General features: G+C 37.8%; 5 protein-coding genes and 3 long non-coding RNA genes across 13 annotated transcripts in view; 1 reads left to right on the forward strand and 7 right to left on the reverse strand.

Annotated features, from left to right (window-relative positions):
* Positions 1-2,056: 2,056 nt before the first annotated feature.
* Positions 2,057-3,989, reverse strand: LOC145729554 (uncharacterized). Its single transcript, XR_014178405.1, has 3 exons — positions 3,220-3,989; positions 3,054-3,169; positions 2,057-3,002 (listed from the first exon to the last, which is right to left on the reverse strand). It is a non-coding gene; the product is annotated as an uncharacterized LOC145729554 (long non-coding RNA).
* An 837-nt stretch (positions 3,990-4,826) lies between these two features.
* LOC145729082 (uncharacterized) lies at positions 4,827-8,092 on the reverse strand. 3 transcript variants are annotated; one of them, XR_014178258.1, is made up of 4 exons: positions 6,665-8,092; positions 6,466-6,609; positions 6,231-6,413; positions 4,827-6,017 (listed from the first exon to the last, which is right to left on the reverse strand). It is a non-coding gene; the product is annotated as an uncharacterized LOC145729082 (long non-coding RNA). The 3 variants fall into 3 exon arrangements; XR_014178259.1 differs by having other exon boundaries at positions 4,827-6,014; positions 6,466-8,092; XR_014178257.1 differs by having other exon boundaries at positions 6,466-8,092.
* Positions 8,093-9,264: 1,172 nt separating this feature from the next.
* LOC145729081 (uncharacterized) lies at positions 9,265-23,130 on the reverse strand. Its single transcript, XM_081979693.1, has 4 exons — positions 22,902-23,130; positions 9,959-10,037; positions 9,740-9,901; positions 9,265-9,678 (listed from the first exon to the last, which is right to left on the reverse strand). The coding sequence occupies exons 1-4, from the start codon at positions 22,958-22,960 to the stop codon at positions 9,451-9,453; spliced, it is 528 nt and encodes a 175-aa protein (XP_081835819.1). The 5' UTR covers positions 22,961-23,130; the 3' UTR covers positions 9,265-9,450.
* On the forward strand, positions 11,107-16,180 carry LOC145729080 (uncharacterized). Its single transcript, XM_081979692.1, has 2 exons — positions 11,107-13,210; positions 15,075-16,180. Exons 1-2 carry the CDS (start codon positions 13,078-13,080, stop codon positions 15,701-15,703), a joined length of 762 nt encoding a protein of 253 aa, XP_081835818.1. The 5' UTR covers positions 11,107-13,077; the 3' UTR covers positions 15,704-16,180.
* Positions 23,131-29,971: 6,841 nt separating the features above from the next.
* On the reverse strand, positions 29,972-31,180 carry LOC145729291 (uncharacterized). The gene has a single exon (XM_081979979.1). It carries the CDS (start codon positions 31,178-31,180, stop codon positions 29,972-29,974), a length of 1,209 nt encoding a protein of 402 aa, XP_081836105.1.
* Positions 31,181-32,439: 1,259 nt separating this feature from the next.
* LOC145729144 (uncharacterized) lies at positions 32,440-32,983 on the reverse strand. Its single transcript, XR_014178282.1, has 2 exons — positions 32,831-32,983; positions 32,440-32,774 (listed from the first exon to the last, which is right to left on the reverse strand). It is a non-coding gene; the product is annotated as an uncharacterized LOC145729144 (long non-coding RNA).
* Positions 32,984-35,972: 2,989 nt separating this feature from the next.
* On the reverse strand, positions 35,973-37,091 carry LOC145729292 (uncharacterized). Its single transcript, XM_081979980.1, has 3 exons — positions 36,672-37,091; positions 36,282-36,591; positions 35,973-36,202 (listed from the first exon to the last, which is right to left on the reverse strand). Exons 1-3 carry the CDS (start codon positions 37,089-37,091, stop codon positions 35,973-35,975), a joined length of 960 nt encoding a protein of 319 aa, XP_081836106.1.
* A 12,244-nt stretch (positions 37,092-49,335) lies between these two features.
* Positions 49,336-71,910, reverse strand: part of LOC145729005 (uncharacterized) — a 30,400-nt gene continuing 7,825 nt past the window's right edge. Inside the window, exons 1-4 of one of the 4 annotated variants that reach the window (XM_081979605.1) lie at positions 54,396-54,600; positions 49,982-50,041; positions 49,748-49,924; positions 49,336-49,686 (exon numbers count right to left, since the gene is read on the reverse strand). In XM_081979605.1, coding sequence (XP_081835731.1) covers positions 49,423-49,686; positions 49,748-49,924; positions 49,982-50,011 — 471 coding nt within the window. In that variant the 5' untranslated portion in view covers positions 50,012-50,041; positions 54,396-54,600 and the 3' untranslated portion in view covers positions 49,336-49,422. Of the gene's footprint in view, positions 49,687-49,747; positions 49,925-49,981; positions 50,061-50,519; positions 51,322-54,395; positions 54,601-71,910 lie in introns of those variants that run through there. The other 3 variants (XM_081979603.1, XM_081979606.1, XM_081979604.1) reach the window with 3 other exon arrangements.

The following is a 71,910-nucleotide window of genomic DNA, read 5'->3' on the forward strand; positions in this document are numbered from 1 at the left end:
GAATCAGATGATAAAAGACAAAAGTGCAGGTGAAAGTGGTACTTTGGAGTCATTATCTAATGAGACTGGAAATAGGTTACGGATCGACCCTATTGTAAACGATTTCAACCGCTTGCCTGTAAATTTGCCAGTAGATTTCAACCGTAACAGAAATTTTACGGAAACTGAGCCTGGGAGATCAGGTGTGGGTAGTTCGGTCGCTAATTCACTCACCCGGAACTCTCTAAGGGCTTCATTAGAGCTGAAATCAAAAGATGTAGAGAGGGTGACTGATTCAGTTAATTATAATGATAGCAATTTGGAACATAGAGTAGAGAACGTAGAAAATAAAGAGTTAGAAGGGAGTAAGAGCTTTGTAAATACTAGGAGTTTAGAGTTAGAACAGAAGAATTTGTCGGAAAGTAAGGTAGTTGTTAATGAGAGGCCTAAGCGAGACAGGAGACCACCCCAGCGTTTTAACTTTTGAGGGGAGGTATTTGTAGTATATTGAGAGTACATATTTGTTAAGAAGAGTAGAATTGTGCGGAGAGTAAACATAACCTAAAACTACTACTACTAGAGTTGCCGGACTCTGGAAGGGTGCTAATCGTGCTAAATAAACTTCTGCTAAACTGAATATTCCTAGTCTATTTGTTCACGTTACAACACTACGCAATTCACGCCCTTTGAACTAATATTTGCAAGAAGCCCAACGTTACCTTTAGAAGCAGCACTTCTAGACAATGAAGCAAGCTCAAATGTCAAGGAACTAAGGGAAAAAGCGTTACTAATAAGAGCACTAGCCGTAACAGAAGAAACAAGTAAAGGATAAGGAGTTGTACGATAATGTCACACCCGTCTTAGTAGTTACGGTGCACACCCAGTAACCAGCACAGTCAGCAAGGTTAGCATAATGAGGTCGCTGACAAATATAAAAGATGCACCGTAGCTCGACTAAATCACCGAACTCTGGGGTCTTCCCCAGAGGGAGGTCACTGACTGATCTCTGGGTTAGTCTGGGTACGCCTATTGTACAACGCAACGTGACCCGAGTATCAGCCCTAGCAAAGGAAATAGTGTGGGCGTGCAGAAGAGTTGCCGCACCTACTTACCTCCCTTTTTTAGGTACATAACGTCTTTACCGGCCCGGTGAATGCCCTCGGACACGAGTCTAGGGTTCATTCATCCCCGATAAAGCGTCGCCCTCCGTGAACCCCCCTTCAACACGGACCATCTTCTGGGGGTAAGATTTGATCTGTTGTTTCATTTATTCAAATAAAGTGGGTTACCTGTGGAAACCTGAGTTTTTCTCCCTCTGGGCTACCCCTTAACGTGACAATAACAAACATAGAGAAGGAGAGTATGAAGTTGGAGACAGAGTAAAAATATTCATACCAGTGAGAAAAGTGGCAAAAGTGAAAAGTTGTTGCTGTGTGAAAAAGTGGTTTGGGACGTACAGGATTACGAAAAAAGTAAGCGAGGTAAATTACGAAGTTAAGAAAGAGGGTGGTAGAAAAACAGATGTGGTGCACATAGGCAGAATACTACCATTCTACGACGAATGGACACTAGGGGAAATAGCAGAAGAGCAAGAAGTGAGCGATGACGAAGGACACAGGGCACCCAAATCCTCGTAGATAATACTAAGGCAGGACGTTTTTTCCAGGTACTGCTCGGCAAACTCCCAACACGTGGAGGTAACAGCAGGGGCCACCTGAGGGCCTATTCTTGAAAGCAGGGAACGGAATTCCCAAGAGAAGCGTTGATAGAATGTGACAGAAGCTGACAATGGTGGATTCCCGTTACATTCTACAGGTCTTTCTTTTGATAATTCCCTTCCTTCGTATCAAGAATACACGACCTGGAAGGAACTACCAAGTACAATCATTTACGAAAGCACTATCCCGTTAACCTATGTGATACTATGGTCAGAACCGAAAGTAAACCCGGCACCAAGAAGAAGCCACCTGGAAAATTGCATCAAGGGTAACCAGAGCTCCATCTGTCAAGCTAGGAGGAAACATTTGAGAGACTTGGGGGATGCAATAGATGATGAAATGAGGTTGTACTGGGCAAATTGGTACTCAGATGAGGAACCACCAAAATCACTCAAGAGCAAAACGCACGTTTTCACTCGGGTTCGTAGTAGATGGAACTATTGTTGCTGTGTCGCAACACAAGAAAAAATTGACTCCATGTCCACGAAAGAAAGTAAACTGGAGGCCCATATAACGGCCCTCCGCGACAGTATGGGGGAGACCCTGAAGTCATTAAGTTTACTCTCGGAGGAACAAAAACGGTGACAAGAAAAAACAAATCGGGCAATAAGGACAACGGAAACCAGGATTCACAGTTTGGAGGAATTCCTGAATAAAGAACAGCCAGAACAACTAGGGAATAAATGGGTGTCATGCGTGATTCAAACCAACATGAAAGCAAATCTGGGAACAGCTACCAAAATTATTCTTCTACTGAGAATAATGCGAAGCCAGGCAGCACTCCAAGAGTGAAGGCAAAAATAAATCCCCATGGCACTAATAAAACCAGAGACACTACTATCAGATTTGAGAAAAATAGGGGAGGAAATAAAGAAAAATGGGTTTGAACTTGCCATATCAATCCAACAGTTGTCATCATACTTCCGTTTACCCATCAGTGAATGCACATTCTCTGAAGGCTGCTGGTGGTGCATGTAAAAATCCCACTAACCATTAATGATGGCCGTAGCCACCACAGGATCCCGAACAGTACAAAAGGAATTAACAGGCATTGCACTCCACGAATGTAAACCATACCAGAATAGGCTGTACTACTTACTGAGGTTCTGGGGAGATCAAACACAAGGCCCTTCCTGTGTATGCAAATGGTTCCATGGGGCTTCGGTTGAAGACATTGCGGAACACTGCCCAATGCACTGCCACCAGTCAAGCCTCATGATTATTTCAGAAGTCGGGTCAGAAGAATTCTTGCTGACACACCCTAAACCTAATACAACGATAATGTGCCCCCAAGATACTTCTAACCTACAAAAGAGTAGATACCAAATCTACCAGGGGCATTGAAAATAAAACTACCTTGCCAATGTCAGCTAAATGTGAACGAAGAAACCATGATCCAAAAACGCTTTTCTTGCAAATCCGACAAGTCATCGGCCTCCATCAAGCACATTTTACCGGCCGCATGGACTAACCTAAAAACATTCGTACTTAATCCTACGAATAACCATGCATATCTACCTACCTTTCACAATTTTTCTGAATGCCTGAACAGCAATTCGACAACAAACCTACCACATTTTAATATGTCTTCCGAAAAAACGCTGAGGCAGGCGTTAGAAGAAAATTTGGAAAAAATCCCAACAACCAACATTGTCGGGGTGCACAGCGAAAATCACTCCTTCATGTTTTTATGGAACATCACCTTGTCCCTAGCTGTAATATATCTACTCCTTAGAAGACCGGCCATAATGGCGCTCGCCCATGCGGTACCAAAAAGTTCATCGACCATAACGGTACCTAATCCAGAAACAAGCAGCTCCTGGTTGCACATTTTTACCTGGTCTACAGGGGCGCTAGTAATCACAGTTCTCATATACAGTGAGGAAGCGCAGGTTGGAACAAATTCATTAAAAATTAAGGGTTTTGTTTTTTTGGAAATACGCTCTTTCACGTCGATTTTTATTTTTGTATGCGGTTTTTTATGGTAAATGCATGTATACAATTAGCGGCCCAAAAATAAGTTCATTTTAATAAAAAGGTAGCCCAAATAAGTGATTTATTTCTTGATGAAATGTGATTTATCCACATTAATAATGATTTTATAATCACGGTGTCTCTGAAAAACTTGCCTGAGGTGCTGTAGATGCTGCTTGCGATTTGTTGAAGCTATTAAGATATCATCAATATAACAATAAACAAAACCTAAACCACGCAAAACTTCATTCATAAAACGTTGGAAAGTTTGAGCAGCATTGCATAGACCAAAAGTCATCCTGTTAAACTCAAAGAGCCCAAAAGGAGTGATAATGGCTGTTTTTGGTCGATCTTCAGGAGCTATAGGGATTTGGTGATAGGCTCTAAAAAGATCAATAGTTGCAAACACCCTACCCCCAACCCTATCCAACTGTGGGCAAAATCTTGAATATGAGGGATTGGATATTTATCTGGTACAGTGATGCTGTTTAGCTTCGGTAATCTCCACAAGGTCTCCAATCCCCTGTTTTCTTTGGCACCATGTGCAATGGACTTGCCCACTCACTACTGGAAGGAGTGCAAATCCCTTGTTCGACCATAAATTCAAACTCTGCTTTGGCAATCTTGAGTTTTTCAGGAGTTAGGCCGCGTGGTCTCTCTGCAATAGGACCAACTTTGGTTGTAATGAAATGTTGGACGTTTGTTGATTTTGAATAACAGAGTCATTCCCAACAGTAAGAATGCTGGAAATCCGAGAACGGGAGGTGCCAGCTGGACATCCAAGTTTGGTGAAACTGTCAATGAGCCTTCTATTTCTAAGGTCTATCAACAGTCCAAAATGTGCGATGAAGTCAGCTCCTCTAATAGCTTGAGAAACATTAGCAATTATGAATACCCACTTGAATGAACGACGAAGGTTGAGGTCCAGTGTCAAAAGCTTTTCTCCTAAAGTGTCAATGATTGTATTGTTAGCAGCATACTATTTGAATTTTGAGGTTGAAGGAAATATCTGTCTTGTCATTGACTTTGGAAGAACAGAAACAGCTGATCCAGTATCACTCAAAAATGGCAGACGATGGTTAATTTGAACTGCATCACCACCACCAACCGTCGTAACATGAGGCGATGCAACAGGGCTTCTCGCATCTTCTTGCTCTTGCGCCAAACTGATGATGATAAAAACGAATATTAGAATTTGAAAGAAGTTTTTATTAGAAAACCTGGCTTTCTAAACGGAGAACTGGCTCTATAAGGGCGCCTAGCTGAAGGTTTACGTGGCACTTCTTGGAAGAGGCGATCAACTTTCGAGGTTAATGCAGCTAATTGATTTTCGAGCTGGAATTCAACCTGAGTTGTGGCAAACACTGCTGAACTTGGCTGGTCGAGATCTATAAGCCTACCGGCAAGAACTGCTTGCTTATCTAGTTCATCTTTCGGACTAGCGATCAAAATCGATCAAGTTCTTCAAATGCTGCAAAAAGTGCGATAGTTTCTGATCCCCGAAAAGTTTACCTTTGAGCAGTCGTCGGATCTTGACTTGGTTAGATTATCCAAATGAAGCTAGAATTCTATTTTTAACCGCTTCGTACTTGTGAGTGTTAGGTGGATATCGCAAAATGTCCGCTATGAAAGGAAGAACAGTGGTATCGAGGTTAGCATTTAAAAGATGGTACTTAATTTCATCCTTGGTAATCTTTGCGATTAAGAACGAACACTCTATCTGAACAAACCAGATATCTGGTTCGTCTCTCCAAAATGGCGGGATTTTAACATTACTGGCGGCGAATACAGGCGCAGCGCCTTCGTTGGTTGGAACGTCTCCGTTCATTTCTGAATCCTGGGAGTAGACTTCCTGGTGTCTTCACAGTATGTCGCTCCTCAGTTGATCCTAATGCCTCCACTATCACGTCGGGGTCACCAAATTGTGGGTATTAAAAATAACAAATAAAGGGAGGCAGAAATGTAACAATACTTTTAATAAATGAACGTATAAACGGTTACAAAGGTGTGAACTAGAGTTTTGCGACTATCTGATGAACGCTCAAGTCTCTAACTGACAGTCAACAATAACAATTACGAAACGGTTGTTGAACACGTCACTGAATCAAAGTCTGTCGTGCCGTGGAACTTCAGGTAAACAAGGTTGGCCCCAGGTGGTTAGGGAAAGGCATAGTGATCGCCACACTCTAACGGCAGTAACCCCATCTAGCGCACAGAACAAAATACGGGACCTGGGTAAACACCAGCCAGCGAGAAGGTCCGACACTTCGACGATAGATCGCGATACCAAGGGGATCGACTGGCAGGGAGCTTTGTTACCCGTGAACTGAGTAGCGAGTAAAGCTGCTAAAACATCCAGACTTAATAGAACAACCCCTTAGGAGCGTAGCATAATGAATTGTTTACTTGTATTTTTTATATAAATAAAGGATTCGTTCGACCACATTAACCCACCTTATAGCATGTAAGCTTGTATAAATTTGTACAGTTGGGATATTTTAGTGTTTGGTGCGAACACTTTTCATAGAAGTTACACTATGTTCTGTTATCAAATCTTACCTCAGTCTCCTCCAGTACAATATCAATGTAAACAAGATCGGCGAATTGAGGTCATGATGTGGATATAAATACAGCTTCAAAAGCACGTACAGATTCCTGATCTCTAGGTTAGTCTGGGTACGCCTCTTGTGTAACGTAAACGTGGAGCAGTAGGTGACCAAGTGCCACACCCGAGTATCATCCCTAGCAAACGAAATAGTGTGGGAAAGCAGCAATAGTTGCCGTACCTACTTACCTCCCTTTGCTAGCACCACAACGTCTTTTCCTGCCCGGTGAATGCCTTCGGGCAAGAGTCTAGGGTTCATTCATCCCCGCTAAAGCGTTCGCCCTCCGTGAAACCTCCAGCATCCCCCATCATGATCTACGCCGTCTTGGCAATCTGGGGGTAAGGACATTGTAACTGTTGTCTTAATTTCTTAAATAAAGTGGGTTACCTGTGGATTCCTGAGTTTTCTTCCCTCTGAGCTACCCCTTAACGTGACAGTATTATTTAACGTCACATCAACAAAGCAGAAACACCCAACTTAACAATAAACGTCACCGTGATTGTTAGACCGTATTCATATTATTTATCAAAAATTAAGAATTTCTAAGTGGATATCTAATAAAGCATTTTGTATAAACCTCGGCCGTGAAATATTTATTTCGTTCTCAAGATTGTTGTTCCGGGTCGTAAGACGGCATCGAATGCGAAACTTTCTTTCGGCCGAAAAAATAGCATTTTACGGCCTAGGTATACAAATAACTATTTTTTCAAGCGGTCTAAAATATTCTTATTATTGACGTATACTGCCGGCGTATAAAGACTACATTATGTTACTAGCTTTTTTCATTTTTGACGGATGATGAATCGAGGTTATAAAACTTAGAAAAATGGCGTTTGATGTTTGAGTATGGTTTAGCGGTCATATTTTTCTATCCTATTTTGTAAATTGCACCGCTTATAAATTTTAACTTTTATTTAAAACTCCTCGATAGTTAGTTGAGATTCTGTCGGAAGAAATGCCAATAGTAAATAAACTGCTCGTCAAAAAGAATGGGACAGCAAAATTTTTGCACTTTTTTGAGCGGCTGCTTCTTCAAATTGGTTTACTTGATTCTAATAATTTTTTTGAGGATTAAAAGGTATTTTCTTCATCTTTCTTTTGACCTAAATGATCTTTTTGAAAGGTGCCACGGATCCGAGTATACAGGGTGTGACTGAGGTGTAGTCAAAAAATGAAAAATTCGGTCTAACGCCATTTCTCGCAAAAAAAATTTTTACGTTTTATAATAGCCTTAATCGAGTCTTGCGGTCAATATCTCTAAACGTTTTCGCCAGTTTGGCGATGAAAGGCCGTTTACAAAATTTATTGCAACATTTTTTAAATGTGGTTACTTTTGATTCTCTTGTTTAAAATTAAACAATTTCTTTAGATCTTTTGTGGAAGAAGAGCGGGATTAGCAAGTTTACACTTAAAACTACCCAATTTAAGTAAAAAACATACACTGTGGGATACAGGGTGACCCAAAAAAAAATCTTCCATTCCTCATAATCCCGCCTCAAACTGTAATTCCACCTCCCCCAAAAGCAACCCTAGCATCCATGCATTCTTCCATATATCGTTCATTTCTTTCTCTTCATACCAATAATCGCCCGTCAGATTCATACAAATTGAACTCTGTATGAATGCAGTTTATAAGTTTTTACTGAAATTGGGTAGTTTTAAGTGTAATTTTTCTAATCTCGTATTTCATCCGAAAAAGATCTAAAGAAATAAATTGTTAAATTTAAAACAAGGGAATTAAAAATAACCACATTTAAAAAAAATCAATAAATATTGTAAACGGCACTTAATCGCCAAACTGGCGAAAACGTCTAGAGATATGAATTGGATTACTAAACAAATAGTGTGCTTCTCTATCCAATATCATTATTTTCCATAAAAATGACTGAACATGGTAAGATTTATGATAAAACATATGATTTTCTTTTCAAATTTTTTTTTGGGGTCACCCTGTATCTCGCAGTGTATGTTTTTTACTTAAATTGGGTAGTTTTAAGTGTAAACTTGCTAATCCCGCTCTTCTTCCCCAAAAGATCTAAAGAAATTGTTTAATTTTAAACAAGAGAATCAAAAGTAACCACATTTTAAAAATTTTGCAATAAATTTTGTAAACGGCTTTTAATCGCCAAACTGGCGAAAACGTTTAGAGATATTGACCGCAAGACTCGATTAAGGCTATTGTAAAACGTAACAAATTTTTTTGCGAGAAATGGCGTTAGACCGAATTTTTCATTTTTTGACTACACCTCAGCCACACCCTGTATACTCGAATCCGTGGCACCTTTCAAAAAGATCATTTAGGTCAAAAGAAAGAGGAAGAAAATACCTTTTAATCCTCAAAAAAATTATTAGAATCAAGTAAATCAATTTGAAGAAGCAGCCGCTCAAAAAAGAGCAGAAATTTTGCTGTCCCATTCTTTTTGACGAGCAGTTTAGTTAGGTTCTACTAACTTTATTATTTGTGTATAGAAAAGAATCTTGATTGATGTAACCTAACCTCTAAATTTAAGGCGAGTCGGAAAAATTTTCATCAAAGTTATTTCTTAAAACCAAATTTTTTTAAGAGCGCCTTAAAATTTTAGAGGTATTATAATCAGTTTTTTACCCTTTACTGAGGAGTTTACTTTATCGCGCGTTGCCAAGGGTAGCGAGCGATAAACATTTTTTCGCTTGCTGTCCAGGGAAACGACTACTATGCATGCCATTGTTGAAACTGTCAGTGTCACTAGTTTGATGTCAGTATTCAATTGTGTATAGTTTTGATCCTGTTTTTGAGTACCAACGCAATAAGTTTAGTTGTATTAGATATAAAGCGATGTTTGTAGAAAAAATATTGTATGTATTACGCGCACAATGTGACTTTTATGCTGTCGAATGATTCATTCTCAGAGCATAAAAGTCATGGTTTGCGCGCTTAATACATAAATAACTATTATGAGTACTTCTAATTACAAATGATAAAAAGGAGTTTTTTTGATTGACAATCCGTTGAACCATAGTGACTATGTTTAATTGATACACTCGATACAAAATTACTGCACATAGTTTTGTGTGTTTAATTATTTAATTCTAATCCTTAATTAAATGAAGTAAGAATATTCAAGTTTTTCAGAGTATTACAAAATTGTCGCTTCAAAAAGGAAACGAATCTTGTTGCTATAATAACGATTATCTCATTGGATCAAGATCTCTAAGTCGTTGCTTTCATTTTTGTTATTTTCCCAGAAATTAAATTTTCCGAAAATAAACAAACCCATAGAAGCCACAGTAATCGTTGTCCAGTCCAATATCTCCGATTCCAATACTATTATTGCATATAAGCTTTTGACTATAACTATTAACATCGTGAAACAGTTTAGTACATTTCTTGGAATGACGTACAAGTAGTTCTTTTGAGTAACCTGAAATAGTAGTATTTGCTTGACTTACATGCAACATTAATTTTTCATAATTAACACTAACCAGAATCAAATCGACCACTATCATTAAAATTATAAGAATCCAAGTAAGGGCTGCGTACAAGGGACGTGCATCTATATCTTCTTTGCGAACGGCACAAATATCGAAGACCGTTAGTGCTAAACCCATTAAACCCATTATCATATATCCAAGGACAAATGGAATCTGTATTAAATACAAAATATCTATTAAATTTAAATTCGGTTAAATTTTTTGTATTACCTTTTTCCAAATTTCAATGGTACCCGCCATCTTAGTCAATCTCACTTGGCTTTCGGTGTTCTGAAAATAATTTGGTATTCTGAAATAAAATATAACTGATCAAAATCTATTATGTATGAAGTCTACCCCTTTAACAGAGAATTGTTGAAATAGTGATTTTCCTACTCGGTCTGCTATCGAGTGCGTAAAAGACACTTTCCGCACGTATTAGGTACAATATTTTTCCTACGATCCTGCAGTTGTGCAGTTTATGTCATGCTATATGTAGATGTAGGGGTTACAATAGGAAACCAGTCACGAGAATTTCTTACAGGTGGGTTGTCAGTTTAGTTTATAGACGTTGTTAAAATATTTTTTCTACGATCCCTACAATACTACTCAGGCAAAACAGTTATTTAAGTGGTAACACGGTAACAAGTGGTTCTTAAAAAGTCACTTAAACTGGACATGTGAAAAAGTAACTAAATATAGCGCATATTTAAATTATAATAATATACCAATAAACCAAAATCGTGCGGTAAAAATACTTTACCTACGACCTCAGTGTAAATAGCTATTTACGCATAGTTTTCCGTTACGTAATGAACCTCTTTACACATAGTTGTTAAAAAACGCACAGCTGTAAAAAAAGCGCACAGCTGTAAAAAAGCGCACAGTTTTAAGATGGGCGACAAACTATCGGGGGTAATTGCACGAGTGCATAAAAATTACCGATAATTTTGCATGAAAACTTGTTATCTCATAACTGCATGAGTTTATTTTCTTATTTTTTTGGCGAAAGAGCACGACACCGAACGTGGAGGGCTCTTTTAGAAAAAAATAAGAAAATGACCGAATGCGGTTTGCAAAGATAACAAGTTTGAACGCAGAATTATCAGGGAATTTTTAAGCACGAATGTAATTTTGGGGAATATTTCCCGAATAAAGAAAATGTTTTGGTTTTGCTGCAACTATAGATTGCTCAATGGAGCTCAATGAGCAAGTTCCAAACCGTTCAATAATCTTTGACATTGTTTGGTTATAAAAAGTCAAAAAACTGTGCAAGGACAACAATTAGTGTACTAGCAATAGGCTCTACAACAATGCAGTCGTTATAGATACGTACAGTGCAATTATCAATTTGTGTTATCGGCGACCTGAAATTCTCGGGGGCAATACCACAAGAGCTCAGATTTAGCCGGATAATTTTTGTGCTTGTCTTAGAACACTTTCTTTTTGGTGTAACTGCACGAGACCTGTTGTAACTAAAATTTTGCCAAACAGGTCGAGTTTTGTACCATAAAGAAAGTATGAGAAGACAAGCGGAAAAATTATCCTGCTCAAAATCTGAGCTCGAATGGTATTTGATACGACAATTCCATGAATATAATTCTGAAATATAAGGTAATACAACAATTTTATTAGAAACGAGTATTTAAACAAATAAAAACACTACACATTAAAAAGAACAATTATTAAAAACGCAGTTATTAAAAACACAATTCTTTCTTGCACTTTCACCTTGAAGGCTACTTTCTAGGATCGATGTAGATTCTTTTGTAACTGTAGCATTTGATTGTTGATGTAACTGAAATAGATTCTTCGATGATGGTTGTATAGGTGCATCAAAGTTTTCAGAATGCTCTCGGAGACTGGATACAAGGTTTAAATGATGATCAGTGTGAAGTTGTAAATAAGGTTTTATGGAACTTGCTGAGGAGTGCCCAGTAATTTTGATTAAATTTTGTTCACTAACACCGGCCTTTGCTAAATTTGACACCGCACTCGAGCGGTGAGAATGATTAGTTATCTTTCTTCTTTTAATGTCCAAACCAATTTTTTCGGCGGAGGTTTTTGTCCACTTGAGTATTTCGTTAACTCCTATAGGAACATTCTTGTACCAACCTTTTGACGTGTTACTTTGCCAGAACGGATTTGGAGTTACGAAGAATCTGTCACTTAAAATATGATTTTCTCTGTGTGATAAAATTTTGTAAAATAATCTTACTGGACAAATAGAAGGATTTTCTTTGTTCTTTACTAACCATTTACTGTCGCAACATTGTTTTGAGCCACCTTGACAAGTTTTTGAAAACACTGAATTGTACTCGATGCGGCCAGTCAAGTCTCCATTATTAAACCTTTCCTCCTTGAAATAAAACACTTTACAATTAGCAGCTTCGCCTCCGCGCCATGCTAGCTCGTATGCGACAACATGGTATATAAAATATTTTTAATAGGCCTATTGGTGTGTCTTCATTCCATATTAACGCCATTTTGTCGATTTCACTCTTAGTTAATGCGACAGAACTTTCTTTACGTTTAGTGTAGTCACTTTGCAGCTTCTTTCGTTTAGAATCACGTGCGTCGCGAGACTTTTTGAAACCAGGATCAATAAAAGGATTAAAAGTAACACGGTACCTTTCTAGATATCTCATTTGCAGAAGTTTTGCTGTTGTATTCCATATGGTTTTTACTACGTACTCCTTATAATCATCGCCGTTTTTTTTTTCATATTAAATCCCCAATCCATGAGTATAAGTGCAATATCGTCTACTGATTGCTGTGTCTCCAGTTCGAACTGCCTTTCTTCACAAAACTGACTAAATTGTTTCCATATTGAAGACTGGGACTTCCTTGTATTGGCAGGAATCAATTTTTCAACTTCTTTTTGAATTTCTGCCTTAGAACTGTGTCCGAAGCGAGCCATAACCAAAACAAAACGAACAAACATCAAAACTGACAGTGCCAGCAAAAATCTCAAGGTGAGACATTGCAACAATAGAAGTGTAGTGAAAATCCGTGGAAACGATGAAATCAACAGCAAAATTTATCCGATTTTTTTATCCGCTAGCAAACTCTCTTCCTTCCTTATTAGTGTATGGTTACATTAGATGCGGATACGAGCGATTTTTTAATCGTGCGACGTCGTACGATAGCTCAGATAAAAACAAACTCCGTAATTTAAAGCTGTGCGGTTACATTGCCTGCGATTTAGTCTGACCGTATCGTACGTGGTCGTACGAGTATTTGACCGGAACAAACTTGTTTGTTTTTCTGTAAGACAGCGTACGATTTTACAGATTTTACCGCTTTTATAGTGGACAAAACAACAAATAACTTAAATTAGTTATTTAAAAATGGACTTAGAAAAATTAATTTTGTGTGTTCAAACCAGAAAGGTGTTGTGGGATCAAAAATGCAAAGAATACCACAACAGAGCAACAGTAAAAAAGGCCTGGGATGATGTAGCTAAAGAAATGGAAGATACATGTAAGTATTCTTTATTTTTTTTAAAGGTATTAGTCTATATTTAATAAAACTATAGCGGTATATTAATACGTGAAAAATGCACATTAATAACCAAATAAATTTTATTGGAAAGCAAGTGAACCTATAGGACTGTTAAAATAATTTTTGAATGTGTCTCGGACAGCATATGCAGCTGCAGTTGAACGATTGTTTCTTCGATCGATTCCAGCATAATTTTGTCTTTGTGAAATATTTGTTGCTACTTCAGAATTCATTTTAAAGTGGTTTTCGGTACATTTGTCTTTATCGATAATTATATTATGAAGAAGACACACACATTTGACAATTATTTCTGCTTTATCTGGATGACATTCTATTTCTTTTTTGAGGATTCTCCATTTGGAGCACAATATGCAACCAAATGCACATTCAACAATCCGTCTTGCCCGAGATAATCGATAATTATAAATTTCTTGTTGGTAAGAGAGGTTTCGGCCAGAATAAGGTCTCATCAAATAGGTTCTCAATGGATAGGCTTCATCACCCAAGAGTACATATGGAACGTTTATAGTCGTATTTGGAATACGCCGTTCCTCTGGTACAGAAAATGTTTTATTTTCTAGTCGTTCTTTTAAACTGCAAGCCGCGAAAATTCCACCGTCACTTTGTTTTCCAAATGACCCAACATCAATGTACAAAAATCTACATTGTGCATCAGCAACTGCTTGTAGGACAATAGAAAAATAATGCTTATAATTCCAATAAAAAGAACCAGAGTTTGGTGGACAACGGAGCCTTATACAGTGCGTTTTTTTTAACGCGCAACATAGGATTTCACGTGTTAAATTTTTAAGCCCATGTTAGACCATGTTATTTTGGAACTACAAGTATAAAACTTGACGGGTGGCTGTTTCGTACCCTGAAGCTTAAGTAAGTTTACCAATTCGGCCTAAAAAGTGTTAAAAAGCTTGCAAAAATTCATCTTTTTTTGAAAAGGTTTTATCGTTTCATACTCCCTGTATGCATTGTTGTTCTTTGTTGTTTTTCATACTGACACGGCAGGTAGCAGGTAAAATTTGGCGTAGAAAGTAAAACAGGGTGATCATTAACTTTATATCAAGAAAGTTAAGAACAAAAGAAGTATTTTTATAAGTGAATTGTTCAAAGTGACCTCCGTTTGAAGCCAAACAGTATTCCAAACAATCATAAAATGCCCTTTTGACGTTCAAAAGATGTCGGGTCGTGATGCAGTCAAAATATGTCACTTTACCTGCTACCTGCCCTGCCAGTATCGAAAACAACAAGGAACAACAATGCGTACAGGGAGTATGGAACGATAAAATCTTTTCGAAAAAAAATGATTTTTTTCCAGTTTTTAGTTCACTTTTTAGACCAAATTGGTAGACTTACTTAAGCTTCAGGGTACTAAAGACACACCAGTCAAGTTATAGACTTGCAGTTCCAAAATAAAATGGTCTAACATGGGCTTAAAAATTTAACACGTAAAATCCTATGTTGCGCGTTAAAAAAAACGCACTGTATGTTTTCCATCAATACATCCTATGCATTGTGGAAAATTCCATTTCTTAAAAAAATCTTCAGCAACTTTTTCACGCATGGCGGTTGTAGGAAATGGCATGCATATGTTGTGTGGTGAATTCCTCCCATATTGCTTGACACACTTCATAAACAATGAGTCTTATTGTTGAATGGGACATTCTGAATGAAAAAGCAAGGGATCTGAATGACATCCCTGTCGATAAATACCTGAAAAAAAATTGCATTGAATTTGACAATAGTGTACTTTAATTTATACTTAGATAAATAGTAGACATAAGTTTTCGTTATTAAAAATAATATTGTTAACAATAAAATATTTTTTTAGGCGATGCAGTAAAACACAAGTGGAGAAATTTGCGTGATACGTTCCGCAGAGAATTAGCTAAGTCAAAGAGTTTCCAATCTGGCGCTGCAGGAGGATGTACAAAAAAAAGCAAATGGACCTATTTTGAATTGATGCTATTTATAAAAGATACTTTCATAGCGAAGCCATCGACTAGTAATATTGCAAGGGAAGAAGAAAATGAGGACATAATTTCTGAAAGCGATAATGAAGAGTCTGTCGGTGAAGGTCAGTCTAATAAAGGAAAAACGATAGATGAGGGTGAACGGGGTGATGTTTTTCGAACTCCGGCTACTGAAAAAATTATAACAGAACATCGAAATAAGCTACAAAAGAAAAGAAAAGGCTCTGCGAACGTATACGAAAGGCTTGTCGACATAGAACAAAAAAAAACTTTTAATTCAAAAGCTAAACTTGCTGATGATAGTGATTATCATTTTTTAATGAGTTTAATGCCGCTTATGAAAGCCCTTCCGCTTGAGAGAAATATGCAAATGAGAGTCAATATACAACAACTTTTTGTCACTGATCTTTATCAAAATACACCCCGGAACACCAGTTCCACTTCACAACCTTCTCCATGTGATACGTATTCCTCGGCATCTATCTAAGAGCAAGTTTACAGTCCGACAACTATTGACAGGTATACGGTACCATTAACATCATCAGATATATCCCAACAACCATCTTCATTTAAGGAGAGATCCGAAGATGTAGCTGGATATTTCCAGACTTTTAAATAACTACACTGGCCGACACAATTTTTGTAACACCAGTCAGACCATTAATTTCACAATGCTTATGCCTTTCTAGTAATAGAAAAAAATCCCATAAAGTCCTAGAACGTCCACTTTTTTCAATAGCTTCATTAAACCTTTTGATGTTGGCCAGTAATAGCCGTGTTTGAGTTGAAGCCCCGCATGAAGGAGCAGAGCAAATATGACGAACCCCCATTTGCACAGTCATACTTTAAGCCAAGATTAAGTTAAGGGTGGTTCACACTGTGACAATACAGGTGAAAAAATGACAGCCTGAATCAAACTTAACTTAGGCGCGGCTTAAAATACGACGGTAGGCGTGTTCGGCAGAGTCGGTACAACGCGTTCATCTAGAATTACAAAGTCGTAACTGCCAAAATGAAACTGTAAAAAAGAATTGCTTTTTTGGGATTAACACAACGGATATTACTTATTTACCAAGAGGAAATATTCGTAAATTCATATGTAGTTACTGTTTTTTTTTTAAATATTTTTAGTATTATATACAAAAGAGCGTTCTTCCAAAAGGAGTTTATATGCATATACGACTTTGTAATTCTAGATGAACAAACGGTAGAAAAGATAAAAAAAAAGATAGGTAGAAAAAGAGTTTTTCCTTTGTATTGGTATCTATTAATCTAAAATCACTGATGGTCGGCCGGAGAGGAGTGCATTTCAACCTGGATCTCAAAATGTTAAGTATGAGCCTCTTGTAGATCCAAAAAATGTTCTTTTGCCTCCTCTTCATATAAAACTCGGACTGATAAAAAACTTTGTGAAGGCTATGAATAAAGATGGTAAAGGATTTAAGTACCTGAGACAAGTGTTTCCTCAGTTAAGTGACGCCAAATTAAAAGAAGGTATTTTTATTGGACCGCAAACTAGAAAATTGATGGGAGATGTTCATTTCACGGAAAATCTCACCTTAGAAGAATTGAGAGCGTGGAACTCATTTGTAAGAGTGGTGAAGGGATTTTTAGGTAACAATAAGGATCAAAATTATGAACAAATAGTTGAGGAACTTTTGGAATCTTACAATTTGCTTGGTTGTCGAATGTCTTTAAAAATTCACTTTCTTCATTCCCGTCTATCATTTTTTCCGGAGAATTTGGGCGCTGTTAGCGACGAGCAAGGTGAAAGGTTCCATCAGGACATCAGGACAATGGAAACAAGGTACCAAGGACGATGGGATGAAGCCATGATGGGTGACTATTGCTGGTTTTTGAAGAGAGAAGACGTCGCCCCACACAAAAGAAAAAAATAGAACTATTTGGTGTGTTTCAAATAACTTTTTTGAATATTTGTATTGTTATTAGATTTCAACTTATTATTAAGTAGATACAGTCGCTATAGAGATTTAAATTACTTGTAAAATATATTTTGTGATAAATAACATATGCATTATAATACCGTTCTACGCTTGTGGTTTGTTTAACGTAACAAGAAAACCTTACGTGCTACAAGTTTTTTTTTTGCTGTTTTCAATTCATATTGGTCCATTTTACCATTCTATGCTATTCAGCTTTTTGTTACAAAAAAAAATAATTTTTTTGTCGACCAGTGCTATTATAATAAATAAACAAAATTACTTACCTTAGAGTTACAGTTAATTTTTGTTTAGGATCAATACAGTTTCGAAAGTTGGAATATTTTTCTAGCCTTCTGGAAATCCCATAGAGAATATATTCAAAGGTTGAAGGTGTCATTCGGAAATACTCATAGAACTTTCGCGGTTGTTCCTTTAACTCTTTAAAAAGCGTTACATACTCCCCTTCTTCATCTCGCTTTAAATATATGTCATTAACCCAATGCTTCCTTTTATTAATCAACGATATATTTCAAACAACTGTTTTCAAGAAAATATAAATGGTCTAATTCTTCGGCCATTTTGTTTTTAAATGCACGATACAAAACGCAAGTAATATAACCACACAATCGTACGACAAATGATCGTACGACGTCGCACGATTAAAAAATCGCTCGTATCCGCATCTAATGTAACCATACACTTAGCCGATAGCAAACCGTGTTTTGATGACGTATACATACAGGGTGTCCCACGACGAAAGACCTCGATTGATATTGGAAAAAGTATAAATAGGAGAGTTTTGAAAATTTGGTAGGATACTGATGTGGGCATGCCCAATCCAACTAAAATATTTTCAAGATGGTTGCACTTCCGCTTATACCGGAAGTCGATCACAACTTTCTTATTTTAAATAGAACACCCTATATATTATTACATATTTGGATTCCTCACAAAATTCTGACCAACTTTTGTATAGAATGCCCCATGCCTATCTCTAGCCGTTTTCGAAATATTTGATGTTTTTCCAAAAAAGTGACAGTTGCAACGCTCAACATATTTTTGTACTTTGTTAAAACCGTATTTCATTTTGCAATGAAACTTTGGGTTATTGTAAATAAAGGATCGTTTTATTAAACTGAGGGTGCGTAACGACTCATTTGTATACAGGGTCGTCAAAAAAAAATCATAAACTTGCCACTAAAAAAAATGAAAAATCTCAAGTTTTTTAAATGGAAACCCCCATTTTTTATGACGGAATCATTTTGAGCATTAAAAATTACTATAAGTTTCAATTTACTTGCCTATACCTAAATCCAACCCATTTCGTTTTATTTGAGAATAAACATTTTTTTATTAGGCTGCATGCTCGGCTGCATGGTTGGAATTAGCTGGTACTCTAGTTGGCCATGCTTTTGACACACGGTGATATTGGAGACCTGCAGGGCATGTTAATAACACTAGTTTTGAGTGTTTTGACAACTGCAAATATGCCGTCGCGGTTACGTTATTCAAACCAAGATTACTTAAATCTGTTTATTATTTACGGAGAATGTGATAAAGTTGTGAGTAGAACATGTGAGGTATTTGCCGCTCGTTATCCAGAAAAACCAAAGCCATCACGAAAAGCTGTCAAGCAAATAATTGAAAATTTTAAGAATACGGGATCTGTGAAGATAAAAGCTATTAAAACAAAACCAATCCTTAATAATACAAATGTAGAAATTGCAATTTCTAACCAACTTTTGTGTACAATGCCCTATTCCTATCTCTAGCCGTTTTCGAAATATTTGATGTTTTTCCAAAAAAGTGACAGTTGCAACGCTCAACATAACATGCTTTGCAGTTCTCCAATATCACCGTGTGTCAAAAGCATGGCTAACTAGAGTACCAGCTAATCCCAACCATGCAGCCTAATAAAAAAATGTTTATTCTCAAATAAAACGAAATGGGTTGGATTTAGGTATAGGCAAGTAAATTGAAACTTATAGTAATTTTTAATGCTCAAAATGATTCCGTCATAAAAAATGTGGGTTTCTATTTAAAAAACTTGAGATTTTTCATTTTTTTTAGTGGCAACTTTATGATTTTTTTTTGACGACCCTGTATACAAATGAGTCATTACGCACCCTCAGTTTAATAAAATGATCCTTTATTTACAATAACCCAAAGTTTCATTGCAAAATGAAATACGGTTTTAACATAGTACAAAAATATGTTGAGCGTTGCAACTGTCACTTTTTTGGAAAAACATCAAATATTTCGAAAACGGCTAGAGATAGGCATAGGGCATTCTATACAAAAGTTGGTCAGAATTTTGTGAGGAATCCAAATATGTAATAATATATAGGGTGTTCTATTTAAAATAAGAAAGTTTTGATCGACTTCCGGTATAAGCGGAAGTGCAACCATCTTGAAAATATTTTAGTTGGATTGGGCATGCCCACATCAGTATCCTACCAAATTTTCAAAACTCTCCTATTTATACTTTTTCCAATATCAATCGAGGTCTTTCGTCGTGGGACACCCTGTATATGGCATTTTTTGTACATGAGTGGAATTGTCGCTGTAATTTTCGATAACACCCCTTCTCATATGCGAGATTTAACATGTAGCGTGGTGTTATCGATTTGTGTTATCGGGGGTAATTGCACAAGTGCATAAAAATTACCGATAATTTTGCGTGAAAACTTGTTATCTCTTAACTGCATGAGTTTATTTTCATATTTTCTTGGCGAAAGAGCCCGACACCGAAGGTGGAGGGCTGTTTTAGAAAAAAATATGAAAATGACCGAATGCAGTTTGCAAAGATAACAAGTTTGAACGCAGAATTATCAGGTCATTTTTAAGGCACGAATGTAATTTTGGGGAATATTTCCCGAATAAATAAAATGTTTTGGTTTTGCTGCAACTATAGATTGCTCAATGGAGCTCAATGAACAAGTTCCAAACCGTTTATTAATTTTTGTTGACATCGCGTTTGACATTTTTTGGTTATAAAAAGTCAAAAAAATGCGCATGGACAACAATTAGTGTACTAGCAATAGGCTCTACAACAATGCTGTCGTTATAGATACGTACAGTGCAATTATCGAAATGCAATTATCACTTTAGAATGCAATTATCGCTGTCATTCTGGTGAAAATGCACTGCTCATATGGGACATTTAACACATGAGGGAAATATTCGGGGGTAATTGCACAAGTGCATAAAAATTACCGATAATTTTGCGTGAAAACTTGTTATCTCTTAACTGCATGAGTTTATTTTCATATTTTTTCGGCGAAAGAGCCCGACACCAAAGGTGGAGGGCTTTTTTAGAAAAAAATATGAAAATGACCGAATGCAGTTTGCAAAGATAACAGGTTTGAACGCAGAATTATCAGGTCATTTTTAAGGCACGAATGTAATTTTGGGGAATATTTCCCGAATAAAGAAAATGTTTTGGTTTTGCTGCAACTATAGATTGCTCAATGGAGCTCAATGAGCAAGTTCCAAACCGTTCATTAATTTTTATTGACATCGGGTTTGACATTGTTTGGTTATAAAAAGTCAAAAAACTGCGCAAGGACAACAATTAGTGTCCTAGCAATAGGCTCTACAACAATGCAGTCGTTATAGATACGTACAGTGCAATTATCGAAATGCAATTATCACTTTAGAATGCAATTATCGCTGGGATTTTGGTGAAAATGCACTGCTCATATGGGACATTTAACACATGAGGGAAATATTCTGCAATATCAAGTAATATCACTGAAAGTTTTTCCTTTCTTCTTAATAACTGTAATGTCACTATAAATAATTATTTTAAGAACAACACTAATAATTATTTAAGTACTATGATTAGTACAAATATTATGTCAATATGTTGAGAATATACGGTTCGTTTCGTTCGTAAAGGCGCATAAAATGGTATACGATACTAATCTGAATACGGACACCTGGTTGTGCTTAAAGACTAGTTGTCGTTTCTATAACTGCAACTATTATTGGCTTTCCATGTAAACTGATGTGTCTAAATTTATAAATCACTGTGAAGTGTTCCAAAAATCAAAATGTTCAAGAAAATTGTCATATGTACCATTAGTTCTTAGACAAACCACTGATGATTAAATACACAACGATGTGCAACATTTTAACAATTAAATGTGTAGGCAGTAAAACAAGACGTTATGACGGATTGCACCGACGTATTTAGGGACAGACTAGACTCTATCTAGGCTAGGTTCCGTTATAGCTGTTGCAGGTAATTTGTACAATATCACAGTCAAATTAAAATTTAGCGTAGGGTGCCCAGAATACGTCGGTCGGGACGATCGGCCTTAACATAACCTTAACATAATGAGAGCTATAGGACGTCTTCGGCGCCCGCCTAATATTACTCCGGTTATTATGGACATAGGAATCATTTTGTTTCTAAGAAATTATGGATAAATACACAACACAAATAAAATTATTGTCTTACCGGTGCAGAGTAATTTGGTATGAAAAGTATTAAACGTCAGTTTTAAGCCACAAAACTCAACTAGGTTTTTGCATGAGTTAAAATGACACAATGTTAGGTTAGGAATGGGTTACCCGATTTTAGTTCAACTGGCGCTGCGATCTTAACTTGAAACGCCATAAGCTTATAACTGCGATGGCGCCTTTGACGTTGACGTTTGTGATTTGTCAAGAAAACACAGCTTTTTTGACCAATTACAAACTACAGTGTTTTTCAGTAATGTTTTTCAAAACATTATCAGTAATTTTTAAAATGTCACTGTAACCATTTAGAAACAGTACATAATCTAAATAATTGCTCAAGTCATCACTGAAAAAATGACAAAATTTCAAATAACTTGGCTTGGCTCGCCTGGCTAAGGTGTGAAAGTCATTAGAAAACAGTAATAATGCTATTACTGTATTGATAAAATATACAGTGCGTTTTTTTTAACGCGCAACATAGGATTTCACGTGTTAAATTTTTAAGCCCATGTTAGACCATGTTATTTTGGAACTACAAGTATAAAACTTGACGGGTGGCTATTTCGTATCCTGAAGCTTACGTAAATTTACCAATTCGGCCTAAAAAGTGTTCAAAAACTTGCAAAAAATCATCTTTTTTCGAAAAGGTTTTATCGTTTCATACTCCCTGTATGCATTGTTGTTCTTTGTTGTTTTTGATACTGGCACGGCAGGTAGCAGGTAAAATTTGGCGTAGAAAGTAAAACAGGGTGATCATTAACTTTATATCAAGAAAGTTAAGAACAAAAGAAGTATTTTTATAAGTAAATTGTTCAAATTGACCTCCGTTTGAAGCCAAACAGTATATTCCAAACAAACATAAAATGCCCTTTTGACGTTCAAAAGATGTCGGGTCGTGATGCAGTCAAAATAAGTCACTTTACCTGCTACCTGCCCTGCCAGTATCAAAAACAACAAGGTACAACAATGCATACAGGGAGTGTGAAAGGATAAAATCTTTTCGAAAAAAAATGATTTTTTTGCAGTTTTAAATCACTTTTTAGACCAAATTGGTAGACTTACTTAAGCTTCAGGGTACGAAACAGCCACCCGTCAAGTTTTATACTTGTAGTTCCAAAATAACATGGTCTAACATGGGCTTAAAAATTTAACACGTAAAATCCTATGTTGCGCGTTAAAAAAAACGCACTGTATAGTATTGATAAATTAGTATTGATAAAATCTTATCAAGACTTGGCCATTTCTAAATATGTATTTTTAGTAAATATCACTCACCTTTTGCAAATATTCAATCTACCCATAATATCAAGTTTTAAGTGCACCACTCGTAACATAACTTTTTAATATACACATCAAGTTATATACAGTTATATACACGAAAAACAGCCACATTTTGTCATATGCAACAGATTGTTTCTTTATTGGTAAAACTGGCACTTTTTGAGCAACACCTGACAAATAGATGCACATCTTTCGTAAAGTTTTGTAATGCTATAATAACTGAATACTATCTTAATTACAGAAATTCCATAACAGCCAGAAACAGATAAGTTTTTTTCTATTTGAAAATGCATTAATATATACTGATATGGGTGATATGATATCGATTAGAATTTCATAAACCTTTCAAACTTTTGAGAGTTTTATATCAACTGCTCGTCAAAAAGAATGGGACAGCAAAATTTTTGCTCTTTTTTGAGCGGCTGCTTCTTCAAATTGATTTACTTGATTCTAATAATTTTTTTGAGGATTAAAAGGTATTTTCTTCCTCTTTCTTTTGACCTAAATGATCTTTTTGATAGGTGCCACGGATCCGAGTACACAGGGTGTGACTGAGGTGTAGTCAAGAAATGAAAAATTTGGTCTAACGCCATTTCTCGCAAAAAAAATTTTTACGTTTTATAATAGCCTTAATCGAGTCTTGCGGTCAATATCTCTAAACGTTTTCGCCAGTTTGGCGGTTAAAGGCCGTTTACAAAATTTATTGCAACATTTTTAAAATGTGGTTACTTTTGATTCTCTTGTTTAAAATTAAACAATTTCTTTAGATCCTTTGTGGAAGAAGAGCGGGATTAGCAAGTTTACACTTAAAACTACCCAATTTAAGTAAAAAACATACACTGCGAGATACAGGGTGACCCAAAAAAAAAAAAATTGAAAAGAAAATCATATGTTTTATCATAAATCTTAGCATGTTCAGTCATTTTAATGGAAAATAATGATATTGGATAGAGAAGCACACTATTTGTTTAGTAATCCAATTCATATCTCTAGACGTTTTCGCCAGTTTGGCGATTAAGGGGCGTTTACGATATTTATTGAATTTTTTTTAAAATGTGGTTATTTTTAATTCCCTTGTTTTAAATTTAACAATTTATTTCTTTAGATCTTTTTCGGATGAAATACGAGATTAGAAAAATTACACTTAAAACTACCCAATTTAAGTAAAAACTTATAAACTGCATTCATACAGAGTGAACCAAAAAAAAATTAAAATAAAATCTTATGTGCATGCATTTGTAGACGTGTGTTGAGTACCATAGCAACACGCTATTGTCAATAGTGACAATTTATTTCGACGCCTCGAATTTTTGGCATCGAATGACATTATTGATGTCATGATGGGGAATTGATGAATGGAGTAAGTGTATGTTTACAGACGAAGGTCGGTTCAATTTGTATGAATCTGACGGGCGATTATTGGTATGGAGAGAAAGAAATGAACGATATATGGAAGCATGCATGGATGCTAGGGTTGCTTTTGGGGGAGGTCATTTTGATTGAGGATAGTATGAATGCGCAGAGGTACAGGGATATGTGTATACGTGATATCGTTGTTCCCTTTTCTCGAAACTTTGGGAATGGTTTTATCTTAATTGATGACAATGCTCGTCCACATCGAGCCAGAATCGAACAAGAAATTTTGAGAGAGAACAACATCGAACGAATGAAATTGCCTGCAAGGTCACCGGATATGAACGTTATAGAGCACGTATGAAATTGAGAATAAATGGCTCAGAGCATGAATTTCAAAATTTGAATGAGTTGGCAGAAATGGTGAGGGTTGAATGGGAGGCAGTTCCCCAAAATTTTATTGCAAAGTTGGTGGATAGCATGCCAAGAAGGGTTGCGGAGTTGCAACAAACTGCTGGGGGACCGACAAGGTATTAAGAACAAATGGGTTTGTAGCCCGCAAAGTCATAGGATATGAATGCTGTGGACTTGGTTTTTTTTTAAATTAAAAACCATTATTTTCGATTAAATTTACCGAATAAAGATACATGTTTTATTTGTATGGTAAAACATTTGATTTATGTTTTGTATGATTTTTTAACCCACTCTGTTTATAAAGGTTCGCGGTTTATAAATGTTCACCTAAAATGGGTGAATTGAAATGTAATTTTGCTAATCTTGTTTTTTAAATTCAATAATTTTGAATTTAAAACAAGAGAATTAAAAACAACCATTTTAATATCGTAAACGCCCCTTAATCGCCAAACTGGCGAAAACGTCTAGAGATATGAATTGGATTACTAAACAAATAGTGTGCTTCTCTATCCAATATCATTATTTTCCATTAAAATGACTGAACATGCTAAGATTTACGATAAAACATATGATTTTCTTTTCAATTTTTTTTGGGTCACCCTGTATCTCGTAGTGTATGTTTTTTACTTAAATTGGGTAGTTTTAAGTGTAAACTTGCTAATCCCGCTCTTCTTCCACAAAAGATCTAAAGAAATTGTTTAATTTTAAACAAGAGAATCAAAAGTAACCACATTTTAAAAATTTTGCAATAAATTTTGTAAACGGCCTTTAATCGCCAAACTGGCGAAAAGGTTTAGAGATATTGACCGCAAGACTCGATTAAGGCTATTGTAAAACGTAAAAAATTTTTGCAAGAAATGGTGTTAGAATAAATTTTTCATTTTTTGCCTACACCTCAGTCACACCCTGTATACTAGGATCCGTGGCACATTTCAAAAAGATCATTTAGGTCGAAAGAAAGAGGAAGAAAATACCTTTTAATCCTCAAAAAAATTATTAGAATCAAGTAAATCAATTTGAAGAAGTAGCCGCTCAAAAAAGAGCAAAAATTTTGCTGTCCCATTCTTTTTGACGAGCAGTTTATAAATTATAAACAATCTTTATTTTCAATAGAAAAAAGGCTATCGACAACTTGGTCTTTCTGCCTATGTTTACAGTGGGATTTTTTATGGTTTTAGTATACATGTTAACTTATTTCTAATTATTTACAATTTATTTACAAAAAAAAAAAAAATCTTAGTTAAAGTGCTCTAGTAGGGTGGCAGTGGGAAAGAGGAAACGGGATTGTCTAGTTTGTCTTGTTATGCACAGTGGGTTTATTATTGTCCAGTTATTTGGATTATTCTTCCATTTGTTCTGTAGTTGTATAAGTCTGTCTGTTATTTTGGTCATGTTTGTACGTTCGTAGAGAAGTTGGTTGGATGGGATGTGTAGTGGGTTTTCTGGGTGTCTTATTTTGGTTATTAGTCTTAGAGATCGATTAGAATTTCATAAACCTTTCTAACTTTTGAGAGTTTTATTTTGTTTAAAATCGCATTTTTGTACTACTCGTAGTTTGCCATAAACTATTTGGCGGTGTTATACTCACAATGCACTTTATAACTAGTGTATTAATTAAATAAATGTGTAAATATTTATATTTCTCCGGATGAAAATTTCAATAAAATTTTGAAATAGCTTTTAAAAAATTTATTTTTTCAAATTCCATAACTCAGTTTAAACTCCCGCTTTTGACTCCCCAGTTTCTTGAAAACTGCGCGGGGTTTTGCATCTTCTCTTAGTTTCGAGTTTTTTCTTTAGTGCAAAAGTTCAAGGTTTGTACGGTTAATAGTTTTAAAAAAAATGTTTGTTTATTTAGTTAATTCTTGTCAGGTTTGGTATACAGGGTGTTTCATAAATGCGTCATATTTTAGAGTTTGTTTAATCTTCAAAAAATAACCCTAGTTTGCTATATAAACCATGGTACAAAGATGTTTTGCTATGAAGGTACAGGGTGTTAAAATTTGGATAAACAAAACTGAATTAATTTATTTTTTCAAAACGGCTGCAGATATTTTCATGAAACTTTGAAAGTGTCAACTGTACACGATAAAGCTCGTTTTTCAAGATATACGTTTTTAAGATATTTTTTAATTTTGCCAGTGCTGTCCAATCAAACAAGCTCTTGAATATTTTTGAAAAAAAATATGTACGCCACTATTTTTCCATAAAATGCAAATCAGTTCTGAATTCCTCATTCAATTTTGAAGAGAAAAGCTATCTAGTAACATTTCGTTACACCTTTTTGTTTTCCAGAAAACAAATAAAAAATATGATAATGTACTCATAAAATCTATACTAAATCATCGACTTTGTTTATTATTCAATTTTTTCTGACTCCCCTTTTCCAACATTTCTCTGCTATTTATTCTAACGCATTGCGATTCCTTAGTCAATTCAATTTCTTGATTGCTTGTCTAAGCACTTGGATCATTGTCGGAACAATTGATGACGACTTATTGCTGACTGGCTATTGCAACACCTTAGCTAGCTTCCGTTCTAAAAAGTTCAATTGCTTACTTTTCAATTTGAGTGGTCATCGACTTCTTTCGGTCAATGGTTGACTTTCTGCTGACTAAGTAATTAACGAAAATTTACTTGTGACATTATTGTGCTACTGTGTTTTTAATATTTTGAGCTAAAACGTTTCTTAAAGTGCTTTTAACATGGAGATTTCTGAAGACGCAGATGTTACTTGTCACGATCTGAGCTGCGAGCTGTTGCAGAGATCGCGGAAGAACTGTAAAAAGTAAGTCCAGATATGACCAAAAGCATATTGACATTCAACCGGGTGGTAAGTACTCACTTTTCACCCCGGTGGAAAGTAACAGCAGGTAACTCTCACCTTTCCACCTGGTTTACACATAAGAAATAACGTTATTACATACATGGTTGAAAATAAATATATTGATTTGCAGAAATGCCTGTAAATTTACAAACACGGTCCAATAATGATAAGCACATTTTTTTAACTATAAAATCGATGAATGTGAACTTTAGATCGCCTGACACTCTACATCCAAGAGTTCTGTCGTTTTAAAGCAAAATCGATGGTTTAAAAAAAATATTTTTGGTTTTATTTACTGACATAAGTATAGTTTTACAGATTTGATTTGAATTTTAATTATGGTTTCAATGTGAAAGCAAGTGTTGATTGTGTGACCTGACTACCTATTTTTTTAAGGTAATATTTTTGCGTTAGTATAGACGTGTGACGTTAACAACATTCTGTATCATAGATCTGATGATGGCTTAAGAGCCGAAACCGGTAACCGGATTAAACATTTTGTGGCAACGACTTATTTTTTCTCTTCCCTTTCCTGAGTAAAAAAAATATGGGCAACTTTGAGGATTGGAACAACTTTATATAACTTCATTGTTGTGATATATTCACCGAAAAAAAAGTTTTTAGAAAAATTACTACCCAAAATTTATCCCAAACCATACTTGTTATAAATCATTTTAAAGGGAAAAAAATAATCTTTCTGATGAGGTAAAAATAAAATATGACTCGTATTAAAAGTAAAATTTTAGTTCAGAACTCAAAAAATTGTGAATCTATAAAAGTAATATTACCATAATCGTAATTTACGTAAAAATGTTCCTAAATAATGTAAAAGCTATTTTCACCAAACTCTCATAATAACGAAGTTACAGGGGCTTGTTCAAAATGTCAAAAATTCAAAAATTGACAATTACAAGAAAATAACCGGCTTTTTGATTTTTAAATTTCTTAACGGTTCTGGCAGTTTCCATATAAAAAGAAGCAAATTAGGTCACCCTGTACAATATACTATTATGGTCGGTGTCAATAGCAACGACCGAAAAAAAAAATACAGGAAAAAAAGGAAATTACCACTCATTGTGACATCTGTTATTTGTACGGTTCCTGGTTATGAATTCTTGATGTGACCATTGGGCACCATTTGCCCTATTTTATTTTCGCGTTTCTGACAGAACTCAGTTTATTAGATTTAGATTTAGACTTATTTATTTAACCACAATATACATGAAATGTATGCGCAGCAAGTCATCTTAAATAATTTCTACAATCTACAATATAACAAAACACTTACGGATAAAACTTAAACATGCATATACAAATATAAAATAACATGCAAAACTAACAATGACTTTTGAAAAACATAATTAAAATATTCCTCTTCCGAATAGAAAGAAGCGTCAATAAAAAACCTGCTTGATCGGCCTCTCAAAAGCACAACCCTCCAATGTCCTGATGCAATCAGGAAGCTTATATCGTAAGTTAGGACAATTTTTAGCAGAGACTTGAAGTCGCTTGCGAGGTAAACTCAATAAATTAGCGTTTCTGGTGTTAAACTAATGTACTTGAGAGTGCATCGTGTAAAGCGATTTATTCTTATGAATTTCATTTATGCAGCCCAACATATACCAGGTGTCCAAGAGCACCCTGGACATAGGAGATTAACATGGGAAAACGGTTTTGATTTTTTTACGCCTGTACGGTTCATTTAATGGAAAAACGCTTTAGATAAAAGTTGTAGAGCACATTTTCGGCTATCAACCTGTAATTTTTTCAATACCGTAGATTTGACCATTAAGACGAAAAACGGATCTAAAATTCGGAAATTTTAAATCTCGCGCCAAGCGGTCGTTAAGGAAAGTTTATATCCGGTCGTGCTACTAACCTTTCAAAATCATAACAAATCGCTGTCAGTCATTCTGTTATCAAAACATTCAAAAGAAGCTTATTTAGTAGTAATTTTGAGTTACTACCCGCATAATGCGAAGAAAATAAAAATAAATCGTGATAAAAACACTTTATCAGTAGCCACAGCCCAAAAATCTGGTAAGTTGCGTTCATAACCTCATTCAATGTCTCTACGAAACTTATTTACTTTGTAGCAAAATTCTTAAAGAAAACAGTGGTTTTGCTTGCAAATATTTAATGAGGACGACCGAATCGCCTATCTCAAGCCTCTTCATAACACTACCAAACGATTTAAAGTGATAAAAACAGTGGACAATGAAGCCAGATCTTTGAAGATAAGTTTCCTACTGTACAGGGACAACAACAAAGGGGCCAAATACTTCCTTCAAAAGTGGTGTGATTTAGCCTCAATGTGCTTAACTTCATGGACTATCATCAGCGAGGGTATCGTGTTTCTGAATAAAACTACCCGTCTTATTAAACACGATGGATACTGACTGTCGATGTTTCTAAATAAGGAGTCAGGGCAATTCACTTTAACAAGTTTATTAACAACGAAAACGGCTTTTTACATTAAAGACCACCAAGAAAAGTATATAAAATCTTTCTGTACCGCATGCACCTTTTTTCTCTCCAGACTGATTTGTTGGGCCTTAAAACAGGATTCTGACGCATGTTCTCCAAAACAAAATATACACCCAGTTGTATTAGTGTTTAAAAGGTCCAAACCTGTTGGTTTGCCTCCACTCCTATCCTTGGTACGCTTCTGGACATTTCTTTCCCCTTTGGACTGTCCTGAACTTCCTGCTAGGCCAAAAGCCTCAGTTGCCCTGTTGATTCGCTCTTCATTCTCGACTTCTCGCCTTAGGAAAGCCATTAGTCCTTTTAGTCGCTGTTCTAGGGGTGTCAGTGTTGGATCATCTTCTCTACATGTGTCAAAACTTGCTGAACGCTGCCAAGCACGTAACAATTCTGGAGATAAACATGATTCAATTAAAGGGAATAACATGGCTGAACATTTATCTGAAGTGACTCCCAATGTTTCTAGAGCTCTTAACTGGGTTTCTAACCTGTCATAGAGTACACAAATATCCATCTTACCTGGTGAAGATGTGTTGGACACTATTAGTTTTAGCAACTCTCTTATATATACCTCAATTTGAAGATCTTCTCGTCCAAACCTATTTTTCATGCTCTCAATGATTTTATAGTAATTGTCCCCCATAGCTGGATAACTCTCCACCAGTTGTCTTGCCCTACTTCCAGGCAATGTGGCTTGAAACAGGTACTCTATCTTGTCACTATTATCAATCGAAGGATCATCATGAATCTTGGAAAACTGACCCCAAAATGCTAACCAATCTCTAATACTCCCATCATAATGTTTGAATTCAATTCTTGGCAATTCAAATCTACGTTTACTTACGTTTAACGGCTGACTAGTAATTGCAGTTGGATTACTTAATTGGGAGATATTCTCCAAAAAACCATTCACTTTTACTTTAAGTGCGGTAAACTTCCTGAGATATTCATCCCGGCCCTGTACTTCAGCTTCCAACTCCCTCTCATCAGCTTCCTCCAACAAAAGCTCAAAAAACTCACCCTCTACTACTGATAGGGTTTCAAACTTGGCTTGCAGCATGTCCCAAGAAATACGAATGCCATTATCATCTGGGCACACTTCACATAGACGAGCCTCAAGTTCATTGGCGGTACGCGTAAAGTTACTGCGTAAAACGGTACGACTTTTCTTCTTACTTTCAACATTAGGTGCCATCTCAAACCCGATACAATATCTCCAGCAGTTCAAATAACAACACAAAGGGAACCCGGTAAAAGTTTGATAGGCCTACACTGTCTCTGGTCACTGGCTGAGCTGTTTTCTTTCCAAGAACATCAGTAAAGCCCCTTATGAACATTAACCATCAACAGTCCTGTCACGGTCGCCACAAATATCGCGTTTCTGAATAAAACTACCCGTCTTATTAAACACGATGGATACTGACTGTCGATGTTTCTAAATAAGGAGTCAGGGCAATTCACTTTAACAAGTTTATTAACAACGAAAACGGCTTTTTACATTAAAGACCACCAAGAAAAGTATATAAAATCTTTCTGTACCGCATGCACCTTTTTTCTCTCGAACTCGAACATACATAATTAGGTTAGGTACACAACTCATCTCTTCTTCTCTGGACAAAATCGAATACCCAACAGAGGGTCTTCACCAGTGTTGCAACTAAAACTTAAAATGATTCAGTGTTGATATCTGACTTAAATCTCAAAAGTTGATGTGCCTGTGCCTATGAAATGTGAATAATCATAAACTGGCTATAAAACCTCTGAGAAACCCCTTCTAGGAACAGAATATGGACTTACACAGTCAAATTATCAGTCAGGTGACAAAAGTTTTTGTATATGGGTAGGTCTTGTCGAAAAACCAACTTTTCAATTGAGCTATCTACATGAGCTGTTCTATTCTAGGTTTATTAACATTATAATTGTGTTCTTTTTTTCCACACACTCAATTGTTCCAAATAAAATTTTGTACACTGATTGTATTAATTATTTATTCACACTTCAAGGTACGGTATACACTTTTTTCAAGTGAAAAGCTTAGGTACAATAGGTGGCACAGAAAACTGGTCTTGCCACATAAACAGTGATTGTTCCACTGTTGAGTGGGTGAACCTGTCACCATACAAGCTATGCTAAAAACAACTTTGTCTTACTAACCTAATGTTTGTTTGGATAATAGTGGAGTTCCAAATTAGCAAAGGTAGGTGAAATGTAGTGATTGAAAGTCTCTAAAGAGAAACAATTTGCTTCTAATTCAATACACCATTTGACAGGACATACCTTTACTAATCAAATGTGAACTCGAGTTACACATTACTTGCAAATAAACTATTTTTGGTTAGTAGACATTTTACAAGTATCCTTGTAGGTGAATGATGTTCAAGTTAACTAATGGAGCTAATTAAATATCAATACTTACCTTACCCTGTAAAGATGGGAAAAAACATTGACAATCAGTTATAAAAAATGCCTTTTTATTAACATCATACAATGTAAAACCACTTAAACACTATGGTGTGTTGATAACACTACAAAACAGAAGGATACAATAAAACTATCAGTCACATAGGTCACTAAATTGCATCACTTTTGAGGGAAGTATTTACCCTCTTTTGTGGTCCCTGTATAGTAAAGCAACTTATCTTCAAACATATGCAGGCCTTTCTATTCTAGTCCATTGTTTTTATCACTTTAAATCGTTTGGTAGTGTTATGAAGAGGTTTGAGATAGGTGATTCGGTCGTCCTCATTAAATATTTGCAAGCAAAACCAGTGTTTTCTTAAAGAATTTTGCTACAAAGTAAATAAGTTTAGTAGAGACATTGAATGAGGTTATGAACGCAACTTACCAGATATTTGGACTGTTGCTCCTGATAAAGTGTTTTTATCACGATTTATTTGTATTTTCTACGCATTATGTGGGTAGTAACTCAAAATTATTACTAAATAAATTTGTTTTGAATGTTTTGATTACAGAATGACTGACAGCGATTTGTTATGATTTTGACAGGTTGGTAGCACGACCGGATATAAACTTTCCTTAACAACTTAATGAATGTTAACTAATTAACTTCCTTAATGAATTTTAGATCCGTTTTTCGTCTTACTGGTCAAATCTACGGTATTGAAAAAATTACAAGTTGATAGCCGAAAATGTGCTCTACAACTTTTATCTAAAGCGTTTTTCCATTAAATGAACCGTACAGGCGCAAAAAAATCAAAACCATTTTCCCATGTTAATCTCCTATGTCCAGGGTGCTCTTGGACACCTGGTATGTCGATGGAAATGTTAAGACTTTCAATGTCCTAAAATGCTGTCTGCAAGAATCTCTAGGTCCAAGCCTCAACATGGTTCGGATCGCTTTTCTTTTGGAGCCGGAAGATTCGAATAAAATGATCGGAGCCACCCCAAAGTGTTATACCATACTGAATTTTCGAGTGGAACCATGCAAAATATGCAGTTCTTAGGACTTCTAGTTCTAATGTCTCTCTCAGATGTCGCAACATAAATATGACGGTGGCAAGTTTATTGGAAAGGCAGTCAATATGCGCAATCCAACTCAGACGATCATCAATAGTCACTCCCAACAATGAGACGGTATTAGGAGTGTAAACTAGTAGTCCATAGTCACCCAGTGGAGTTGTAGTAGATAGGGGTAGCTGAGTAACACACAATCTTCTCCACAAAAAATTTATTGGTCTTTAAACCTTCAAAAAACGCCCAACATGATTCGAGAGCAGTAGCTACTTAACATCAGGGTTGTACTAAACAGCATATTAGCTGGCTGTCATTTTAAACAGGGGGACAGCAAACCTGGGGTAGTGTTATGAAAAAAATATATAGAGTGAAGTAGAAATCCATGTTACTTGCAGTGGAGGTGAAATCGTAAAAGTGGTGAAAAAACACGCAACCTTCTCCACAATATATTTATTAAACCCTCAAACTAAGGTAAAGATCAGAAAAAATAAAAAAATTTTTTCGCTTGCTGTCCAGAACAACAGCCACAATGCATGCCATTATTGGAAATGTCAGTGTGTATAGTTTTGATCCTGTTTTTGAGTACCTACGCAGTAAGTTTAGTTTTATTAGATATTTAGCGATGTTTGTAGAAAAAATATTGTATGTATTACGCGCACAATGTGACTCGAATGATTGCTGCGCTCCAGTTTGTGTCGCGCAGCAAACGTCATTCTCACAGCATAAAAGTCATACTTTTTGCGCTTAATACATAAATAACTATTAAATGGGTTTTTTGAAATGTTTTATCCTGAAAAACTATTTTTTCAAAACACTACCCTAGGTTTGCTGTCCCCTTGTTTAAAATGATAGCCAGCTAATATGCTGTTTAGTAAGCTGATGATGAGTAGCTGCTGCACTTGAAACATGTTGGGCGTTTTTTGAAGGTTCTAAGACCAATATATATTTTGTGGAGAAGAATGTGTGTTACTCAGCTACCCCTGTGACAGTATTACCCTTAGACACGTTGTCCGAAGTAGGAAGAATCAACTCATTAATGTGATTTAAGTCTAATTTATTATTAGAAAACCAAGACTCGACTCTCGTTTGCACCTCCCCAGAACGAAACAATAGCTCCGTGAGTATAGCCCCGCTAGACATAACGGTTCAGCAAACAGTTAACAATTGGTTGGCATTACATACTCTGAAAAATCAATCAAAATCGCAATCAAATGGTTTTGAAACGTCTTAAGGAGATAACCACACTTGATCGCCTCTTTCGCGCCCCTTAAACAGATATACAGAAGCGCAACGCTTGCACAGTTGACCTCGCAGGCAGAAACCCGAACTGCTCTGTGCAAAAGAACGGCACCTCAAGCAAATAATCAAGAATTAAGTCCTTTAAGTTAATTTCAATTATTTGCCAAATATAAGAATAATTGAAATCGGACGGTAATTACGATATTTAAGTCCGATTTCGATCCTTTTTTAAATATAGGAATTACTTTAGCACGCCTAAACTGCGTGGGAAAAACAGAGAGTGTTGTATAGATGTGATAAGAGAGGTATCAAGAAACATTCAGTATTTTTGACTGACGCGTTATTAAAATTATAAATATCTAAACACGAAAAACTTTTCAACTTTGTAATGGCATGGGATAACATTTCATATGTTATGTAAGGAAAGTAGAAAGAGTGTTGACTAACAGACGCCCGCATATCATTCACCGGGTTCTGCACAAAAAGGTTATCCAACAAAACGTCAGTCACAGTGGCAAAGTGTAACTTCAAACTCTAACAATCCACCGCATTCAAGTTGTAATCCAATACATTTCTATTAAGTTCATAGTTAATCATCTTCCATGAGGCTTTATTTTTATTGTTAGATTGGCCGATAAAGTTATTGAAGGTCGTTTGCCTTGCCACTTAAATTTCCTTATCTTATTGTAACAGAAATTACACTATGTTCCGTTACCAGAAGATCGGCGATTTGAGGCCATGATGTGGGTATAAATACAGCTTGAAATGCACGTACAGATAGATCACTGATGGTTAGTCTGGGTACGCCTCTTGTGTAACGTAAACGTGGAGTATTAGGTAACCAAGTTACACACCCGAGTATCAGCCCTAGCAAAGGAAATAGTGTGGGCGAGCAGCAAGATTTGCCGTACCTACTTACCTCCCATTGCTAGTACCACAACGTCATACCCATCCCCGTTTTGCAGACGCAGTTAACGACAAACAAAAGAAAAGGGAATGAATAAATTGTACAATTTGAGATCCGAAAAGACCGACAGTCTGTTTAAACCAGAAGCTCAAGTGTAGGGGACACACGGAGCCAAGAACCAGAAGAAAGTGATAAAAAAGAAGAAAGACAGAGCGAGAACGAAGAATCGGAGAACGAAGACAACGTAACAATACGTGAACCGACACACCCCGAAGGGATGTTGTTGTTGTTTGGTGAAGCGGGGGGCTATTTAGGCCAGGTATACGCATAGTCCTCAGATGGACCCGTCGCGTCCCGCTAGCCGGAGCTACAGTAGTCCCGTTGATTCAAAGAATCTAACGATGCTGGTCGGATGCAGCTCCCTTAGTTCCCTGTGACACAGCGTTGGCTGTCCCAGGTAGGTGTGACGAAGGCGAGAAAAGGCGGGGCAGTCACTAAGTACATGCCCCGGTGTTTCTTCGTCCTCCAAGCAGCCTCTGCAGGCCGGGTCTTCGTGAATTCCCAGTCTGTGCATATGCCGCGCCAGGTGACAGTGACCTGTCATTAGACCAGTCACCGTTCGTAGTAGGTAGTAGTAGTAGGTCTAGCAGAAGTTTAGTTCGTTGGGGGCACGGACCAGATATTAGGTCCTTTGCCTGTCTCATGCCGGGAGCAGTTGCCCAACGTTGCTGAAAGAGTTTTCCAGCCATGCCTTTTATTGAGCGGACCGCCGTGCTATAGGAGATCCCCACACTAGGTTCAGGTCCCGAGAGCGGTTCCCTAGTTCCAAGGCCGGCAGGTCTGTCAGAGTCCATGTTGACGGAGACACCCATGTGTCCCGGCACCCACGCGAGGTATACCCCGCCGCCCCGAGAGAGGGCCTCCAAGGTACTTTTACACTCCATTACCAGCTTGGACCGCACCTCATCGGCCTCAATGTACCTGTACTGTCGGAGCAGATAACTGATCTGTCATCCCTCTTCGGGTCGGATAGGAGAACCCGCCCTCACACAAGGATGGCATATACTTCAGCCTGAAAGACTGTAGTGTAACTACCGAGAGCGATACTCTGTGACAAGCGTCTGGAGCCGGCAAAAACGCCGGCCCTCGCGCGTCCTGCTAGCAACGATCCATCTGTGTACCAGACGTCGCTATTCCGGAGGAATTCCGGTCCGTAATCGGCCCCCCACTCTTCTCTATCAGGAACTATGACTTTGAAGAGATTTGAGGGCACGAGCTTGGAGATCTGATGATCGCCTGGCATCAGTAGGAGCGGACACTGGTCTGTGGCCCAGTCCCATATCCTGCCGTGCCCAAATGAGCAGGCTTGTAGTTGGCCGCCCACGTGCAGCCTGTAAGCTGCGCGCGTGGCCTCCATTCTCACGCACAGTTCGAGGAGCATGAGGTTTAACATCACCTCCAGGGCCCTAGAGGGAGTGGTCCTCATTGCCCCTGTCACCGCCAGACAAGCCGCTCTTTGAACTTTGTCCAGTTGAGCGGTTGCTGAACTTTGCTCTACACAGGGCTACCACCGTAAGGTGGGCCCCGTAGGTAATTATGGGCCTGACTGCGGTGCAGTAGAGCCAGTAGAGCACCCTGGGATTTAGACCCCAGGTGCCACCAACAGCCCTCTTACAGGCCCATAGTATATTCATGGCCCTCTTGCCCCTGGAAGCAAGATGATCACCCCGAAGGGATAATCAGGGAATTAAAAGCGCACACCTGCACAATGGCAAACACTACAATTTCTACAGTAGAGACTCGGGAAAAGACGCCTGCTTTACCACAGTTCAACAGCCCCCGACGTTCAACCCTTGCACAGATTCAGCACAATCATTCATAGCAACCTACGATCAATTGGCAGTGGCTAACAATTGGAATGACGCCCTAAAAATTCTATACTTTCACTTCTTCTTGCAGGAGACTGCAAATATTTGGTACGCAGAATACAAGGAGGGCCACCCTGACAGTAACTGGCCCTTATATGTCAGGCTTTCAAAACCGAGTTCTGCGACGATAACAGCAGCCTGCGACTACTTTCAAAGGTTCGAGAAAGAACACAGGGACCCTTAGAACCTACCAAGAATTACTTTTACGACCCAAGTGTCTTCTATGAATGATACAAGCGGGAAGTCGATTTTGGAGAATTCCAGAAAATCTTTCAAAACGGATTAACAACGGAAACAAGGGCTAGATATTACTGGCACACGCATTTTTTACTGACGCACCCCCCGCCTCAAAGGCGTTATTTTGCCACAAAGTCACGTTAAAATAGACCAACATTCTACTGCTGCGAAAAAATTGGCCACTTTGCCATAGTCTCCAGAATAGTCCAGAAGCAGGCCGCAGCCCCCAAACTTTAAGGGGTGGCGAAACAGAGTCCCGTCACCCTCTCTACTTGAGGTCCAACGTGCAACAAAGTTTTCACAATTAACGTGATACTAAATGGGTACTTCATACCGTCAATAATAGACACAGAGGCAGAGCTCAACATAGTAAGCAACCGCTTAATAAGAAATACGAGTAAAATTATGAAACAACCTACTCTGCTTCTCACAGCAGCAAATTCCGAGCCTAGGGGAAACAAAGACATCACTTGAATTAGTAGGGAGTTACGTAGGAAGATGGGATATATGAGGTCTATACTGGAAAACTCACCACAGCTACTCATCGTGGGTATGGAATTCTTGGAAAATACAAAAGCTACAATTAACATGGCAAAGAAAACACTAACATTGTCACGTTAAGGGGTACAGGGAAGAAAACTCAGGAATCTACAGATAATCCACTTTATTTAAGAAATTTAAGAAATTACAACAGTTACAATGTCCTTACTCCCAGATTGCCAAGACGGCGTAGATCATGATGGGGGATGCTGGACAGAGGAGGTAGGATTCATGGAGGGCAAACGCTTTAGCGGTTATGAAAGAACCCTAGACTCTTGTCCGAGGGCATTCACCGTGCCGGTAAAGACGTTACCTACTACAAAAGGGAGGTAAGTAGGTACGGCAACTCTTGCTACTCGCCCACACTATTTTCTTAGCTAGGGCTGATACTCGGGTGTGGCACTTGGTCACCTAATGCTCCACGTTTACGTTACACAAGAGGCGCATCCAGACTAACCCAGAGAGTACGTGCTTTTGAAGCTGTATTTATACCCAAATCATGACCTCAATTCGCAGTCTTGTTTACATTGACATTGTACTGGGGGAGACCGAGGTAGGATTTGGTAAAGGAACATAGTGTAATTTCTAGAAAAATGAGAGAGGCTAACCTTACGCTAAAACCCAGTAAATGCGAGTATCTGCAGGAACAAGTAAGAATACTAGGCTACACAGTAAGTGGAGAAGGCATGTACCCCGAAGAAGAGAAATTGACATAGATTGAAAAATTCCCAACGCCGAAGAAAACTAAAGAGCTTCAAAGTTTTCTGGGTTTATGCAAATTCTATAGAAAATTAAGCTTGACCCCTGCACGAAGCCACAAAGAAAAACAAGTTTCGTTGGTAAATAGAACAAGAGGAAGCATTGCACAGAAGGCATGGGGGCAGTCCTACTGCAGGAAGGTGAGGAAAAGCAAAACAACCCCATAGTGTACATAAGCAGGTCACTGTCGAAAGCTGAGAGAAACTACTCTATAAGCGAATTGGAGCTACTAGCATTATTTAAGAAAGACCTGTGATAATAGTTACCGATCATCATGCACTATGCTGGATCCATAACATAAAAGACCATTCAAGCCGGTTAGCACGTTGGGCACTCAAGTTGGCCGAGTTCGACTACTCGGTGGTATATAAAAAAGACAGCAAACACCAAGACGCCGACTGTCTATCTCGCAACCCCGCACTGCACATAGATAACGTGGAAATTGAGGAAATAGATGACGTGCTCACCTTCACCATCTCGACGGTGAAAATAGGCGAACTCCAAGACAAGGACAAAGACTTAAAGGAACTAAAAGAAGCAATACTAGACCCAAACACTAGCAACTGCAGAGCCATAACGCGACGTAAGGCAAAGAATTTTAGGCTGAAAGACAATATTCTCTACAACGCCACCACAGATAAAGACGGTTTAGTATACGCACTAGTAATACCACGGACACTAAAAGAGGAAGTACTATGGGAAGCCCACAACGCTTCCACAAGTGGACACATGGGCATGAGTAAAACCCTGAGTAGACTCAGCCCAAAATACTACTGGGACAATATAGTGAAAGACGTATACATCCGGGTGTGCAGGAATTGTCAGGCGAGAAAGGGGCCTTCAAACAGGAAACCCTTGGGGCTACTCCAGTCCATTCAGGTAGGACAAGTGTTCTACCAGCTGGGGATAGACCTGTTAGTGCCTTTTCGGAAAAACAGCCAGGGACACCATCGTGGTGGGAACAGACTATGCGACGAGATATGCAGTAATGGCAGCTTTACCCAAAGGCAGGGCCAATGGCGAAATTCTTGCTGGAAAAAGTACTATTAATACACGGCATACACCGCACTATTCTGAGCGACAGAGGAAAGGTGTTCTAGTCAGAAATAGTGCCAGAGTTACAGCAAATAATGAATATTCAAAGCACCTTTGGAAGAACAGCACCACGGCTTATCACATGGTCATGCAATGGCCCTACGGAAAGGCTAAACAAAACACTAGCCGACATGCTGTCCCTATATTGTAACACGGAACAAACTGACTGGTATTCATACCTACCCTTTGTCACGTTCGCCTACAACACGGCAAAGCAAGAGACTACGCAATTCACGCCCTTTGAACTAATATTTGCAAGAAGCCCAACCCTACCTTTAGACGCAGCACTTCTAGACAATGAAGCAAGCTCAAATGTCAAGGAACTAAGGGAAAAAGCGTTACTAATAAGAGAACTAGCCGTAGATAACATACAGAAGAAACAAGTAAAGGATAAGGAGTTGTACGATAACAAACATAGAGAAGGATAGTATAAAGTTGGAGACAAAAAAGTGGTTTGGGCCGTACAGGATTACGAAAAAAGTACGCGAGGTAAATTACGAAGTAAAGAAAGAGGGTGGTAGAAAAACAGATGTTGTGCACATAGCCAGAATACTACCATTCTACGACGAGTGGACACTAGGGGAAATAGCAGAAGAGCAACAAGTGAGCGATGACGACGAAGGACACAGGGCACCGAAATCCTCGTAGATAATATTAAGGCAGGACGTTTTTTCCAGGTACTGCTCGGCAAACTCCTAACACGTGGAGGTAAAAGCAGGGGCCACCTGGAAGGAACTACCAAGTACAATCATTTACGAAAGCACTATCCCGTTAACCTATGTGATACCCTGGTCAGAACCGAAAGTAAACCCGGCACCAAGAAGAAGCCACCAGGAAAAGTGCATCAAGGGTAACCAGAGCTCCATCTGTCAAGCTAGGAGGAAACATTTGAGAGACTTGGGGGATGCAATAGATGAAGAAATGAGGTTGCACAGGGCAAATTGGTACTCAGATGAGGTACCACCAAAATCACTAAGAGCAAAACGCACGTTTTCACTGGGGGTTCGTAGCAGATGGCTTGAACTATTGTTGCTGTGTCGCAACACAAGAAAAAATGGACTCCATGTCCATGAAAGAAAGTAAACTGGAGGCCCATATAACGGCCCTCCGCGACAGTATGGGGGAGGCCCTGAAGTCATTAAGTTTACTCTCGAAGGAACAAAAATGGTGCCAAGAAAAAACAAATCGGGCAATAAGGACAACGGAAACCAGGATTCACAGTTTGGAGGAATTCCTGAATAAAGAACAGCTAGGGAATAAATGGGTGTCAGGCGTGATTCAAACCAACATGAAAGCAAATCTGGGAACAGCTACCAAAATTATTCTTCTACTGAATAGAATAATGCAAAGCCAGGCAGCACTCCAAGAGTGAAGGCAAAAATAAATTCCCAAGGCACTAATAAAACCAGAGACACTACTATCAGATTTGAGAAAAATAGGGGAGGAAATAAAGAAAAATGGGTTTGAACTTGCCATATCAATCCAACAGTTGTCATCATACTTCCGTTTACCCATCAGTGAATGCACATTCTCTGAAGGCTGCTGGTGGTGCATGTAAAAATAACACTAATGCTGCGGGGCAGTCAATGGCTACGTCTCCATTGGCATGGGAAAGTCAAACGTGCACAATTAGACATTAACCATTAATGATGGCAGTAGCCACCACAGGATCCCGAACAGTACTAAAGGAATTAACAGGCATTGCACTCCACGAATGTAAACCATACCAGAATAGGCTGTACTACTTACCGAGGTTCTGGGGAGATCAAACACAAGGCCCTTCCTGTGCATGCAAATGGTTCCATGGGGCTTCGGTTGAAGACATTTCGGAACACTGCCCAATGCACTGCCACCAGTCAAGCCTCATGATTATTTCAGAAGTCGGGTCAGAAGAATTCTTGCTGACACACCCTAAACCTAATACAACGATAATGTGCCCCCAAGATACTTCTAACCTACAAAATAGTAGATACTAAATCTACCAGGGGCATTGAAAATAAAACTACCTTGCCAATGTCAGCTAAATGTGAACGAAGAAACCATGATCCAAAAACGCTTTTCTTGCAAATCCGACAAGTCGTGCCTCCATCAAGCACATTTTACCGGCCGCATGGACTAACCTAAAAACATTCGTACTTAATCCTACGAATAACCATGCATATCTACCTACCTTTCACAATTTTTCTGAATGCCTGAACAGCAATTCGACAACAAACCTACCACATTTTAATATGTCTTCCGAAAAAACGCTGAGGCAGGCGTTAGAATAAAATTGGGAAAAAATCCCAACAACCAACATTGTCGGGGTGCACAGCGAAAATCACTCCTTCATGTTTTTATGGAACATCACCTTGTCCCTAGCTGTAATATATCTACTTCTTAGAAGACCGGCCATAATGGCGCTCGCCCATGCGGTACCAAAAAGTTCATCGACCATAACAGTACCTAATCCAGAAACAACCAGCTCCTGGTTGCTCATTTTTACCTGGTCTTCAGGGGCGCTAGTAATCACAGTTCTCATATACAGTGAGGAAGCGCAGGTTGGAACAAATTCATTTAAAATTAAGGGTTTTGTTTTTTGGAAATACGCTCTTTCACGTCGATTGTTATTTTTGTATGCGGTTTTTTATGGTAAATGCATGTATACAATTAGCGGCCCAAAAATAAGTTTATTTTAATAAAAAGGTAGCCCAAATAAGTGATTTATTTCTTGATGAAATGTGATTTATCCACATTAATAATGATTTTATAATCACGGTGTCTCTGAAAAACTTGCCTGAGGTGCTGTAGATGCTGCTTGCGATTTGTTGAAGCTATTAAGATATCATCAATATAACAATAAACAAAACCTAAACCACGCAAAACTTCATTCATAAAACGTTGGAAAGTTTGAGCAGCATTGCATAGACCAAAAGTCATCCTGTTAAACTCAAAGAGCCCAAAAGGTGTGATAATGGCTGTTTTTGGTCGATCTTCAGGAGCTATAGGGATTTGGTGATAGGCTCTAAAAAGATCAATAGTTGCAAACACCCTACCCCCAACCCTATCCATGTAATCTGTGGGCAAAATCTTGAATATGAGGGATTGGATATTTATCTGGCACAGTGATGCTGTTTAGCTTCGGTAATCTCCACAAGGTCTCCAAACCCCTGTTTTCTTTGGCACCATGTGCAATGGACTTGCCCACTCACTACTGGAAGGAGTGCAAATCCCTTGTTCGACCATAAATTCAAACTCTGCTTTGGCAATCTTGAGTTTTTCAGGAGTTAGGCGGCGTGGTCTTTCTGCAATAGGACCACCTTCGGTTGTAATGAAATGTTGGACGTTGTGTTTTGGATTTGAGCCCAAGGTTGAAGGTCTGGTGATATCTATATACTCATTTAAAAGATTTTGAATAACAGAGTCATTCCCAACAGTAAGAATGCTGGAAATCCGAGAATGGGAGGTGCCAGCTGGACATCCAAGTTTGGTGGAACTGTCAATAGCCTTCTATTTCTAAGGGCTATCAACAGTCCAAAATGTTCGATGAAGTCAGCTCCTGTAATAGCTTGAGAAACATTAGCAATTATGAATACCCACTTGAATGAACGACGAAGGTTGAGGTCCAGTGTCAAAAGCTTTTCTCCAAAAGTGTCAATGATTGTATTGTTAGCAGCATACAATTTGAATTTTGAGGTTGAAGGAAATTTCTGTCTTGTCATTGACTTTGGAAGAACAGAAGCAGCCGATCCAGTATCAATCAAAAATGGCAGACGATGGTTAATTTGAACTGCATCACCACCACCAACCGTCGTAACATGAGGCGATGCAATTAGTTTCCCTGTTGCTTGTTGGACACGCGAAGTTTCCAGGAACAGGACTTCTCGAATCTTCTTGCTCTTGCGCCAAACTGATGATGATAAAAACGAATATTAGAATTTGAAAGAAGTTTTTATTAGGAAACCTGGCGTTCTAAACGGAGAACTGGCTCTATAAGGGCGCCTAGCTGAAAGTTTACGTGGCACTTCTTGGAAGAGGCGATCTTGGAGATCGACGTTACCAGCCAAGTTCTTCAAATGCTGCAAAAAGTGCGATAGTTTCTGATCCCCCAAAAGTTGACCTTTGAGCAGTCGTCGGATCTTGACTTGGTTAGATTATCCAAATGAAGCTAGAATTCTATTTTTAACCGCTTCGTACTTGTGAGTGTTTTGTGGTGGATTTCGCAAAATGTCCGCTATGAAAGGGAGAACAGTGGTATCGAGGTTAACAATTAAAAGATGGTACTTAATTTCATCCTTGGTAATCTTTGCGATTAAGAACGAAGACTCTATCTGAACAAACCAGATATCTGGTTCGTCTCTCCAAAATGGCGGGATTTTAACATTACTGGCGGTGAATACAGGCGCAGCGCCTTCGTTGGTTGGGACGTCTCCGTTCATTTCTGAATCCTGGGAGTAGACTTCCTGGTGTCTTCACAGTATGTCGCTCCTCAGATGCGATGATCCTAATGCCTCCACTATCACGTCGGGGTCACCAAATTGTGGGTATTAATATCCACAAATAAAGGGAGGCAGAAATGTAACAATACTTTTAATAAATGAACGTATAAACTGTTACAAAGGTGTGAATTAGAGTTTTGCGACTATCTGATGAACGCTCAAGTCTCTAACTGACAGTCAACAATAACAATTACGAAACGGTTGTGAACACGTCACTGATTCGAAGTCGGTCGTGCCGTGGAACTTCAGATAAACAAGGTTGGCCCCAGGTGGTCAGGGAAAGGCATCGTGACCGCCACACACTAACGGCAGTAACCCCATCTAGCGCACAGAACAAAATACGGGACCTGTATAAACACCAGCCAGCGAGAAGGTCAGACACTTCGACGATAGATGGCGATACCGAGGGGATCGACTGGCAGGGAGGTTTGTTACCCGTGAACTGAGTAGCGAGTAAAGCTGCTAAAACATCCAGACTTAATAGAACAACCCCTTAGGAGCGTAGCATAATGAATTGTTTACTTGTATTTTTTATATAAATAAAGGATTCGTTAGACCACATTAACCCACCTTGTAGCATGTAAGCTTGTATACATTTGTACAGTTGGGATGTTTTAGCGAACACTTTTCAGAGGAGGGGCATGTAACATAGAAATTACACTATGTTCCGTTAGCAAATCTTACCTCGGTCTCCCCCAGTACAATATCAATGTAAACAAGATCGGCGAATTGAGGTCATGATGTGGAAATAATTCAGCTTCAAAAGCACGTACAGATTCCCGATCTCTAGGTTAGTCTGGGTATGCCTCTTGTGGAACGTAAACGTGGAACATTAGGTGACCAAGTGCCACACCCGAGTATCAGTTCTAGCAAACGAAATAGTGTGGGAGAGCAGCAATAGTTGCCGTACCTACTTACCTCCCTTTGGTAGTACCACAACGTCTTTACCTGCCCGTTGAATGCCTTCGGGCAAGAGTCTAGGGTTCGTTCATCCCCGCTAAAGCGTTCGCCCTCCGTGAATCCTACCGCCTTCTCTGTTCAGCATCCCCCATCATGATCTACGCCGTCTTGGCAATCTGGGGGTAAGGACATTGTAACTGTTGTCTTAATTTCTTAAATAAAGTGGGTTACCTGTGGATTCCTGAGTTTTCTTCCCTCTGAGCTGCCCCTTAACGTGACAGTATTATTTAACGTCACATCAACTAAGCACAAACAACCAACTTAACAATAAACGTCACCGTGATTGTTAGACCGTATTCATATTATTTATCAAAAATTAAGAATTTCTAAGTGGATATCTAACAAAACATTTTGTATAAACCTCGGTCGTGAAATATTTATTTCGTTCTCAAGATTGTTGTTCCGGGCCGTAAGACGGCCTCAAATGCGAAACTTTCTTTCGGCCGAAAAAATAGCATTTTACGGCCTAGGTATACAAATAACTATTTTTTTCAAGCAGTCTAAAATATGCTTATTATTGACGTGTACTGCCGCAGTAGAAAGACTACATTATGTTACTAGTACAATAATGAATTTTCATTGTTTCATTTTTTTTTTTTTTTTTTGACGCATGAATGATGAATCGAGGTTATAAAACTTAAAATAATGGCCTTTAAAGTTTGAGTATGGTTTAGCAGCCATATTTTTCTATCCTATTTTGTAAATTGCACCGCTTATAAATTTTAACTTTTATTTAAAACTCTTCGATAGTTAGTTGAGATTCTGTCTGAAAAAATGCCAATAATAAATAGTTAGGTTCTACTAACTTTATTATTGGTGTATAGAAAAGAATCTTGATTTATGTAACCTAACCTCTAAATTTAAGGTGAGTCGGAAAAATTATAATCAAAGTTATTTCTTAAAACCAATTTTTTTAATAGCGCCTTAAAATTTTAGAGGTGTAATAATCAGTTTTTTACCCTTTACTGAGGAGTTTACTTTATCGCGCGTTGCCAAGGGTAGCGAGCGATAATAGTATATTCTATATTAAGAGCCGAAAGTAGATGTTTGCCGCTTGCACATGAAATTTGCAGCTTGAGGCAAAGCCGAAGTTTCTGCTTTGAAATGGAAACTTACATAGGTACTTTCAAAGTCAGTCGTCGAAAAACATTTTTTTCTAATTTTGGCATATAAAGTGACACTTTTCAAAACTGATTAAAGTGACAAAACGTTTTACTTTATGTAACTAGTTATGAAAAGTTCATTTCATCACTCCCTGTTTTTGCATGCATTTCCGTAGAAACATATGGGCGACATCCATCATAACATGTCGTTGTCACTGTTTATACAAGGTGCTATGAAAGTGAATATTTGTGTTAAATCACTTTAAAAGATGGTTTTTACCGCTTTTTGTTCAAAATTAGAAAAAATTATGTATGCAACACGTTTCGAAAATGTCTTATTCTGTACAAAATCGATCTTTTCGTAACTGGTTACATAAATAGCTATTTCGCTTGCTGTCCAGGGAAACGACTACTATGCATGCCATTGTTGAAACTGTCAGTGTCACTAGTTTGATGTCAGTATTCAATTGTGTATAGTTTTGATCCTGTTTTTGACTACCTACGCAGTAAGTTTAGTTGTATTAGATATTTAGCGATGTTTGTAGAAAAAATATTATATGTATTACGCGCACAATGTGACTTTGTAACGCCTCCTTTACGTACCGGTTCTGGTACGGTTTTTGCCACACCTAGGGGTAGGTGCTTTGAAACTCGGGCGCCACCTTAGTTTTATTTGAAGAAGCGTAACTAAGGAACTCGCTTTGTATACCTGGGGAGCTTTTACACAGTCGAAGACAGAGTTCACGTTTATCTGTTAATTGAATGAAGGGAGTGGGACAAAAATAAGGAAACACAGGGTTGTCAGTTAAACTAAACAAGTCGTGTTAACCAGGAAAAATAGCAGTTAACAATCATTCATATCCTTACTTAAAAACTCTAGCACAAATGAACAAACGGTTAACAACACAGCCTCGTGTTCAAATCAATAAACGGTACAGTCGGACCTGGAGATCCTAACTAAATTAATACGGTAACTTTGAAACGGAAAACAAACGGACAACACAACCTAGTGTTCAGAACGGGGAACGGTGCGGGAAACTAAGACGGTATCGAAACGGTTTTCCCAGCCAGGGTAAACAGACGGTTACGGTATGAATGACGGATTCGGACGGTATGAAAACTGTGCTCTGGGGGCATAGAAGGGTCAAAGAATCGGCCGGAGCTGACAGTCCGAAGAAATCAGTTCGGAAAGACCTGGGTGAATTCAGGTTTGGTTACAGGATTTCGGAGCCGTGGCCTTCGAAGTTAACCGGCAGTGTTATAACATCCAGTACCGGCGGTCCGAAGGAAACGGTTCAGAAATACCTAGGTGATAGTGAGATTGTAGCCTCCGGAGTTGACCAGCAGTGTTATAACATCCGGTACTAGGGATGCACGATACGATCCGATGTTCCAAGGTATCGATACTTTGGTTTCCGATACTCGATATTTTGAAAGCGATATACTTCATGTATCGACACAAGTTGTCGCGTATCGATACCATACGATCCGGCAATATTTATTAATTTCAGACTTCGCCACTTTTACAGATCAATGCGGACGTGACAATTTGGTTTCTCGCTTTTTTCATAGTATTTTCAGTTTTCACTATATTCAGGTGCCTGTCTCGGTTCGACGACTGAATAGAATTTAGAATTGACAGCCAAAAGCTGTAAAACTGTAAAAGAAGAAAATATTTGATTTTGAGGTTAAGTTGCAATGACGTTTTATAGAAAGTGTTTTTTACGTCATGTCGCATAGCATGTCAAACGTCAGTCATTTTCCTTTTAAAATATCGAATATCGATAACAGACAACTGGAACTTAGGGAAGTACAGCTTTTCAGATTTTAACTTTAAAGGCTTCAAGTACGACGGTGCAAACCGCGGTAAATGGAAAAGACGAGATATCACGAATCGAAAAGTATCGATATTTTGGAAATCGATCTTTTCTTATACTGATTTTTAATATATCGATACTCTTCTCTTCGATTCGAATCGATACTGCATATCGATACTTTTTAATGAATCGTGCATCCCTATCCGGTACTGGCAGTCCAGAGGAAACAACTCAAATCACCGAGTGGTTTTCGGAGTCGTGGCCCTCGAAGTTAACCAGCAGTGTTATAACATCCTGTACTGGCGGTCCGAAGGAAACGATTCCGAAATACCTTCCCCTTCAAAGCTTGCCCCCAGGAACAATAAAATTTACCGTTCAGCTGGTTGAAGCGTCGGTCGGTAGTCACTAGTCGATGGTCCGGGATGGACCGACTAACTCACTGACGAAGTGACTCCCTGTGCAGCGCGCGGCGCATTACCTGGTTACCAGCTCGCGAGTCGCGACGGCGCGATGTTGCTTCGTTTACGCTACCGCGGCTGCGCGCTGAACCTTTATCAATCGCGGCGGTGCGTTCACCATTCTGTCGCGAAGACGCATTGTAACTTAAGCGTGTGAGGCTGCGCATTGTTTTCTTAAATCTAATACTACATATTAACAAAAAATTAGTAACTTCGTTACAACTTTGACTTTCGAATGATTCATTCTCAGAGCATAAAAGTCATGGTTTGCGCGCTTAATACATAAATAACTATTATGAGTACTTCTAATTACAAATGACAAAAAAGGAGTTTTTTTGATTGACAACCCGTTGAAGCATAGTGACTATGTTTAATTGATACACTCGATACAAAATTACTGCACATAGTTTTGTGTGTTTAATTATTTAATTGTAATCCTTAATTAAATAAAGTACGAGCATTCAAGTTTTTCAGAATATTTCATTGGATCAAGATCTCTGTCGTTGCTTTCATTTTTGTTATTTTCCCAGAAATTTAATTTTCCGAAAATGAACAAACCCATAGAAGCCACAATAATCGTTGTCCAGTCAAATATCTCCGAATCCAATACTATTATTGCATATACGCTTTTGACTATAACTATTAACATCGTGACACAGTTTAGTACATTTCTTGGAATGACGTACAAGTAGTTCTTTTGAGTCACCTGAAACAGTAGTATTTGCTTGACTTACATGCAACATTAATTTTTCATAATTAACACTAACCAGAACCAAATGGACCACTATCATTAAAATGATAAGAATCCAAGTAAGGGCTGCGTATAAGGAACGTGCATCTTTATCTTCTTTGAGAACGGCGCAAATATCGAAGACCGTTAGTGCTAAACCCATTAAACCCATTATCATATATCCAAGGGCAAATAGATTCAACACAGATTCTATCTGTATTAAATACAAAATATCTATTAAATTTAAATTCGGTTAATTTTTGTGTATTACCTTTTTCCAAATTTCAATGGAACCCGCCATTTTAGTCAATCTCACTTGGTTTTCGGTGTTCTGAAAATAATTTGGTTTTCTGAAATAAATAAAATATAACTGATCAAAATCTATTAGGTATGAAGTACTGTTAAGACCATCACTCTCGGGACTGGGTCGTTCCTAGGATTTCCTTTCTTGAACCGTTGGACGACACAATTCTAGTGATTTGTCTAATTGCAATATTATGTCATCGAAACTCTCTCGAGAGTGATTATATTGATTAATATCCATTCTTTCAAATAAAAACTACAAAAAAAAGGTCGCAGGGATGCCAAGTTATTTTATAAATGGAGAAATAACTAAACCTAAAACAAAACTAACCTAACTACTTTACTACAGTAACTCTTCTGTTCAGACACTAACAGGGTAATTGTTTGGCGCTCAATATTTACATGCATGACACTACATGACTACCACTACTACTAAATGAATAGATCGGATACCAGAAACGATTGCAGATATATGAACTACTGTCTACATTAGCCTAATTACTTACTGTCTCTGACACGGTTACGGAATTAGTCCAAGAAACAAAACGTCTACAGATCACGTGGTGTGTTGCATTATGACTCCTACTTACAACATCGTCGGGGTATCAGTATCGCTTTTGAACAGCAGCAATCAGCTCAGTCTCTAGCTCTTCGAAGATGAAATCTCTTAGACAGCTTTGCAGCGTTCCCAACTAGTTTGCTTAAGAAGCAACAAATGCTTCCAATTGGTATCTGACTGGAACTGCCCAATGCAGATTACATCTTCCTTAGCTTTAGTTCACGAACATCAAACGACGGGGCGAAAACTATCGTATTTCCGGCCAGCCTTTTACGCAAGGTGTATTAACTGTTTGAAGCTTTCTACAAGCTATTCTTCCATCAGTTTGCAGCTTTAGCTTCGCAAGAAAATTAGATATATGTCTGAAAATTCTAATTATTTTAAAAAAGTGACATCTCTACCTCTACCTGAATATCCCTGGCATCCCTTATAAATTTTAATTTGCGCAAAAAAATAAATAAATAAATCAATCTTAAAAAGAATAGATATTTTTAAGACAGTACTACCCCTTTAACAGAGAATTGTTGAAATAGTGATTTTCCTACTCGGTCTGCTATCGAGTGCGTAAAAGACACTTTCCGCACGTATTAGGTACAATATTTTTCCTACGATCCTGTAGAAAACTACAATGCAAACATTAGCATTTAATAGTGTTTATGTCATGCTATATGTAGACGAAGCGGTTACAATTAATAGGAAACCAGTCACGTTAATTTCTTACAGGTGGGTTGTCAGTTTAGTTTGTAGACGGTGTCAAAATATTTTTTCTACAATCACCTACTCAGGCAAAACAGTTATTTAAGTGGTAATACGGTAACAAGTGGTTCTTAAAAAGTCACTTAAACTGAACATGTGAAAAAGTAACTAAATATAGCGCATATTTAAACTATAATAATATACCAATAAACCAAAATCGTTCGGTAAAAATACTTTACCTACGACCTCAGTGTAAATAGCTATTTACGCATAGGTTTCCGTTACGTAATGAACCTCTTTACACATAGTTGTAAAAAAAAGCGCGCAGCTGTAAAAAAGCGCACAGTTTTAAGATGGGCCACAAACTATCGCTCTAATGCTGGGAAAAATTGATTTTGTACAAATTGAATATATTAGATGGATATCATCGCGTAATGCATTGTTCATACAGTTTTAAGTAACTACCGCTTCGTCTAGAATATTATCTGCAATAGCAAACACATCAAGTAATATTACTGGAAGTTTTCTCTTTCTTCTTAATAACTGTAATGCCACCATAAATAATTATTTTAAGAACAACACTAATAATTATTTAAGTAACATGATTTGTAATTTTTTTTAATTATGTTATTATTTTTTTCTTTAGTGGCATAATACGTATGATTAGTACAAATATTATGTCAATACGTTGAAAATATACTTTTTTAATGAAAAGTTACTCTGAATTATATGAATTGCGAAAGCAGGACTTTCCATTTGGTCGTAGGTAAAGTATAGTACGTCAAATGTGCTCTAAGGCATTTTACGCACTCATGGAATTACACACTTCATGGAATTAACTTTTTCCATATCGTGCGTAAAATGCTTCTTACAGCACTAGTTACGCAATATACTATTACCGTAGCGTGCGGGAAAGTATCACTTTCTGCACTTGTTAGGAAAATAACTATTTCAAGGCGGTGTTATTAACAGTTTTTCTTTAAAAGGCGCATAAAATGGTAAACGATACTAATTTGAATACGGACACCTGGTTGTGCTTAATCACTAGTTGTCGTTTCTATAACTGCAACTATTATTGGCTTTCCATGTAAACTGATGTGTCTAAATTTATAAATCACTGTGAAGTGTTCCAAAAATCAAAATATTCAAGAAAATTGTCATATGTACCATTAGTTCTTAGACAAAACACTGATGATTAAATACACAACGATGTGCAACATTTTAACAATTAAATGTGCAGGCAGTATAACAAGACGTTATAACGGATTGCACCGACGTATTTAAGGACAGACTAGACTCTATCTAGGCTAGGTTCTGTTATAGCTGTTGTAGGTAATTTGTAAAATATCACAGTCAAATTAAAATTTAGCGTAGAGTGCCCCCAATACGTCGGTCGGGACGATCGGCCTTAACATAACCTTAACATAATGAGAACTATCGTCTTCGGCGCCAGCCTAATATTGCTCCGGTTAAAGGTACGCGTCCACTAATCGGTATCGGCACCGACGGTACGCATCGCACGAATCGTATTTCCAATCAACTACATAGAATCCAATACGACTGCGTTCACCTATCGTCATCTGACCCACCGCACTTCGGCATTTCCGATCGGGATTCCAAAGACGAAATCAAAATCCGTCCGTACCGACACTGCTGATGCTGATTATTGCTGATAGTGCGAATACCGATAAGTAGACGCATGGAAACTGACCAAACTGTACTTTCTTTTAATTCGTTTTTTAACGTTCGGCCACGTTTGGCTTTATGGATGTAGTAAAGAAGAACTTACGATCTCTATGGATATATGAAAGCTTATCATTATTGTTCAAGAATATGAGGAACTGTATAATGTTGGGCATTCAGAATATTCCAATATTCTTCGCAGGGATAATATTTGGGATGAAATTGGAATGAAAATTAATCAATCTTTATTCATGGACTAGATCGCTTGTGTTCAACACCACAAAATAAAAATGGCAGATAGAAAATGCTGATGCAAATTACCGATTTCGATAATCCGTGGTAGTAAACGCGGCACACAAAAAAATCCGATCCCTACGATGCGTACCGTCCGTTCCGATACCGATTAGTGAAGGCGTACCTTATTATGGACATAGTAATCATTTTGTTTCTAAGATATTATGGATAAATACACAACACAAAAAAATTGTCTTACCGGTGAAGAGTAGGTATTTCTAAAACTGAACGTGAAAAGTCAACGTCAGTTTTAAACAACAAAACTCAACTAAGTTTTTGCATGAGTTAAAATGACAGAGAGTGAGAGTAGTAAAAGATGATCACATGGAACATATTTTAGTTACTTGATAAGAGGTCACCTGACCAACTCGAATATAAAATAATTGTAGTCGCTCTTTTGAAATTTTTATTTGATATTTGAAACCCACCAAACCAAAACCTATTGAGTAAATAGAACAAGTATCTGTATAGTAACGACAAGAAATTTATGGCCGCAATATGCCAAAACCACTTTTGTCATATGTTTTGACTCCTTTTGTTTTTTCTTGCTTTCATTGCTATTGGCGTTCCAAGATAAGAGATACTCCCTCTGGTGATCAGTTTTGAAAACAATTTCGGGCATTCCAGCTGTCATTTCTCCGTTTGTTTACGTTGATTTTGGTTCGGAATTTAGCACTGGTTTCATAAATATGAAGTGACAGTGTCATATTATTCACAATGTTAGGTTAGGAATGGGTTACCCGATTTTAGTTCAACTGGCGCTGCGATCTTAACTTGAAACGCCAATAGCTTATAACTGCGGTGGCGCCTTTGACGTTGACGTTTGTGATCTTGACGTGTGTCAAGAAAACACAGCTTTTTAGACCAATTACAAACTACAGTGTTTTTCAACATTATCAGTAATTTTTAAAATGTCACTGTAACCATTTAGAAACAGTACATAATCTAAATAATTGCTCAAGTCATCACTGAAAAAATGACAAAATTTCAAATAACTTGACCTGGTTCGCCTGACTAAAGTGTGAAAGTCATTATAAAACAGTAATAATTCTATTACTGTATTGATAAATTAGTATTGATATAATCTTATCAAGACTTGACCATTTCTAAATATGTTTTTTATTAAATAACAAATTTTTGTATCACTCACCTTTTGCAAATATTCAATCTACCCATAATATCAAGTTTTAAGTGCACCACTCGTAACATAACTTTTTAATATACACATCAAGTTATATACAGTTATATACACAAAAAACAGCAACATTTTGTCATATGCAACAGATTGTTTCTTCATTGGTAAAACTGGCACTTTTTGAGCAACACCTGACAAATATATGCACATCTTTAGTAAAGTTTTGTAATGCTGTAATAACTGATCTTAATTACAGAAATTCCATAACAGTCAGAAACCGATAAGTTTTTTTCTATTTGAAAATGCATTAATATATACTGATATGGGCGATATTGATATCGATTAGAATTTCATAAACCTTTCAAACTTTTGAGAGTTTTATTTTCTTTAAAATCGGATTTTTGTTCTACTCGTAGTTTGCCATAAACTATTTGGCGGTGTTATTCTCACAATGCACTTTATAACTAGTGTATTAATTAAATAAATGTGTAAATAATTTCTCCTGAAGAAAATTTCAAAAAAATTCTGAAATAGCTTTTAAAAAACTACAATAAAAAAGAGCGAAATTCTTTTTTTCAAATTCCATAACTCAGTTTAACCCCCCTTTTGAATCCCCAGTTTCTTGAAAACTGCGCGGGGTTTTGCATCTTCTCTTAGTTTTGAGTTTTTCCTTTAGTGCAAAAGTTCAAGGTTTGTACGGTTAATAGTTTTAAAAAAAATAGTTGTTTATTTAGTTAATTCTTGTCAGGTTTGGTATACAGGGTGTTTCATAAATGCGTCATATTTTAGAGTTTGTTTAACACGTTAAGCGCCACAGTGGTTTCTTGTAAAACGTCGCTCTGGGCCAAGATGTTTTTTTGGTGGAATTTTATTTCTACTGACCATATTAATACATATTTGCAATGTTTTCTTTTTAACCTTTTGATTTGGTATAATTATTGCAAAAAAATATCTGCGGTCCTTAGGGACCGCAATGGCCCAGTAATATAAATTTCTTGTGCCGGGCCATAGCGGTCCGTATTTGCGGTCCAGACAAGTCGAAACAGGAAATTGTATCGGCGCTATATACAGGGTGGACCATAAGTAATGGGACATAGAGCTACAGCATATTCCTGACATCAAAATAATACGATTTAGCGAAATTGTTCTATACCGAAAATTAATATTAAGAAAGATACAGGGTGTGAAAGTTGAAATTTTATTTTTGTTTTTTTATCATATCTTCACGGTCGTTTGATATAAATTACTGAAAGTTGGTATAAAGGGGTTTTGGCAGGCGTTAAATATGATGCTTTCATTTGTTTTGTAGTAGCTGATAGGGGGCGCTAGCTGCAACCATATCCGTTCCTTCAAGAGACTCTAACTTTTTTTTACGGAACTGAAACGCCCATATGCTCTCAAAACATGATTCTAAGATGTTTTCTATGTAAAAAAGGTATACTTGTTGTAAGTCTTAAAAGTTGACTGTTTTCGAGTTATTTAATGTTTTATTATTGCATGCATTGTCGTATGTTAATACGATATGTGCTGTATACCCTTAAGTTACACACATAACAGTTTCTGTATGTAAATTTGACCGTTTAAAAAATGTTTGTAAACTTTAAAATAAAGCTAGTTGTTATGAACGCCCTTTTTGTTTTTGTATCAAATCCTACTTAGAATTTAAAAAAAAATAGTAATTAAAATCTGCTGTACATGTAAATGCAATAATAAAAGATTAAATAACTCGAAAACGGTCGACTTTTAAGACTTACAACAAGTATACCTTTTTTACGTAGAAAACATCTTAGAATCATATTTTGAAGTCATATGGCCATTTCAGTTCCGTAAAAAAAAGTTTGAGCCTCTTGAAGGGACGGAGATGGTTACCGCTAGCGCCCCCTATCAGCTACTACAAAACAAATGAAAGCATCGTATTTTACGCCTGCCAAAACCCCTTTATACCAACTTGCAGTAATTTATATCAAAAGACCGTGAAGATATGAGAAAAAAGCTAAAATAAAATTTCAACTTTCACACCCTGTATCTTTCTTAATATTAACTTTCGGTATAGGACAATTCAGCTAAATCGTATTATTTTGATGTCAGAAATATGCTGTAGCTCTATGTCCCATTACTTATGGTCCACCCTGTATACAGGAACGGCTGGCTGTGGAATGCAGTGCGCATGTGTGTCTCTAATTGATCACTTTTTGTGTAAGGGTGCATGCAAAATCATGTCGTCGCGTTCAAAACGAATTGTAGCTATGGCGCAAAATATCGACGGTAAGTAATTATGTGTTTCTTTTTTACGTTTTCTTCATTCTGTTTTCTTTTTATGTATGGTATGCTGTAGCATCGCTGTTTTATTTCATATTTCTGATACTATTTTATATCTACTTCAGTGTCCGATTCTGAGCCATATTCGTCCGATTCTTTGTTGGATCCGACATATGTTGGCAGCGCCACTGACGACGAATATTCCTCCTCCGAAAAGGCACAAAATAATCCATTTATTGAGAATGCTAACCAAGAATCGATTGTAAATAAGGGTGAACCAGAAACTACCAATAATCTCCTTACCAACGATTCATCTGATAAAGATAACGACAGCGATAATGAAGAAGAGATTTCCACTGCTTACAACGTCAACTGGCAAGACCCACAAGGACACCATTTGAAATTTGATTTTGATATACCGTTTGGGGTTAATCCGGAGATTGCAGCAGCGTTAGTCGGGTTAGAACCTATAGACTTTTATTTACTGTTTCTTGATTCCAACTTACTAAAATTGATGGTGGATCAAACGAATCTATACGCCACTCAGTTTTTATCATCTGGAGAGGATATACCCAAATCATCTCGAATTTTAAAAAAATGTTTGTTTATTTAGTTAATTCTTGTCAGGTTTGGTATACAGAGTGTTTCATAAATGCGTCATATTTTAGAGTTTGTTTAATCTTCAAAAAATAACCCTAGTTTGCTATATAAACCATGGTCCAAAGATGTTTTGCTATGAAGGTACAGGGGTGTTAAAGTTTGGATAAACAAAACTGAATTAAAAATGGTGAGGTTTTGTTTTTTGTTTATCAATCCCAATCCTCTGACCGGTTTCGCCGTATTACGGCTCATCAGAGAATTGAGATCATCAATTGTTTGTATTTTGGAACGCCATCTGTACTTTCTAACTCATAGAGTTGAGTACAGATGTCACCAGATGTTGCACACAACTATCAAATCTGAATTAATTTATTTTTTTAATTTATCATTTAGTTTCGCGGACAATTTCTGACTCCCCTTTTCCAACATTTCTCTGCTATTTATTCTAACGCATTGCGAATCCTTAGTCAATTCAATTTCTTGATTGCTTGTCTAAGCACTTGGATCATTGTCCGAACAATTGATGGCGACTTATTGCTGACTGGCTATTGCAACACCTTAGCTAGCTTTCGTTCTAAAAAGTTCAATTGCTTACTTTTCAATTTGAGTGGTCATCGACTTCTTTCGGTCAATGGTTGACTTTCTGCTGACTAAGTAATTAACGAAAATTTACTTGTGACATTATTGTGCTATTGTGTTTTTAATATTTTGAGCTAAAACGTTTCTTAAAGTGCTTTTAACATGGAGATTTCTGAAGACGCAGATGTTACTTGCCACGATCTGAGCAGCGAGCTGTTGCAGAGATCGCGGAAGAACTGTAAAAAGTAAGTCCAGATATGACCAAAAGCATATTGACATTCAACCGGGTGGTAAGTACTCACTTTTCACCCCGGTGGAAAGTAACAGCACGTAACTCTCACCTTTCCACCTGGTTTACACATAAGAAATAACGTTATTACATACATGGTTGAAAATAAATATATTGATTTGCAGAAATGCCTGTAAATTTACAAACACGGTCCAATAATAATAAGCAAATTTTTTAACTATAAAATCGATGAATGTGAACTTTAGATCGCCTGACACTCTACATCCAAGAGTTCCGTCGTTTTAAAGCAAAATCGATGGTTTAAAAATAGCTATTTATGTAACCAGTTACGAAAAGATTGATTTTTGTGTAACGAATGAATGTTTGTAGGGCGAGCGCAGCGAGGTCCTACAATTTGAATGAGTTACACAATAAGACATTTTCGAAACGTGTTGCATACATAATTTTTTCTAATTTTGACCAAAAAGCGGTAAAAACCATCTTTTAAAGTGATTTAACACAAATATTCACTTTCATAGCACCTTGTATAAACAGTGACAACGACATGTTATGATGGATGTCGCCCATATGTTTCTACGGAAATGCATAAAAACAGGGAGTGATGAAATGAACTTTTCATAACTAGTTACATAAAGTGATACTTTATGTAACTAGTTACATAAAGTAAAACGTTTTGTCACTCTAATCAGTTTTGAAACGTGTCACTTTATATGCCAAAATTAGAAAAAATATATTTTTGGTTTTATTTACTGACATAAGTATAGTTTTACAGATTTGATTTGAATTTTAATTATGGTTTGAATGTGAAAGCAAGTGTTGATTGTGTGACCTGACTACCTATTTTTTAAGGTAATATTTTTGCGTTAGTATAGACGTGTGACGTTAACAACATTCTGTATCATAGGTCTGATGATGGCTTAAGAGCCGAAACCGGTAACCGGATTAAACATTTTGTGACAACGACTTATTTTTTCTCTTCCCTTTCCTGAGTAAAAAAAATATGGGCAACTTTGAGGATTGGAACAACTTTATATAACTTCATTGTTGTGATATATTCACCGAAAAAAAAGTTTTTATAAAAATTACTGCCCAAAATTTATCCCAAACCATACTTGTTATAAATCATTTTAAAGGGAAAAAAATAATCTTTCTGATGAGGTAAAAATAAAATATGACTCGAATTTAAAAAAGTAAAATTTTAGTTCAGAACTCAAAAAATAGTGAATCTATAAAATTAATATTACCATAATCGTAATCTACGTAAAAAAGTGCCTCAATAATGTAAAAGCTATTTTCACCAAACTCTCATAATAACGAAGTTACAGGGGCTTGTTCAAAATGTCAAAAATTCAAAATTTGACAATTACAAGAGAACAAAAGACCATAACCGCCTTTTTGATTTTTAAGTTTCTTAACGGTTCTGGCAGTTTCCATATAAAAAGAAGCAAATTAGGCCACCCTGTACAATATACTATTATGGCCAGTGTCAATAGCAACGACCGAAAAAAAAATACAGGAAAAAAAGGAAATTACCACTCATTGTGACATCTGTTATTGGTACGGTTCCTGGTAGTAGGAGTACGGAACATGGTTCGGATCGCTTTTCTTTTGGAGCCGGAAGATTCGAATAAAATGATCGAGCCACCCCAAAGTGTTATACTTATATAATTTTTGAGTGGAACCATGCAAAATATGCAGTTCTTAGGACTTCTAGTTCTAATGTCTCTCTCAGATGTCGCAACATAAATATGACGGTGGCAAGTTTATTGGAAAGGCAGTCAATATGCGCAATCCAACTCAGACGATCATCAATAGTCACTCCCAACAATGTGACGGTATTAGGAGAGTAAACTAGTAGTCCATAGTCACCCAGTGGAGTTGTAGTAGATAGGGGTAGCTGAGTAACACACAATCTTCTCCACACAAAATTTATTGATCTTTAAACCTTCAAAAAACGCCCAACATGTTTCGAGAGCAACAGCTACTTATCATCAGGGGTGTACTAAACAGCATATTAGCTGGCTGTCATTTTAAACAGGGGGACAGCAAACCTGGGGTAGTGTTATGAAAAAATATACCAGGTGTCCAAGAGCACCCTGGACATAGGAGATTAACATGGGAAAACGGTTTTGATTTTTTTGCGCCTGTACGGTTCATTTAATGGAAAAACGCTTTAGATAAAAGTTGTAGAGCACATTTTCGGCTATCTACTTGTAATTTTTTCATTACCGTAGATTTGACCATTAAGACGAAAAACGGATCTAAAATTCGGAAATTTTAAATCTCCCGCCAAGCGGTCGTTAAGGAAAGTTTATATCCGGTCGTGCTACCAACCTTTCAAAATCATAACAAATCATTGTCAGTCATTCTGTAATCAAAATATTCAAAACAAGTTTATTTAGTAATAAGTTTGAGTTACTACCCACATACTGCGAAGAAAATACAAATAAATCGTGATAAAAACACTTTATTAGTAGCCACAGCCCAAAAATCTGGTAAGTTGTATTCATAACCTCATTTAATGTCTCTACTAAACTTATTTACTTTGTAGCAAAATTCTTAAAGAAAACACTGGTTTTGCTTGCAAATATTTAATGAGGATGACCGAATCAGCTATCTCAAGCCTCTTCATAACACTACCAAACGATTTAAAGTGATGAAAACAGTGGACAATGAAGATCTTTGAAGATAAGTTTCCTACTGTACAGGGACAACCACAAAGGGGCCAAATACTTCCTTCAAAAGTGGTGTGATTTAGTTTCAATGTGCTTAACTTCATGGACTGTCATCAGCGAGGGTCTTCACCAGTGTTGCAACTAAAACTTAAAATGATTCAGTGTTGATATCTGACTTAAATCTCAAAATTTGATGTGAAATGTGAATAATCTTAAACTGGCTATAAAACCTCTGAGAAACCCCTTCTAGGAACAGAATATGGACTTACACAGTCAAATTATCAGTCAGGTGACAAAATTTTTTGTATATGGGTAGGTATTGTTGAAAAACCAACTTTTCAATTGAGCTATCTACATGAGCTGTTCTATTCTAGGTTTAGGTATTAACATTATAATTGTGTTCTTTTTTCCACACACTCAATTGTTCCAAATAAAACTTTGTACATTGAACGTTTGTATGAATTATATATTCACAGTTCAAGGTACAGATACATTTTCTTCAAGTGAAAAGCTTAGGTACAATAGGTGGCAAAGAAAACTGGTCTAACCACATAAACAGTGATTGTTCCACAGATTGAGTGTGAGTGGGTGAACCTGTCACCATACAAGCTATGCTAAAAACAACTTTGTCTTACTAACCTAATGTTTGTTTGGATAATAGTGGAGTTCCAAATTAGCAAAGGTAGGTAAAATGTAGTGATTGAAAGTCTCTAAAGAGAAACAATTTGCTTCTAATTCAATACACCATGTCACAGGACATACCTTTACTAATCAAATGTGAACTCGAGTTACACATTACTTGCAAATAAACTATGTTTGGTTAGTAGACATTTTACAAGTATCCTTGTAGGTGCATGATGTTCAAGTTAACTAATGGAGCTAATTAAATATCAGTACTTACCTTACCCTGTAGAGATGGGAAAAAACATTGACAATCAGTTATAAAAAAATGCCTTTTTATTAACATCATACAATGTAAAACCACTTAAACACTATGGTGTGTTGATAACACTACAAAACAGAAGGATACAATAAAACTATCAGTCACATAGGTCACTAAATTGCACCACTTTTGAGGGAAGTATTTACCCTCTTTCGTGGTCCCTGTATAGTAAAGCAACTTATCTTCAAACATCTGCAGGCCTTCCTAGTCCATTGTTTTTATCACTTTAAATCGGTTGGTAGTGTTATGAAGAGGCTTGAGATAGGTGATTCGGTCATCCTCATTAAATATTTGCAAGCAAAACCAGTGTTTTCTTAAAGAATTTTGCTACAAAGTAAATAAGTTTAGTAGAGACATTGAATGAGGTTATGAACGCAACTTACCAGATTTTTGGACTGTGGCTCCTGATAAAGTGTTTTTATCATGATTTATTTGTATTTTCTTCGCAGTATGTGGGTAGTAACTCAAAATTATTACTAAATAAACTTGTTTTGAATGTTTTGATTACAGAATGAAATGACTGACAACGATTTGTTATGATTTTGAAAGGTTGGTAGCACGACCGGATATAAACTTTCCTTAACGACCGCTTGGCGGGAGATTTAAAATTTCCGAATTTTAGATCCGTTTTTCGTCTCAATGGTCAAATCTACGGTATTGAAAAAATTACAAGTAGATAGCCAAAAATGTGCTCTACAACTTTTATTTAAAGCGTTTTTCCATTAAATGAACCGTACAGGCGCAAAAAAATCAAAACCATTTTCCCATGTTAATCTCCTATGTCCAGGGTGCTCTTGGACACCTGGTATAGAGTGAAGTAGTAATCCATGTTACTTGCAGTGGAGGTGAAATCGTAAAAGTGGTGAAAAAACACGCAACCTTCTCCACAATATATTTATTAAACCCTCAAACTGAGGTGAAGATCAAAAAAAAAAAAAAAAAGTTTTTTTTCGCTTGCTGTCCGGAACAACGGCCACAATCATCGCCCTCTGTACAAGAAAGCCAAGAAGGGGCATGCCAAAAATTCCAATATGGCCGAAATAGTCGTTAACAGTTTGCATTTGTTTGTATTGTGGAAATTGAGTTTTTCGATGATTAAATAAATTTTTAAGGTTTAAAGTCAAGACTTGGGATTACTTGCCAATTTTTGTTTGCTATTATACAGGGTGTCCGGAAAATACGTGTACAACGTTTGACGACAGACTCCTGACGTCAAAATATGTCGATCTAAGCCGACTTAGTTATATCCAAAATTGTCTCGTTTAGCCGGTAGAGGGCGTCAAAAATTTGTAAAAATATTGGTTTTTTACTAAATTACGTGAAAACCTGCTAATGGATTTTAATGAATTTTAGTATGTAGACTAATACTATAAAATGACGTTTTCTAGTAGTATAGTCACCGGCTGTAAATAAGTGGAAGTGTTATAAAAGTGATATAATACGTCAACATTTCTCCTCATTTTTTATATGAACGGCGTTATGACAACCCAGATATTTTTGTCGAGTGACCGGAAGTATTTTGATGCTATTTTACCTCTTTAATATTTCCCGGTGGATGAGCTGTTTCGCCAGAAAAAAAAAATTTACAATTACCTGCATACATCAAAGTAGGTATAATAAAGTTGAAATTATCTATTGTAAGAAACTAAGTAAACCAAACACATTACTTAAGCAAATGTGTAAAATGACCGCCATCTTGCTGAATACACTTATCAATACTCTTTAAGAAATGAAATTGTACCCAATATTTTTACAAATTTTTGACGCCCTCTACCGGCTAAACGAGACAATTTTGGATATAACTAAGTCGGCTTAGATCGACATATTTTGACGTCAGGAGTCTGTCGTCAAACGTTGTACACGTATTTTCCGGACACCCTGTATATTGTTGTTTATACAGTGTGACCCATTTAGAATGGAAACACCCCTATAAAATTTTAGGTTATTAACCGATTTCAATGATTTTTTTTTTGAAATAATTAGCAATGAAATGTCTATTACGGGAGAAAATTTTAAATATTTATTTCAATTTTCAGGTCATATTACGATACTTTTTCTTGATAGAAAATGGAGAATTTTTATTAGCGATTTTTTTATTGAAAAAATTACTACGCCACTGGATCTATAGTGCTTTCAAATAGCTGTGACCAAAATTATTTATTTTATTTTATTTTTTTTAAAATTTTTTTTTATTATTTTTTTATTTTATTTTTTTTTTAATTGAATTAATCAATTAATAATTAATGATTAATAATAAACAAGTAAATAATAACACCATTTCTATGGCAACAGTTGATGCAGGGTGTTCTTTTGTGACCGTTAGCTTAGAGGATTTTTGAATTTTAATTTGTCATAACTTTGTTATTAATGAATGGATTTTTATGAAATTTTGGTCACAGCTATTTGAAAGCACTATAGATCCAGTTGCGTAGTAATTTTTTCAATAAAAAAATCGCTAATAAAAATTCTCCATTTCCTATCAAGAAAAAGTATCGTAATATGACCTGAAAACTGAAATAAATATTTAAAATTTTCTCCCGTAATAGACATTTCATTCCTAATTATTTCAAAAAAAAAATCATTAAAATCGGTTAATATCCTAAAATTTTATAGGGGTGTTTCCATTCTAAATGGGTCACACTGTATGTTTATTGTTCTAGTGAAAGTGTAGTTTGTGTTCATTTTATTGTGTTATCACTATTGTTATTGTTCCTTCATTGTTCTATAATTTGTTGTTGATTTTTTAACTTAAATTCTATTGCCTCTACAATATGCCGTCCAATTGTTGTTTGCCAAATTGTAAAAGCAATTTGGTGAAAGGCCCAAAAGTGTCAGTCTTTTACTTTCCCTGCTCGAAGTGGTTCAAACGTCATTCTCAGAGCATAAAAGTCATACTTTTTGCGCTTAATACATAAATAACTATTAAATGGGTTTTTTGAAATGTTTTATCCTGAAAAATTATTTTTTCAAAACACTACCCTAGGTTTGCTGTCCCCTTGTTTAAAATGACAGCCAGCTAATATGCTGTTTAGTAAGCTGATGATGAGTAGCTGCTGCACTTGAAACATGTTGGGCGTTTTTTGAAGGTTCAAAGACAAATACATATTTTGTGGAGAAGATTGTGTGTTACTCAGCTACCCCTGTGACAGTATTACCCTTAGACACGTTGTCCGAAGTAGGAAGAATCAACTCTTGAGTATTAATGTGATTTAAGTCTGATTTATTATTAGAAAACCAAGACTCGACTCTCGTTTGCACCTCCCCAGAACGAAACAATAGCTCCGTGAGTGTAGCCCCGACACTGAGTGCGGTTCACCAGATAAGACTCGAAAAACCTCAGACAAGCAGAGCCAAAACCAATCTTTGCCAGTTTCTCCCACAGCAGAGTGTGGTCAACGCAATCAAATGGTTTTGAAACGTCTTAAAGGGATAACCACACTTGATCGCCTCTTTCGCGCCCCTTAAACAGATATACAGAAGCGCAACGCGTGCACAGTTGACCTCCCAGGCAGAAACCCGAACTGCTCTGTGCAAAAGAACGGCACCTCAAGCAAATAATCAAGAATTAAGTCCTTTAAGTTAATTTCAATTATTTGCCAAATATAAGAATAATTGAAATCGGACGGTAATTACGATATTTAAGTCAGATTTCGAACCTTTTTTAAATATAGGAAACATTCAGTATTTTTGACTGTCGCGTTATTAAAATTAAAAATATCTAAACACGAAAAATTTTTCAACTTTGTAATGGCATGGGATAACATTTCATATGTTATGTAAGGGAAGTAGAAAGAGTGTTGACTAACAGACGCCCGCATATCATTCACCGGGTTCTGCACAAAAAGGTTATCCAACAAAACGTCAGTCACAGTGGCAAAGTGTAACTTCAAACTCTAACAATCCACCGCATTCAAGTTGTTATCCAATACATTTCTATTAAGTTCATAGTTAATCATCTTCCATGAGGCTATATTTTTATTGTTAGATTGGCCGATAAATTTATTGAAGGTCGTTTGCCTTGCCACTTAAATTTCCTTATCTTATTGTAACAGAAATTACACTATGTTCCGTTACCAGAAGATCGGCGATTTGAGGCCATGATGTGGGTATAAATACAGCTTCAAATGCATGTACAGATAGATCACTGATGGTTAGTCTGGGTACGCCTCTTGTGTAACGTAAACGTGGAGTATTAGGTAACCAAGTTACACACCCGAGTATCAGCCCTAGCAAAGGAAATAGTGTGGGCGAGCAGCAAGATTTGCCGTACCTACTTACCTCCCATTGCTAGTACCACAACGTCATACCCATCCCCGTTTTGCAGACGCAGTTAACGACAAACAAAAAAAAAGGGAATGAATAGATTGTACAATTTGAGATCCGCAAAGACCGACAGTCTGTTTAAACCAGAAGCTCAAGTGTAGGGGACACACGGAGCCAAGAACCAGAAGAAAGTGATAAAAAAGAAGAAAGACAGAGCGAGAACGAAGAATCGGAGAACGAAGACAACGCAACAATACGTGAACCGACACACCCCGAAGGGATGTTGTTGTTTGGTGATGCGGGGGGCTATTTAGCCCAGGTATACGCATAGGCCTCAGATGGACCCGTCGCGTCCCGCTAGCCGGAGGTAGAGCGGGCGTTGATTCAAAGAATTTAACGATGCTGGTCGGATGCAGCTCCCTTAGTTCCCTATGACACAGCGTTGGCTGTCCCAGGTAGGTGTGACGAAGGCGAGAAAAGGCGGGGCAGTCACTAAGTACATGCCCCGGTGTTTCTTCATCCTCCAAGCAGCCTCTGCAGGCCGGGTCTTCGTGAATTCCCAGTCTGTGCATATGCCGCGCCAGGTGACAGTGACCTGTCATTAGACCAGTCAACGTTCGTAGCTTGCCTCTGTTTAGGTCTAGCAGAAGTTTAGTTCGTTTGGGGCACGCAAACCAGCCATGCCTTCTATTGAGCGGACCGCCGTGCTATAGGAGATCCCCACACTAGGTTCAGGTCCCGAGAGCGGTTCCCTAGTTCCAAGGCCGGCAAGTCTGTCAGCCTCCATGTTGACGGAGACACCCGTGTGTCCCGGCACCCACGCGAGGTATACCCCGCCGCCCCGAGAGAGGGCCTCCAAGGTACTTTTACACTCCATTACCAGCTTGGACCGCACCTCATCGGCCTCAATGGCCCTGATGGCAGCCTTATTGTCGGAGCAGATAACTGTTCTGTCATCCCTCTTCGGGTCGGATAGGAGAACCCGCCCGCAGACAAGGATGGCATAAACTTCAGCCTGAAAGACTGTAGTGTAACTACCGAGAGCGATACTCTGTGACAAGCGTCTGGAGCCGGCAAAAACGCCGGCCCTCGCGCGTCCTGCTAGCAACGATCCATCTGTGTACCAGACGTCGCTATTCCGGAGGAATTCCGGTCCGTAATCGGCCCCCCACTCTTCTCTATCAGGAACTATGACTTTGAAGAGATTTGAGGGCACGAGCTTGGAGATCTGATGATCGCCTGGCATCAGTAGGAGCGGACACTGGTCTGTGGCCCAGTCCCATATCCTGCCGTGCCCAAATGAGCAGGCTTGTAGTTGGCCGCCCACGTGCAGCCTGTAAGCTGCGCGCGTGGCCTCCATTCTCACGCACAGTTCGAGGAGCATGAGGTTTAACATCACCTCCAGGGCCCTAGAGGGAGTGGTCCTCATTGCCCCTGTCACCGCCAGACAAGCCGCTCTTTGAACTTTGTCCAGTTGAGCGGTTGCTGAACTTTGCTCTACACAGGGCTACCACCGTAAGGTGGGCCCCGTAGGTAATTATGGGCCTGACTGCAGTGCAGTAGAGCCAGTAGAGCACCCTGGGATTTAGACCCCAGGTGCCACCAACAGCCCTCTTACAGGCCCATAGTATATTCATGGCCCTCTTGCCCCTGGAAGCAAGATGATCACCCCGAAGGGATAATCAGGGAATTAAAAGCGCACACCTGCACAATGGCAAACACTACAATTTCTACAGTAGAGACTCGGGAAAAGACGCCTGCTTTACCACAGTTCAACAGCCCCCGACGTTCAACCCTTGCACAGATTCAGCACAATCATTCATAGCAACCTACGATCAATTGGCAGTGGCTAACAATTGGAATGACGCCCTAAAAATTCTATACTTTCACTTCTTCTTGCAGGAGACTGCAAATATTTGGTACGCAGAATACAAGGAGGGCCACCCTGACAGTAACTGGCCCTTATATGTCAGGCTTTCAAAACCGAGTTCTGCGACGATAACAGCAGCCTGCGACTACTTTCAAAGGTTCGAGAAAGAACACAGGGACCCTTAGAACCTACCAAGAATTACTTTTACGACCCAAGTGTCTTCTATGAATGATACAAGCGGGAAGTCGATTTTGGAGAATTCCAGAAAATCTTTCAAAACGGATTAACAACGGAAACAAGGGCTAGATATTACTGGCACACGCATTTTTTACTGACGCACCCCCCGCCTCAAAGGCGTTATTTTGCCACAAAGTCACGTTAAAATAGACCAACATTCTACTGCTGCGAAAAAATTGGCCACTTTGCCATAGTCTCCAGAATAGTCCAGAAGCAGGCCGCAGCCCCCAAACTTTAAGGGGTGGCGAAACAGAGTCCCGTCACCCTCTCTACTTGAGGTCCAACGTGCAACAAAGTTTTCACAATTAACGTGATACTAAATGGGTACTTCATACCGTCAATAATAGACACAGAGGCAGAGCTCAACATAGTAAGCAACCGCTTAATAAGAAATACGAGTAAAATTATGAAACACCCTACTCTGCTTCTCACAGCAGCAAATTCCGAGCCTAGGGGAAACAAAGACATCACTTGAATTAGTAGGGAGTTACGTAGGAAGATGGGATATATGAGGTCTATACTGGAAAACTCACCACAGCTACTCATCGTGGGTATGGAATTCTTGGAAAATACAAAAGCTACAATTAACATGGCAAAGAAAACACTAACATTGTCACGTTAAGGGGTACAGGGAAGAAAACTCAGGAATCTACAGATAATCCACTTTATTTAAGAAATTTAAGAAATTACAACAGTTACAATGTCCTTACTCCCAGATTGCCAAGACGGCGTAGATCATGATGGGGGATGCTGGACAGAGGAGGTAGGATTCATGGAGGGCAAACGCTTTAGCGGTTATGAAAGAACCCTAGACTCTTGTCCGAGGGCATTCACCGTGCCGGTAAAGACGTTACCTACTACAAAAGGGAGGTAAGTAGGTACGGCAACTCTTGCTACTCGCCCACACTATTTTCTTAGCTAGGGCTGATACTCGGGTGTGGCACTTGGTCACCTAATGCTCCACGTTTACGTTACACAAGAGGCGCATCCAGACTAACCCAGAGAGTACGTGCTTTTGAAGCTGTATTTATACCCAAATCATGACCTCAATTCGCAGTCTTGTTTACATTGACATTGTACTGGGGGAGACCGAGGTAGGATTTGGTAAAGGAACATAGTGTAATTTCTAGAAAAATGAGAGAGGCTAACCTTACGCTAAAACCCAGTAAATGCGAGTATCTGCAGGAACAAGTAAGAATACTAGGCTACACAGTAAGTGGAGAAGGCATGTACCCCGAAGAAGAGAAATTGACATAGATTGAAAAATTCCCAACGCCGAAGAAAACTAAAGAGCTTCAAAGTTTTCTGGGTTTATGCAAATTCTATAGAAAATTAAGCTTGACCCCTGCACGAAGCCACAAAGAAAAACAAGTTTCGTTGGTAAATAGAACAAGAGGAAGCATTGCACAGAAGGCATGGGGGCAGTCCTACTGCAGGAAGGTGAGGAAAAGCAAAACAACCCCATAGTGTACATAAGCAGGTCACTGTCGAAAGCTGAGAGAAACTACTCTATAAGCGAATTGGAGCTACTAGCATTATTTAAGAAAGACCTGTGATAATAGTTACCGATCATCATGCACTATGCTGGATCCATAACATAAAAGACCATTCAAGCCGGTTAGCACGTTGGGCACTCAAGTTGGCCGAGTTCGACTACTCGGTGGTATATAAAAAAGACAGCAAACACCAAGACGCCGACTGTCTATCTCGCAACCCCGCACTGCACATAGATAACGTGGAAATTGAGGAAATAGATGACGTGCTCACCTTCACCATCTCGACGGTGAAAATAGGCGAACTCCAAGACAAGGACAAAGACTTAAAGGAACTAAAAGAAGCAATACTAGACCCAAACACTAGCAACTGCAGAGCCATAACGCGACGTAAGGCAAAGAATTTTAGGCTGAAAGACAATATTCTCTACAACGCCACCACAGATAAAGACGGTTTAGTATACGCACTAGTAATACCACGGACACTAAAAGAGGAAGTACTATGGGAAGCCCACAACGCTTCCACAAGTGGACACATGGGCATGAGTAAAACCCTGAGTAGACTCAGCCCAAAATACTACTGGGACAATATAGTGAAAGACGTATACAAGTACATCCGGGTGTGCAGGAATTGTCAGGCGAGAAAGGGGCCTTCAAACAGGAAACCCTTGGGGCTACTCCAGTCCATTCAGGTAGGACAAGTGTTCTACCAGCTGGGGATAGACCTGTTAGTGCCTTTTCGGAAAAACAGCCAGGGACACCATCGTGGTGGGAACAGACTATGCGACGAGATATGCAGTAATGGCAGCTTTACCCAAAGGCAGGGCCAATGGCGAAATTCTTGCTGGAAAAAGTACTATTAATACACGGCATACACCGCACTATTCTGAGCGACAGAGGAAAGGTGTTCTAGTCAGAAATAGTGCCAGAGTTACAGCAAATAATGAATATTCAAAGCACCTTTGGAAGAACAGCACCACGGCTTATCACATGGTCATGCAATGGCCCTACGGAAAGGCTAAACAAAACACTAGCCGACATGCTGTCCCTATATTGTAACACGGAACAAACTGACTGGTATTCATACCTACCCTTTGTCACGTTCGCCTACAACACGGCAAAGCAAGAGACTACGCAATTCACGCCCTTTGAACTAATATTTGCAAGAAGCCCAACCCTACCTTTAGACGCAGCACTTCTAGACAATGAAGCAAGCTCAAATGTCAAGGAACTAAGGGAAAAAGCGTTACTAATAAGAGAACTAGCCGTAGATAACATACAGAAGAAACAAGTAAAGGATAAGGAGTTGTACGATAACAAACATAGAGAAGGATAGTATAAAGTTGGAGACAAAAAAGTGGTTTGGGCCGTACAGGATTACGAAAAAAGTAAGCGAGGTAAATTACGAAGTAAAGAAAGAGGGTGGTAGAAAAACAGATGTTGTGCACATAGCCAGAATACTACCATTCTACGACGAGTGGACACTAGGGGAAATAGCAGAAGAGCAACAAGTGAGCGATGACGACGAAGGACACAGGGCACCGAAATCCTCGTAGATAATATTAAGGCAGGACGTTTTTTCCAGGTACTGCTCGGCAAACTCCTAACACGTGGAGGTAAAAGCAGGGGCCACCTGGAAGGAACTACCAAGTACAATCATTTACGAAAGCACTATCCCGTTAACCTATGTGATACCCTGGTCAGAACCGAAAGTAAACCCGGCACCAAGAAGAAGCCACCAGGAAAAGTGCATCAAGGGTAACCAGAGCTCCATCTGTCAAGCTAGGAGGAAACATTTGAGAGACTTGGGGGATGCAATAGATGAAGAAATGAGGTTGCACAGGGCAAATTGGTACTCAGATGAGGTACCACCAAAATCACTAAGAGCAAAACGCACGTTTTCACTGGGGGTTCGTAGCAGATGGCTTGAACTATTGTTGCTGTGTCGCAACACAAGAAAAAATGGACTCCATGTCCATGAAAGAAAGTAAACTGGAGGCCCATATAACGGCCCTCCGCGACAGTATGGGGGAGGCCCTGAAGTCATTAAGTTTACTCTCGAAGGAACAAAAATGGTGCCAAGAAAAAACAAATCGGGCAATAAGGACAACGGAAACCAGGATTCACAGTTTGGAGGAATTCCTGAATAAAGAACAGCTAGGGAATAAATGGGTGTCAGGCGTGATTCAAACCAACATGAAAGCAAATCTGGGAACAGCTACCAAAATTATTCTTCTACTGAATAGAATAATGCGAAGCCAGGCAGCACTCCAAGAGTGAAGGCAAAAATAAATTCCCAAGGCACTAATAAAACCAGAGACACTACTATCAGATTTGAGAAAAATAGGGGAGGAAATAAAG

Source organism: Ips typographus, linkage group LG5, assembly GCF_016097725.1.
Source record: "Ips typographus isolate SLU linkage group LG5, UJ_Ityp_2.0, whole genome shotgun sequence".
Lineage (NCBI taxonomy): Eukaryota > Metazoa > Arthropoda > Insecta > Coleoptera > Curculionidae > Ips > Ips typographus.

Excerpts from the sequence above, each read along its gene's own strand:
- LOC145729080 (XM_081979692.1), top strand. The coding sequence starts at position 13,078 with ATGGACTTAGAAAAATTAATTTTGTGTGTTCAAACCAGAAAGGTGTTG. Across the intron at positions 13,211-15,074 it reads TAAAGAAATGGAAGATACAT|GCGATGCAGTAAAACACAAG; the intron begins GTAAGTATTCTT and ends ATATTTTTTTAG.
- LOC145729081 (XM_081979693.1), bottom strand. The coding sequence starts at position 22,960 with ATGTTACGAGTGGTGCACTTAAAACTTGATATTATGGGTAGATTGAAT. Across the intron at positions 10,038-22,901 it reads AGATTGAATATTTGCAAAAG|AATACCAAATTATTTTCAGA; the intron begins GTGAGTGATATT and ends ATTTTATTTCAG. Across the intron at positions 9,679-9,739 it reads TAGTGGTCGATTTGATTCTG|GTTACTCAAAAGAACTACTT; the intron begins GTTAGTGTTAAT and ends CTACTATTTCAG.
- LOC145729291 (XM_081979979.1), bottom strand. The coding sequence starts at position 31,180 with ATGGCACCTAATGTTGAAAGTAAGAAGAAAAGTCGTACCGTTTTACGC.
- LOC145729292 (XM_081979980.1), bottom strand. The coding sequence starts at position 37,091 with ATGAGGACCACTCCCTCTAGGGCCCTGGAGGTGATGTTAAACCTCATG. Across the intron at positions 36,592-36,671 it reads CTACAGTCTTTCAGGCTGAA|TACAGGTACATTGAGGCCGA; the intron begins GTATATGCCATC and ends CTGCTCCGACAG. Across the intron at positions 36,203-36,281 it reads GGCAAAGGACCTAATATCTG|GTCACTGTCACCTGGCGCGG; the intron begins GTCCGTGCCCCC and ends GTCTAATGACAG.